This window comes from Aegilops tauschii, chromosome 3 (genome assembly GCF_002575655.3).
Source record: "Aegilops tauschii subsp. strangulata cultivar AL8/78 chromosome 3, Aet v6.0, whole genome shotgun sequence".
NCBI lineage: Eukaryota > Viridiplantae > Streptophyta > Magnoliopsida > Poales > Poaceae > Aegilops > Aegilops tauschii.
This window is the reverse complement of record NC_053037.3, coordinates 409943763-410015851: the sequence shown is the minus strand read 5'-3', so window position 1 is coordinate 410015851 and position 72089 is coordinate 409943763. Positions and strand designations below refer to the sequence as shown.

The window sequence follows — 72089 nt, the reverse complement described above, 5'->3', positions numbered from 1 at the left end:
CTGAGTCAATGTCAACTTTTCGAAACTTAGTATGGCACGAATTCGAAATAATTACCCGTATGCCTGGTCCTCGGTTCAAATCTTACAATGTACACCGAATTGAAACATCGATATTAAGTCTCGTACTATGTACATTCAAATGTTGTTTTTAGCCCCCCCCCCTCGCACAAACGCTACATACTTCCTGTATCGGTTAATCTTCCTCTCCTAACCACCTTAGGAAGCTATCGGTTTCCAACACACGTTCATTCTTTCTCTCCATGTTTCGATCTCTAAGTCTCTCAACTACACAACCCCTTTTTCCACTCTGTTACCAAATGTATTTACCTCACACACCCGCCATTGCACCCCATGCCGAGCTATCTCTCTCTCCCCCTCTCCCTCTCGCCCTCTCGCGCTAAATACATGCATTTCCTATCTAGCCCCCCAACCTCTCGTGCGCACGCACGCATGTTGTATATCTAGGTCACTCCCTCGAGACTGTCTCACTCTTTCTTCCGCACGGCGGGCCACACTTGCTCAATCTCGCTCTCTTTATCTGAGTCTCTTTTAACCTCGTTTTCTTTCACACACAAATGATATATCTCCCTGTTCGGGCCTCGATCAACACACTCTATACTCTCTCACGCAGATTGTCTATCTAGGTCAGTCCATCCAAGCCGCCGCCACTCTTTCGACCTCATGGTGGGCCACACTCACTCAATCTCTCTCTCTCTCCGTATGTCTCGATTGACCTCGCTCTTTCTCGGACAAAAACGATATATCACCATGTTTGAGCCCAATTCGACCTATTCACATTGTATACTCTCTCACGCACATCGTCTATCTAGGTCACTCTCTCCAACCCGTCTCACTCTTTCGATCGCACGGCGACCCTATGTGATCGGTTGACCTTGCTTCCTCCCACGCACAAAATATATCTACACGTCTGTGACTGGATCATGTCTCAAGCTCTATCTTACAGCCCTCACCCTTGCCAAAAAGCTCAATCGGACAATATCTCTCCAGAGCATATATATTTGTTCAATGAATGTCGGACCACACTCACTTTGTCTCTCTATCTATATGTCTCTCGATTGACCTCGGTTTCTCACACCGTATCTTCCACCCATTGAAGCTACTACCTCTCCATCCCTCGCAAAGCCGGAGCTATTTACATTGCGAGGGGCACTCCAACCTTGGATTAATTTGTGTAGGCATATATTCCGGTCGGTTTAGATTATATTTTCGTAGCATTCGGCCCACAACTACTCCAAACACCGTTGCAACCCACGCAACTCCCCTAGTAGATTTCCCTCTGGCTCGGTCATCGCTCTCTCGCACGTCCTTTCTCGCCTTCAACGTTGCATCATGGTATTATTGAAAAAACTATGTTGTTCTCTTTAATTATTATAAATAAGCTACAAAACTACACACCGATAGTCCACTTGGAATGGAACAAATTTCGACCCACAAATTAAAGTGCTACAAACTACACACCGAGGGGCCCACATGTCATGAAACAAATTTAGACATACGTAGAATAGCAATGTTTGTTGTACCCCCTTTGTTCACATAATGTTTTTATATTACCACAGCCTAATTAATGGATAACATGTAATATTATTTTTAGTACTATTCGCCTTCACTTACTGGTGGGTTCCATGTGTGCTCTCCCTCTCTCCTCCCCTTCTGTGTTTAGACGCACGTGCAAACAGGAAGAACTCGTGGGCGATGTTGCCGTTGACCATATCTGGACGCGTTCACAAGTCATGGCACTAGTTTCACGTACTAGCAGCACTAGTCAGTGTGTACGTGCAATGCACGTTAATTTGGAAGTATATTAAGTGCATGCGGATATTAACTACTAAGATATTATTTGCGTGTTGTCATATGATTAGCACTATTTTTGGCATGAAATTAACTGCACGCTAAACGTGTTGAGCGCTCGACATTGAAGCAGTCTAGGTCGTTGGATGACAAGGAATACATGTGGCTTGATGACGTTTTATATTTAATTTGATACGGCTCTAGCAGAACATTCAATCGATCAAACCATACATTTCATTCAGTCTGACTCCGACTTTAAATTATACGACGATCGATATAAAATAAACGGAAATGATAAAAGTTCGGATTTTAAGCATGGCAATCCGAACGTTTTTCATGGCAAATTTAGATTACGCGGCGGCAGCGGGGGCGTCTCGCGGTGGGAAGCGGCTCCTCTGCCGTGCTCTGTGTGTCGTCGGGCCACTGACCGACGGCGACGGCGGCGTCTTGCGTCGTTGTTGGCGTACTCCTGGACGTTGGCCTAGCTTCAAGGAAGGCAAAAATGTTCTGGACTTCGGAGCGAGTCAACTGGAGGGAGGAGGCGACTGGCGTTGGTGCAAGCAAGCGGTCGACGGCGGCCATCCATGCCGCTGAGGGGGGGGGAACTGGCACCCGTGCGGGGACAGGCGTTGTCAACGGCGCGGCGGAGACATTCGTGTGCACGGGCACCGGCACGGGCGCGCACGTCAGTGCACGCGCAGGCGCATGCGCTGGCAGGTGCACGGGCACCGGCGCGGGTGTGCGCGTCAGTGCATGCGCAGGCGCATGCGCTGGCAGGTGCACGGGCGCCTGAAAGTCGGCGGGGACCTCGTGGAACCCCGTGGGATCAAGCTCGGCGACAATGTGCGGCTCCCAGCCCATCAATGCCACGGGGATGGGCGCTGGCGTAGTCGGGGCGACGGGAGCCGGAATGGGAGCGGGGACAGGCGTGACGTCTTCCTGCAAGGCCAGTTCAAGCTCGTCCCAAAGCGCCTTATGTTGTTGGGACTCCGGCTGGGTGTCTTCCTCAGGAAACTGGAACACTAAGGGCAGACCATCGTGATGCGGCATGGCGTACGTTTAGGTCAGGCTAGTTGGAGGTAGACGATAGGAGAATCGGAGAGGAAGAGAGAGGATTGTAGCGATACCGGGTAGTGCGGGGTTGATTTTAAACTGCGGCGCCGGCGACATTAAAAGTGGGAGCAGTTGGGACGACGGTGGGCGGCGGAGCCTGGTCAAAGGGCTCGCCTCCCGGTGAGCCTGCACAGCGGTCTGCTCGCATGCCTCCATGACAGCCGGCGCAGCGGTCTGCTCGCACGCCTACCGTCGACTCACACGCTTGCTCGGACGGCACCTGCCGATGAGAAGCGGGGACTCGTGGCGGCACGTAAATGCCCACGGTTTCAATAGTGAAAGCATTTGCCTTAACGTGACAGGTCTTTGTTCCAAAATACCTTGGCTCTTCATTTGTGCAACTTGTCATAAGCAGCTTGTCTCAAATTGAAGAAAAAACTTACGAAGTAATATTTGTGCCATATCACGTGACCATGCTTAGTTTCAAGAATTTATGCTCACTTTTGGATTTTCTGAAATTTAAGATCCAGGATTCGAAACAATATCATAACCTGCATCATGCAATAAATTTTCAAGCCGTACATCTGTCATGTTGTATTTCTTAAGAAAGGATTTGGTCAAACATTTTGCTTAGTTAGACTTCAGACAAGTTATATATGCAGAGTAAAAGGATAATCCCTCTGTACCAGTGCATTGCCTGATATATTAACTCAAGTACTAGGCACGAACAAACAGGCTCAATCCTGTGCTCATCCTGGTGTAGTAGTAGTAGTAGTACTAGGCAATGCAGTTGACGGCTGACCTTGACGAGCGGCGACCGAGGGAATTGAACCGTGCTCGGCACGGTAGGTAACGTTGTCTAGTTACTAAAGCATCCCTCCGTTGTTCATCGGTATTCATTATGGACCGGGGACATGAGGGGAATTTCCTAGGGCTGGAATTCTGGCCGCCAGATATTTCGACTTGAAACGCTGAGGCTCGACTGGTTGGGGTTGCCTAATGTGCATACCACGCATGCCACCGAAGGACACGAGCCTATTTTTTTAGGATCAACACGAGCCAAGGTCTGGCTGGTACGCCATTGGGTCCTACCATTCGAGAATACGAAAGGAACCTTTTAAATTGCCGAACGAATCTATGTGTATTACAATACCCGTATTTTCCTTGCAAATACTAATCTCAACGTGGTAATTGATTTATGACGAGTTGTTGAATTAGAGTGAGTTTGTGATATAGTGATCTCAATGTGGATTTCACATTTCGTGGTATCCCTAGTAAGTTTTCCAATGCAAATTCAAATTTAAAAGATGAACAATATGGAGGTGAGAAAACTTTGTATGTATCAAGCATATGACCACACACACACACACACAGAGACACACACGCACGAACACAACAACAATCCAATAAGTATAGTGCATCTATTTTTCCAAACCATGCATGTATGACACGAATTCAAAAATACTCCTTCTATTCCTAAATATTAGTCTTTTAGAGAGTTCAACAAGTGACTACATACGGAGCAAAATGAGTGAATCTAGACTCTAAAATATGTCTATATACATCCGTATGTGCAAGTCCATTTGAAGCCTCTAAAAAGACTGATATTTAGGAACGAAGGGAGTAAAATGTAAGACATCCATGGTCCTCAGTTCAATATTTAAAATGAACATGAAACTGAAACATGAATATTAAGTCTAGTACTACAGTACATGCAAATGTTGTGTTTAGGCGGAGCTATGATTGTCGGGGGTCAACCCCTCGACCTTAGATAAAAGGGATAATTAGATTTATGCCCCTAGTTATGTCCCACTCATCTGTTTTACCCCTAATTCCCAAAAGTCACCGGTTCTGTCCAAATCACTTTGCTCCTCTTATGCTTTTGCCCTTTGACCGTTTGACCGTCAGTTTGAAAACTTCATAACTAATTCATACTAAATCAGAAAAATGCAAATAAGATACCAAAATGTTCAGAAAAACATCACCTATATGTCAGTGTCATTTGCATTCATGAAAAAAGTGTTGGAAAGTGCCCATTCGAGTTTTAGCTCATATGCTACCACCATGAATAGTAAAATCTAAAAAAGTTCAAAAAAATTCAAAAATAATTCGGTGGCAAAGAATGACAAATGTTTTAAGTGCCTGCCAAGTTTCATCAGGGAATAACATTCGTGGGTGCCGCAGCAAGAAAAACTCGAATTAAGCTACGGGGAGCACCTAATATGAGCACCGGGGAGCCGTTGGATCGAAGATGCAGTGGCACACACGAGGCCTGAATGTTTTATTTGCAAAATAAACCTTTGGAGAGTTTGGAAATTGCGCATAATTACAAAGACTACTCCCAAGCCATTGGATCTCACTTCCAATGGTGTAAAAACTCGTATCACCATAGTATCTAAGCTGCGGGGTGGATGTGATATTCTATGCCGCTGTCATTTTTGTTCGTAAACTTGCAAAATACGTGTAACTCGTGCCGTTACTTGTCTAACCGCGCAAAGTGTTTGTTCCAAAAAACCATCCTACACTGAAATATCGGAACAACACACGGGGGTCCCACTTGTCATTAATCAAATTTGGACCTAAAACTAACAAATCTGAAAGACGAGATTCGAACTGGCAACCTGGACTACAAAGCGTAAGTCGATAGCCTGAAAAAACGAACGGTTGTTGGCTTTGTCCCATAACTTGATTTTATACAGTACTTGCGTTGAGTAGAGTAGAGGGAGTGCCTCATCAACACGTACATGACCGTTGTCTCACTTACTGGTGGGTCCCAGGTCTGCGATCTCAATCTCTCTTCTCTCCATCGTCTAACCTTTGCACGGGCACACACGAAGAGCGGCGCTAGCTTGCCGTGGTGTTATTACAACTAAAAGAATCGCCTAGAACAAGAGACGTTGTGGCTGGTCGAGACGGAGCTAACCACATCTATCCTCCGTGCCACGTTTGCATGATGAAGCTGTGTGGCTAGTGGGGTGTTTTCGACCGACTGGCTGGGTCCCGAGGTCGAACCATAGGTACTACGTCTGATACAGTATATTTTTACACGCACATTTTTCCTCCGTGCCGAGACGTGGCACACCCTACCGCGCGGTTTCGGGGTCCTCCCGGGTGGTGCACGCATATATTCTTCCTGACGTGCGACGCCCTACCGCGCGTTTTCTGGGTCCTCCTCGGTCGTAGCGCCGAAGCAAGTAAATGAGTCGTCAAATCACGAAAGACCACCTTTCCTGCCGAGTACATCAGTGAAGCACGGTGGCTAGCTAGTTGGGCTAGTTGGACCGATTAGCTAGGCCGCCGCCACATTTGTTTTTTCACCCCTTTTTTATCTACTTGCCGGCAGGTAAATTTAAATATCCACCGCGGCGTTGATCTGGTGTTTGGGTGCGGCAGGATTTTTATTTTTTTGATTGACGGGAGCAGGCGCGGCAGGATTTTTAATTTTTTGATTGACGGGAGCAGGCGCGGCAGCAATTAGTCACGATGACTCCGCCTGTAAAAACCCACTGCTCCCTGATGTGAGAAGTCGTCGACTGGTGTTTTACCGTGGTGAAAACCAAAAGATTCCCCGCTCCCTCCGCCTTCCCGTAGATTGCATTGCCTTTCAGCCGTTTCGCCCCCTTTGCTTCCTCTCCTCATTGCTTCTACCTGGTGCCATGGCGGCGCAGCAGATCACGGAGTCCGAGGTGAGGCGCCTGACACAGGAGCTCCATGTCAAGGATGCGGAGCTCAGGGCCAAGGACGTGGAGCTCCGTGAGCTCAAGGAGGAGAGGAGTGCCATGCTCCTCCGTTATGTGCGGGAGTTCACGGAGCTTCAAAAGCGGCAGGCGTCCACCACAAAGATACGATAGGCCGTCAGGGGAGCCGGCTGGAGCGCGAGTGGGCCGATCGTGACGAGGTCCAGGATCGCCTCAGCCACTTGGTGAACCAAGTTGCCACGCACGTGTTGCGGCTGCGCGATGCCTACCGTCGTGCCAGCGCGACGATGCCGGCCGTCGGGCTAAACCCGGTCGACTTCAATGAGCTGCGGCTTCCTAACCTGGTCTCCTTCTTCACCTATATGTCCGAGGAGCCGAGCCGTCTCCGCGCGATGGTGGGGGCTGAGCTGGACAAGGAGGGGTTGCGGGCTGCCATCACCGTTGCCGGGCGAATCCTTTCAGGGCTCCGTCACCGGAATCCATTCATGCCATTGGACGCCGTCTTTGACGAGCAGGCTCCCGTCGACCGGGAGCGGGCTCTGCGGGCGGTTGCACCCTACATCACCAACGTCGTGCGCCTCGAGAAGCAGAGGGACTTCGGTGGTGTTTAGGCGCCCTCTACATGGGCATGTCCATGTCTCGGCGCAACATGACCGTTGGATCAAACTCAGACGGTGCAGATCAGTCACTGTAGCACAAAGCGTGTGGGTGTGTTTGGTTGCATTCTCATCTCAATATAGTTGTTTCCTCTTCATGTATTTTTGTCAACCTACTAGTGTGGACTCATCCACCCTTCATGCACTCTGCCAAACACCCAAAAGTGGGTCGAGAAGGGAACTTTTGCTCCCATCCCGTGCACCCCTCATACACCCTGCCTAACACTATTCGTGCTTCATATGGTTCATGTTTCATGGAGTACTATAGCACCGTACTCTCAGTGCGCTGTGGACCTAGTTCTGTTAACATTGATCTCACCGTTCATTCTCAACCGGACAGTCGAAAAAGCGGTACTATGTTACATATAGGAGTAGTTGACATGCGCACAACATCATTTGTTATCCTCATATCTTACTACACTAGCAACAAGATTGTGTAGTACTGATGTATGAACCACTGCACATGCCTAGTAGTAGGAGCACTGTGTATGTTCAAGTGGTTGCCGTGTTTCGCACTCCTCCGTCGTAAGAGTGGAAACGCTTGCTGTAATCATTTTTTTTCTTCAGAAAAACAGTGGACACGCTCTACCGTGCGGATCCTCCTCCAGCCATGCACTAAATTACTCACTTTCGCCGACATGTGGGACAGCCAGCACCTGGGTCCACCAGCCATGCACTAAATTACTCCGTAGTAGAGTGACGGTAGACTACCCCGATCGAACCGCCGCAGTAATGCCCAATGAGCCGTCAAATCACAAAACCCCCTCCTTTCCAGCAGTAAGTTGGACGGACGAAGCAACCATCATTTCACTCTTCTCTCTCAGCTTCCTCTCTTGAAGAAAACCCCCACTCGCTTCGCTTCTCCCTCATCTCGTTCCTCATTTCACTCTTCTCTCTCAGCTTCCTCTCTTGGATGGACGCCAGAGCACCGGCCGACGTGATGTCTATGGCTCTGGCCAAAACCGTCGAGGCTCATGGTACGAAGAAGCGCAAGCACCCCGCCGAGACTACCGCAGACAAGCTCAAAGCCATCGCCCTGTCCAAGCCCCCCTCTCCGGGATCCCTCATTAAGCAAGTCCAGGTAATGTCTCTTGTTGACGATCTTTTTCTCGATCTTGATCGTGTTTTTTCATCTAACACGCAGTACTAGTACTGGTAGTACAACTTTCTGGGTGATCTTGCATGTGATTTTAGTGTGCCAAATGATGGTTCTAAATTCCTCTTTTGACCAAAACATGCGAGAGGTTGACATTGATTTCTTATAGATTACTTTCAACTACTCCCTCTGTCCCAAATTTCTTGTCTTAGATTTGTCTAGATACGGATGTATCTAATACTAAAATGTGACTTGATACATCCGTATCTAGACAAATCTAAGACAAGAATTTTGGGACGGAGGGAGTACTTTATGAACATCAATGCTACCTTTTAAGAGGGTATATTTGCCTCAGTAACTTATGTTATGGATATTGCATGTAATCCCTCTGCTCTCATGCCTTTGAAGACATGTTCTAGTGTCTTTGTTCACTCATTTTTGTGCGTATATGTAGTCATATATGGAGTATAATGTCGAAAATCATCTTATATTTCTGAACGGAGGTAGTAATAAAATATGGTTTCTGTTTGAATTAGAACCAGGTCCGTGGTGGAGATGAAGTTCTCAAAGTCATGCCGTGTGAACTGGAAGACCTGATGATGAGTTCTACTACTGAACTATCCAGCTCTTGTGTCCTTGTCGCCACGTGTCCTGAACTAGTGTTTTCATGTAGCATTGTTGTCAGGCGTGTTCTCGAGGCTGTACTTGACCACAACAATTTCCTGGCTGTGCCTTCGATTACGAAGGGTGTGGTTCTTGTAAAGCTTCCCAACAAATCTGATGCGGCCTGTCTTCATCATCATGTTTATGAGTGGAAAGACCACTCTGTTAGGTTCTCCAAGGTTGACAAGATGGTGATGGTGCATGTAGACATCTCACACGAAGTCCATGGCCTAGTCAGTTATGCGGGGTTCATCCCGTAGGTCGGTGGCAAGAAATAGTCTGCAGAGTTTGGTTAGTGCAACTTTGCTTGTCTGTAGTAAGTACTATTGTTCAGTACTTGATTTGTGTTTGTGAACCCTGTATTTTTTATTAGTACTGCCGCTTTTGGTGTGTGAACGGTCTATGTTAATGTCTATGCTAATGTCTGTCCACTCAATTCAGTTTGTATATTGTGAAGTATCCAGATCATATTTTTTGTGAGGACGGTTTATCAATTATGGTTACACTCCAATATCTGTATGCATTGCAGGGTTTATCGCACCCACTAGGATTTCCAGTCCCATGGATGTTCGGTCCATACGATTTGTCACGGCCTTTGGACTGTCCTGCTTGTGGGAGTAGGCGGGGCCCCTGCATGCCACGCGTAGTTGGACGATCAATCTTCTGTTTAGTACTTCAACATAGTGATTTCCTGGTAAGGATTCACTCGTGTCACATCAAGTAAATCTTATTGATTTACTGTCTAAATCTTATTGATTTAATGTCATGTTTTCTTTCTTTTCCTGCAATTTTACGATGCAGGTTTTGCCATGTGACATTCATCACAGAATAAACCGTTTGGTTTGCTCTACGATGGCTATTTTTGCAGGTTTCACTTCTTATGTCGTGTCAGTAACGAAGGCACTGTCCATCACTTATATTACTGGAAAAAATTGGATCAGTCTGTTGTCTGAGTACAAGCTGAATCCCTATGATGAACTGCAGTTTGGTTTAACAAAAACGCCACAATTAGTCCTTCTCGCGTTTAAAAGAAATGAAGAAAAAAACTGGATCACGGTCACGGATCCTAGTCAAGTTAGAAAGCTGATCATAGCAGACCAGACACGATCGCCGCTGTCTTGCACAGATCGAGCACCGGCAGTTGCTCTAGCACTGACAGCGGCAGCAACTCAGTCTGATCCAGCTGAGGATTTTGCACCGACCGCGTGAGCGGATCAGTCTGATCTACCGGAGGATCGGGCATCGACACCGGCACCTGCTCCGACACCGGCACCAGCTCTACAAGGAGCACCATCTCCGGCAGCAGCGGCGGCTTCGGCACCTGCACCAACACTTGCACTTGCATCTGCTCCGGCCCGTGCAGTTGCACCGGCAACAGACTGGGCTGCAGTTCGCACTTCATATACCAAAGTCCTTACAAAAACCGACATGTCCACCTTCTTGGTAAGCATTGGCCGCCCAAGTGCTTCGTTCTTTTTTCTTTCCATGTTGTTTCACATGATTCACTGTGTTGATCTAACTGTTTGGGTATGTCTTCTTGTTTGCAAACAGAGAATTCCTAGAGCAACGAGGGAGTCGTTCAACAATCCGGGCGACCGCGGCCAAGTTTCTCTTACCATGCGCAGCCTTGGTGTGAATGAACCTGCTCAATATACCGTAAGTACAAAGGATGGTCGCATGATGATTGATGCTAAAGGATGGTCAAGGTTCAAATCTAAATCATATCTTGCGGTAGGGGATGATGTCAAAATCGAACTTTCTCGGCAAGGAGAGCTGGTCCAAATCAACTTTGAAATTCTTCAGTAGCAGCACGCAACTGCCGAACTGATCTATCCTCCGAGAGATTTTGATGTAATAATCTGGCATGGTGAAACAAGTGTCATGTGTGTATAAGTAGTACGACAGTATTATTTATCGATAGAATTGCAACTCTAATTGCTGGTTAGGAACTGTCATTCGATTTCATTCCAACAGCTGCCGTGCTTTATTCAATTTTGTGTATTCGCCTTGCGACAGCATCTAAAACCAGCGTCGTACCGATCACTTGCAATATGAAAAGCGCTGAGGTAGAACACATGGGCCCCCAAACATGCAGGGTCGGCCTGCGGCCCAAAGTCCAGAACCGTGAGCCTATCTAAGTATTATATTCTCAGCTGAAGCCCCATAAAAAAGCTGAACCCCCATAATGCCCGTGCGTTGCAGAGGGAGTATATTTCTCGGCAAGGTGAGCCTGTGATATAAAAGATTTGTATATTTCTTTACAGAGCGAGTATCTCTCTATCAAAATATATATTTATGTGTAACTAGTTACTCCTGTCTTTCTACTTCCTTTCGCTGATATGTGGGGCAACCGGCAATGGGGTCCACGTGCCATATGCACAAATTAGAGTGCACAACTTCACAGTAGACACACCCCGGTCGTAGCGCCGCAGTAATGCCCAATGAGCCGTCAAATCACAACCCCCCCTTTCCAGCTTTAGCAGTAAGCTGGACGGACGAAGCGGCAATATTTCACTGGGCCTGAATCCCCTTCTCCCTCGTCTACTTGTTCAGAGAAAACCCCCTCTCGGCGATTGCATAGGGTTTTCTCATGGAGAACCAGGTACGAATTCTTCATCCATCCCCGATAAATCCAAGTCCCTTGGTCGCAGGTAATCCTAGGATGGCAGCCGCCGCCGTTGATGCATTTTTCTTCGTACTGAATCTAGTGTATTTCATTTGCAGTGCCCAAAGTGCGAGTACCCTATAGGTTTCTGCGCCCTCGGCGAGACGCCACACTTGTTCCTTCTCATCCTAACACAGCATTTTGAAACACGCACAGTATGTTCCTAGAATCCTCTTTTCTATCCGGGAGGGTGGTTTTTTTTTTAACATGCTGTGTTCTCATATTATTTTTCCTACAGTGTATTATTTGCTCTGCCAGAACACATGTACTCAAGATGCTCGGCCTTGCCATAACTGAATACACTAGTTTAATGGTCACAGTGAAGACAAGCCATGGATATAAGTTCCGAGTTGGGTTCATGAACCAAGAAGATCGCTGCTTTTTTATGGCCGAACTTGGATAAACTTTCTCAAGTGTTACGGACTGAAAGTTGGCGCACGAATGTTGATGGAAATAGCAGAACCTGGTCTCATCTTCACTGCGATCTTCCACCCCGACGTCGTTCCAATTGTTCATCCATGTTAGTTTTGTATCTGGTTCTTGCTTGTTGCCTCGATTACTTCTTAATCCACCTATTCTGTCTAACTAATCACAATTTAACTTTAGAAGTAGCAATGAATCTCTCACGAAGATGCTACTTCTAACTAATATTTTCTTATAATTGGTGGCACGTGTAGGTTTTTTCAGAGTTAAGCAGTCTGCTCGTTTGTTACTCTGTAATAACTCGGTTGTTACTAATGGCATTGAAGTTGACTGGATCGACATCCACAAGTTCCTACACTTTATTGATCGTCTTGAGGTCCTTGTGGGGCGTTTCAATGGTGGAAGGCCACGTGGGATATGTGTGCCACTGCTGCACTCGTTGAACAGGTCCAACTGTGTCAAGAAACTTATGGTACGAGATGTTTTATGTTATATATGTTGTTCATAAACTATTGCTTATACACAGTTTTACAGTTGTGATCTTCATGAAACAGGAACTGCCGAGTTCTATTGTTCCTATACAGATGCCTGACCATGGTCGGGTCAGACTTGCGCTTGGTCACAACATGATGTTTATGTCGACCTACTCAATTCCCCTTGGAGGTGGAAAGATACTTATTCATGGGTGGTCTCAAATAATGAAGGCCCGTCCATCTTGGAGAATAGGACAGAAGATTATGTTCATGCTTTTCCATGGCTCTAAAGCGAATATCCTGTTTATTGACCATGTTGCGAGATGAAGCCGCTTTCAGAAGGTTGTGGATGCACGGGGTGGCGCCTGGGCCTTGTCCTGGGGCTTGGCGGCCTCACCCTTGGTTAACTGTAGGCAAAGTAGCACTATTCGAGGCGTGCTTTGTACGGTTGAACCTGTATAAGTACTCATACTGCTTTCAGCTTTGGTTGTTAAGTGCCCCTGCTGGTTTCAGTTAAGGTTGTTAAGTACTCCTGCTCCTTTTAGAGTCTGTCGTGTTTCTTCAGTCCTGTCTTCCTCCAGCCGCCAAAACCAAACCAGCGCCGGCGGGGCCGCCTGCTTTCGCCTCCCACGGCTGGTTGCGCCTCAGCGCACGCATCGCTGCCCCACCGTCTCCTAAATCGTTAACGCCGACGTCCTCCGCGCGCTTTGGTGCGCTCGCCGCGGCGCCGCCCTCTCGCGTTGTCAACATGGTCAACAAACAACAGGAATTGGCAGAAGTACGTGGAGAGGATGACAGTAGGGGCCCACCACGTCAGCGTATGGAAAAAGAAAATGCTTCCTCCTAGTGTTTTCCTTACATCTGGGACCCACGACATTGTGAGTGTATATAGTCAATAGACAAGAGAACAGCACAAGATCGGCTGACACCTGGGACGTAGCTACTCGAGCAGTATTTTTTCTTTGGTATTGTTGAGACGGAGCAGGGTTTGAACTCGGCTGTGGCCCGTCTAGCCCAGGCTTATATTTTATGTTCACCATGTGACCAGCCCAGCTATTTTTTCTTTGTGAAAATGAGCCCAGTTTATTTTTTCTGAAGAATACCCAATCCAGGCCTACTTATTTTTCTACGCCCTGATGGGCAGCAACTCTTTCAAGGCGCCTGCAAATCTTGAAAGTAATATGAAATGGGTTGTAAATATAAAAATAGATGAAAAATTGGAAATTACTTTATAATTTCTGAATTTTTTCACATTTTCAGATTCCTATTTCACTGGGCATTAACCTAATTTAAATATATCTTCAAAGTACTTTAAATCTGGCTCGACATTTCGGTATTAAAAATAGTTTGGAACCACAGAAATATGAAAAATTGGCCCTGGCCAACCAAAAAAATGACTGCAATAAATTGCATAAGAAGTTGCCATGAGCTATATATAAATTATTAAAAAAAGAGGGAGTGGTCTGACTTGTGGGCCTGTTTAGTTGACGCGTATGCAAGATTTTTTTAGTTATTATATACGTCAACAAACGATTCTAGCAGACGTAATCGTTGGATGTCAATCCAACGGCCGTCGTGTTTCTTCAATCTCTGATCTTCTTGCTCCAGCCGCCAAAGCAGCGCCGGCGGGACCACCTACTCCCGCCTCCCGTGGCCGGCTGTGCTGCCGCGCAGGCCTCAGCGGCCCCCTACTACTCCCACCGCTGGCCAGTGCATCCCTCTACTCACCCACACCCCCTGTTATTCTGCGGCGACGGCAGCCTCACACCGCAGCCGAACCGGTGAACCCTCGTACTCCTCTCCGCGCGGGCTTCCACTGTCGCATCTTCCCCGGCTACGCGTCATCCCCTTCCTAGGCCTCGCCGTCGTCCACCGCCGTGGTGCTCTCGGCGCGGCGTGGTCAATGTGATCAACGACCGACTTCCATCGGAAGAGTACTGTACGTGGAGAGGCTGACAGCTGGGTCCACGGCAGCCGCAAGGAAGTGCCTCCTTATTACGCGCAAAATAATTATTCCTCCACCTGACAGCAGGGACCCACCGGACGGGCCACCAGTATTTCGCGAAAAAAAACGTTTCCCCCTGACTGCTGGGACCCACAGGACGGGCCACCGTATTTCGCGAAAAAAGTTCCCCCCGCTGTCATCTCGGACCCACCGGAAGTGCCTCCTTATTACGCACAAAAAAAATGAATACCCCCTGCTAGCTGGGACCCACCTTGGTGGGAGGCTGACTTGTGGGCCTACTAAGTTGACTGGGACGGAGGCCTTTGTTAACTTTAGTCAATATATGAACAATTCTAACTCCAGTGACCGTATGATGTCCATCCAACGGCCGTAGTGCTTCTTCAACCTCTGGTCTTCTTGCTCCAGCCGCCCAAAGCAGCGCCGGTCGTGCCGCCTGCTCCTGCCGCCCGTGGCCGGCTGTGATGCCGCGGAGGCCTCACCGCCCCCTACTACTCCCACCGCTGGCCAGGCCATCCCTCTACGCACCCACACCCCCTGTTATTCTGCGGCGACGGCAGCCTCACACCGCAGCCGAACGAGTGAACCCTCATACTCCTCTACGCGTGGGCATCCACTGTCGCGTCTTCCCCGGCTCCACGTCGTCCCCTTCCTAGGCCTCGCCGCCGTCCACCGCCCTGGTGCTCTCGGCGCGGCGTGGTCAACATGGTCAAGGAATGGCTTCCATCGGACGTGGACTGTACTGGAGAGGCTGACAGCTGGGTCCACGGCCGCAGCAAGGAAGTGCCTCCTTATTATGCGCAAAATAATTATTCCTCCACCTGACAGCGGGGACCCACCGGACGGGCCACCGTATTTCGCGAAAAAACATTTCTCCCTGACTGCTAGGACCCACCAGCTACATCTTCGCACGCAAGGAAGTGCGTCCGAAAAAAACGATTTGCCCCCCTGACTGCTGGGACCCACCAGCTACATCTTCGCACGCAAGGAAGTGCGTCCGGGCAAAAAAAACAAAACGATTCCCCCCTGACTGCTAGGACCCAGCAGCTACACCTTCGCACGCAAGGAAGTGCGTCCGGGCAAAAAAACGATTCGCCCCTCTGACTGCTGGGACCCACCAGCTACATCTTCGCAGGCAAGGAAGTGCCTGACAGTCGGGACCCACCTGGTCGAAGCGTACGTAGCGTTGTCATTCTGGTCGCGAACGTGTACGTACATATATACTGGTCGATGTAGAGGCGCGCACGTGTCGTAGTAGAGGCGCGTACGTGTCGTAGTAGAGGCGCGCACGTAGCATGTACACGTACGTACAGCGGCCAGGGTGCAAGAAAGAAAATACGGCCACATACGTACATACGGGCAGGGTCTCGAACGCCTACTCGCGCATACGTACGGACAGGTCTCGTGTACATGGCTGGGTCGGAACGGAGAAACAGCGTCGTCGTCGTGTTCATGGGGAGGCAATGGAATGCGTCGTGTTCATGGGGAGGCAACGGAATGCGTCGTGTTCATCGGGAGGCAACGGAACACGTGGGAGCCAACCGGCTGGGTCGGAACGGAATGCGTGTTCGTGTTCATCAGGAGGGCTTGGACGGAACAGGCGATGGAAACGAGGCATGGCATACCGCAAAACGGAGGAAACGGCCTTGTGTTCGACCGGCCATGTTCGAAACGGGATCCTGTTCATCGGGAGGGGTCTGGCGTATCGCAAAACGGAGGAAACGGACCTCCTACGGTCGAAACGGGGGTCCTGTTGATCGGGAGGGGTGTGGCGTACCGCAAAACGGAGGAAACGGACTTGTGTTGGAGCGCTACGATCGAAACGGGGGTCCTGTTGATCGGGAGGGGTGTGGCGTACCGCAAAATGGGACTCCACGGGATACTGTTCATCTCCACCGTCGACCTCCTCCAGCCTCCACGGGCTCCTGTTCATCCAGCCTCCACCGCGCGCTACTCCACCGGCTACTGTTCAACCACCCCTCCACCGTCTATTGTTGATCCAGCCCTCCACACCACGGGGTACTGTTCAACCACCCCTCCACCGTCTATTGTTCATCCAGCCCTCCACACCACGGGGTCCTGTTCAACCACCCCTCCACCGTCTACTGTTCATCCAGCCCTCCACACCACGGGGTCCTGTTCATCCAGAGGCAACGCCACCGCTCACTGTTCATCGACCCCCCCCCCCCGCAACGCTCACTGTTTATCCAATCGATAGGCTTCAGTTAGCAGCAGTAGCGAAGGAATCGCTCGATCGGGTTCAGTTAACACCCATCGATCGATCGCTCGGGTTTAGTAACGCGTAGCCTGCAGTGCAATCGCTCGGGTTTAGTTAGAGCCCGACGCCTCGCTCGGGTTCAGTTAGAGCCAACGCCTCGCACACACGCGCGTACGTGTACAAGAGAAACGCGCATCGCTCGGCCCCCGACCTCCCACCGTAACCGGGAACTCCCCGAAATTTTCCTCCCCCTCGCTTCTACCATGGTTTTTCCGTCATGGACGGCCCAAAGAATGTCATGCAGCTGCATCTCCGACCCGCCCAGGACGAAAATCCCATTTTCTGTCATGATTTTTTGTCATAGAAGTAGGAGCCCACCACATCTATGATGATACCGGGTTTTCACAATTACCGTCATAGAAGTGTCATATGTATGACAGAAAAAAATTTCGTTCGGCCCAAAATGTCACGGATGTGTCTTTTTTTGTAGTGGAAGGCCTTGTCTGCAAATGTGGAGAGGGGTGCGGGTATCTTTTAGTTTAATTCCCATCAGTCATATATAGATCAGACGGTCTATATTGCAAGATGGCACGCGTACCATCATCACCAACTCGGTTTTTTATAAGAGAAGAAATATAAGTATGGAGATACAAACGTATTATTGATACTTGTTTCCATAAACTATCATCTACATCCTATTCAACGCCTCAGCATGTGAGTCCTTAGCACAATGACTTCTCGACTGTGTAAAACAAAGGTTTTCCTGTCGCCGATAAGGAGGGGATGACGGCGGCGTGCTTTTTGGATTGCTCTAGTCCTAGTAGTCATACTAGGTGGTCTAAGCACGTGTAGATTTATTCTTTTTCACGTCTCGTGTTCGTCGTATTGCCACGACTGTTGATGAATAGACGGTAAGTTATTCACGGGGAAACCCTTGTTGAGCGTGTTTGCGAGAGAGAGAGACAGTGTGCGTGTGTGATATGTCTAGAGACTGAGGCAATGATAACAGATTCTTTGTGTCTATGTGTGTGGAGGATAGAGAGAGACATGTACATGGGGCTTTGTGTTGTGTAACATGGAGACACATATACACAATTAGAGAGTGAGTGTGCGAGATACACATGCGGACATGGGGAGAGATGAGGATCCAGATTAATGGGTGTTTGTGCGTGTCTGTGTGTGTTTGTGCGCGCGTTTGTGTGTGAGAGGGAGTGTGTGTTGTTGGAAATATGCCCTAGAGGCAATAATAAATGGTTATTATTATATTTCTTTGTTCATGGTAATTGTCTATTATTCATGCTATAATTGTATTGTCCGGAAATCGTAATACATGTGTGAATACATAGACCACAACCTGTCCCTAGTAAGCCTCTAGTTGACTAGCTCGTTGATCAACAGATAGTCATGGTTTCCTGACTATGGACATTGGATGTCATTGATAACGGGATCACATCATTAGGAGAATGATGTGATGGACAAGACCCAACTTAAGCATAGCATAAAAGATCGTGTAGTTTCGTTTGCTAGAGCTTTTCCAATGTCAAGTATCTTTTCCTTAGACCATGAGATCGTGCAACTCCCGGATACCGTAGGAGTGCTTTGGGTGTGCCAAACATCACAACGTAACTGGGTGACTATAAAGGTGCATTACGGGTATCTCCGAAAGTGTCTGTTGGGTTGGCACGGATCGAGACTGGGATTTGTCACTCCGTGTGATGGAGAGGTATCTCTGGGCCCACTCGGTAATGCATCATCATAATGAGCTCAATGTGACTAAGGCGTTAGTCACGGGATCATGCATTGCGGTACGAGTAAAGAGACTTGCCGGTAACGAGATTGAACAAGGTATTGGGATACCGACGATCGAATCTCGGGCAAGTAACATACCGTTTGACAAAGGGAATTGCATACGGATTGATTGAATCCTCGACACCGTGGTTCATCCGATGATATCATCGTGGAACATGTGGGAGCCAACATGGGTATCCAGATCCCGCTGTTGGTTATTGACCGGAGAGGCGTCTCGGTCATGTCTGCATGTCTCCCGAACCCGTAGGGTCTACACACTTAAGGTCCGGTGACGCTAGGGTTGTAGAGATATATGTATGTGGAAACCCGAAAGTTGTTCGGAGTCCCGGATGAGATCCCGGACGTCACGAGAGGTTCCGGAATGGTCCGGAGGTAAAGATTTATATATGGGAAGTCTTATTTTGGTCGCCGAAAAAGTTTCGCGCTTTATCGGTATTGTACCGGGAGTGCCGAAAGGGGTCCGGGGGTCCACCAGCCCCAGGGGGGCCACATGGGCTGTAAGGGGTGCGCCTTGGACTATATGGGACAAGGGCACCAGCCCCAAGAGGCCCATGCGCAAGAGATAAGAAAAAAGGGAGAGTCCTAAAGGGGGAAGGCACCTCCGAGGTGCCTTGGGGGGGAAGGACTCCCCCCTGGCCGCACCCTTCCTTGGAGGAAGGGGCAAGGCTGCGCCCCCCCTCTCCCTTGGCCCTATATATAGTGGGGGGAAGGGAGGGCAGCAACATCTAAGCCTTGGGCGCCTCCCTCCTCCCATGCAACACCTCTCTCTCTCTCGCAGAAGCTTGCGAAGCCCTGCCGGAGAGTCGCTACATCCACCACCACGCCGTCGTGCTGTTGGATCTCCATCAACCTCTCCTCCCCCCTTGCTGGATCAAGAAGGAGGAGACGTCGCTGCACCGTACGTGTGTTGAACGCGGAGGTGCCGTACGTTCGGCACTCGGTCATCGGTGATTTGGATCACGGCGAGTACGACTCCGTCATCCACGTTCATTGGAACGCTTCCGCTCGCGATCTACAAGGGTATGTAGATGCACTCCCTTCCCCTTGTTGCTAGTAGACTCCATAGATGCATCTTGGTGAGCGTAGGAAATTTTTTAAATTATGCTACGATTCCCTACAGTGGCATCATGAGCCAGGTCTATGCGTAGTTACTATGCACGAGTAGAACACAAACCAGTTGTGGGTGTTGAGTTTGCCAATTCTTCTTGCCGCTACTAGTCTTTTCTTGTTTCGGCGGCATTGTAGGATGAAGCGGCCCGGACCGACCTTACACGTACTCTTACGTGAGACAGGTTCCACCGACTGACATGCACTAGATGCATAAGGTGGCTAGCGGGTGTCTGTCTCTCCTACTTTAGTCGGAACGGATTCGATGAAAAGGGTCCTTATGAAGGGTAAATAGAAATTGGCAAATCACGTTGTGGTCATACGTAGGTAAGAAACGTTCTTGCTAGAAACCTACAAACCACGTAAAAACTTGCAACAACAATTAGAGGACGTCTAACTTGTTTTTGCAGCAAGTGCTATGTGATGTGATATGGCCAGAAGATGTGATGAATGATATATGTGATGTATGAGATTGATCATATTCTTGTAATAGGAATCACGACTTGCATGTCGATGAGAATGACAACCGGCAGGAGCCATAGGAGTTGTCTTTATTATTTTGTATGACCTGCGTGTCATTGAATAACGCCATGTAAATTACTTTACTTTGTTGCTAAACACGTTAGCCATAGAAGTAGAAGTAATCGTTGGCGTGACGACTTCATGAAGACACAATGATGGAGATCATGGTGTCATGCCGGTGACAAAGATGATCATGGTGCCCCGAAGATGGAGATCAAAGGAGCATAATGATATTGGCCATATCATGTCACTATTTGATTGCATGTGATGTTTATCATGTTTTTGCATCTTATTTGCTTAGAACGACGGTAGCAAGTAGGATGATCCCTTATAATAATTTCAAGAAAGTGTTCACCCTAACTGTGCACCGTTGCGAAGGTTCTTCGTTTCGAAGCACCACGTGATGATCGGGTGTGATAGATTCTTACGTTCGAATACAACGGGTGTTGACGAGCCTAGCATGTACAGACATGGCCTCGGAACACACGCAATACACTTAGGTTGACTTGACGAGCCTAGCATGTACAGACATGGCCTCGGAACACGGAGGACCGAAAGGTCGAGCATGAGTCGTATAGAAGATACGATCAACATGGAGATGTTCACCGATCTTGACTAGTCCGTCTCACGTGATGATCGGACACGGCCTAGTTGAACTCGGATCATGTTTCACTTAGATGACTAGAGGGATGTCTATCTGAGTGGGAGTTCAAAATCAGATGAACTTCATTATCATGAACATAGTCAAAAAGTATTTGCAAATTATGTCATGGCTTGCGCTTTAGTTCTACTGGTTAAGATATGTTCCTAGAGAAAATTTAGTTGAAAGTTGGTAGTAGCAATTATGCGGACTGGGTCCGTAAACTGAGGATTGTCCTCATTGCTGCACAGAAGGCTTATGTCCTTAATGCACCGCTCGGTGTGCTGAACCTCAGCATCGTCTGTAGATGTTACAAAACATCTGACATACACGTTTTGATAACTACGTGATAGTTCGGTGTGGTTTAGAATTGTGGCACCAAAGACGTTCTTGAAACGTCGCAGAACATGTGAGATGTTCCGAAGACTGAAATTGGGATTTCAGACTAGTGCCCACGTCAAGAGGTATGAGACCTCTGACAAGTTTCTTAAGCCTGCAAACTAAGGGAGAAAAGCTCAATCATTGAGCGTGTGCTCAGATTGTCTGAGTGCCACAATCGCTTGAATCGAGTGGGAGTTAATCTCCCAGATGAGATAGTGATATTTCTCCATAGTCACTGCCACCAAGCTAGTAGAGCTTCGTGATGAACTATAACATATCAAGGATAGTTATGATGATCCTTGAGCTATTCGCGATGTTTGACACCGCGAGAGTAGAAATCAAGAAGGAGCATCAATTGTTGATGGTTAGTACAACCACTAGTTTAAGAAGGGCAAGGGCAAAAGGGATACTTCATGAAACAAAAAGTCATTTGCTGCTCTAGTGAAGAATCCCAAGGTTGAACCCAAACCCGAGACTAAGTGCTTCTGTAATGAGAGGAACGGTCACTGAAGCAGTACTACCCTAGATACTTGGTAGATGAGAAGGCAGGCAAGGTCGACAAAGTATATTGGATATACGTTATATGAATGTGTACTTTACTAGTACTCCTAGCAGCAACAGGGTATTAGATACTGGTTCGGTTGCTAAGTGTTAGTAACTCGAAATAAAAGCTGCGGAATAAATGGAGACTAGCTAAAGGTGAGATGACGATATGTGTTGGAAGTGTTTCCAAGGTTGATGTGATCAAGCATCGCATGCTCCCTCTACCATCGAGATTTGGTGGTTGCGCTGAACATGATTGGATTATGTTTACCGCAAAACGGTTATTCATTTAAGGAGAATAATGGTTACTCTGTTTATTTGAATAACACCTTCAATGGTCTTGCACCTAAAATGAATCTCGATCATAGTGATACACATGTTCATGCCAAAAGATATAAGATAGTAATGATAGTACCACATACTTGTGGCACTGCAACTTGAGTAATACTGGTATAGAACGCATGAAGAAGCTCCATGTAGATGGATCTTTGGACTCACTCGTTTTTGAAATGATTGAGACATGCGAACCATGTCTATTGGTATATATGCATGAAGAAACTCCATGCAAATGGATCGTTTGGACTCACTTGATTTTGAATCACTTGAGACATGCAAATCATACCACATGGGCAAGATGACTGAAAGGCCTTGTTTTCAGTAAGATGGAACAAGAGAGCAACTTATTGGAAGTAATACATTTTGATGTATGCAGTCCAATGAATGCTGAGGCATGCAGTGGATATCGTTATGTTCTTACTTCACAGATGATTTGAGTAGATGCTGAGTGTATTTACTTGATGAAACACTAGTCTGAATTATTGAAAGGTTCAAGCAATTTTAGAGTGAAGTTGAAGATCATCGTGACAAGAGGATAAAATGTCTGTGATATGATCATAGAGATGAGTATCTGAGATACGAGTTTGGCACACAATTGAGACATTGTGGAAAGTGTTTCACAATTAATACCGCCTGGAACACCATAGTGTGATGGTGTGTCCGAACATCATAACTGCACCCTATTGGATATGGTGCATGCCATGATGTTTCTTATCAAATTACCACTATCATTTATGGGTTAGGCATTAGAGACAACCGCATTCACTTTAAAAGGGGCACCACGCAAGTCCGTTGAGACGACACCGTTTATAGAAACCTAAGTTGTCGTTTCTTAAAAGTTTGGGGCTGCGATGCTTATGTGAAAAAGTTTCAGGCTGATAAGCTCGAACCCAAAGCGGATAAATGCATCTTCATAGAATACCCAAAAACAGTTTGGTATACCTCCTATCTAGAAGCAAAAGTAATTGCTTCTAGAAACGAGTCCTTTCTCGAGGAAAAGTTTCTCTCGAAAGAATTGAGTGGGAGGATGGTGGAGACTTGATAAGGTTATTGAACCGTCGCTTCAACTAGTGTGTAGCAGGGCACAGGAAGTTGTTCCTGTGGCACCTACACCAATTGAAGTGGAAGCTTATGATAGTGATCATGAAACTTCGGATCAAGTCACTACCAAACCTCGTAGGATGACGAGGATGCGCACTACTTCAGAGTAATGCGTGATCCTGTCTTGGAAGTCATGTTGCTAGACAACAATGAACCTACGAGCTATGGAGAAGCGATGGTAGGCCCATATTCCGACGAATGGCTCGAGGCCATGAAATCCGAGATAGAATCCATGTATCAGAACAAAGCATGGACTTTGGTGAACTTGCCCGATGATCGGCAAGCCATTGAGATAAATGGATCTTTAAGAAGAAGACGGACATGGACGGTAATGTTACCGTCTATGAAGCTCGACTTGTGGCAAAGAGTATTTTCACAAGTTCAAGGAGTTGACTACGATGAGTTTTTCTCATCCGTAGCGATGCTTAGGTCCGTCGGAATCATGTTAGCATTAGCTACATTTATGAAATCTGGCAGATGGATGTCAAAACAAGTTTCCTTACCAGTTTTCGTAAGGAAAGGTTGTATGTGATACAATCAGAAAGGTTTTGTCGATCCTAAGGATGCTAAAAGGTATGCTAGCTCCAGCGATCCTTCCATGGATCAGAGCAAGCATCTCGGAGTCAGAATGTACGCTTTGATGGGGTGATCAAAGTTTTTGGGTTTATACAAAGTTTGTTAGAAACTTGTATTTACAATAAAGTGAGTGGGAGCGCTACAACATTTCTGATAAGTATATGTGAATGACATATTGATGATCCGAAATGATGTAAAATTTCTGGAAAGCATAAAGGGTTGTTTGAAAGGAGTTTTTCAAAGGAAGACCTGGATAAAGCTACTTACATATTGGGCATCAAGATCCATAGAGATAGATCAAGACGCCTGATGATACTTTAAAAGGCAGCACACCTTGACATGATTTTGAAAGAGTTCAAAATAGATCAGCAAAGAAGGAGTTCTTGGCTGTGTTACAAGGTGTGAGTATTGAGTGAGACTCAAGACCTGACCACAGCAGAAGATAGAGAAAGGACGAAGGTCGTCCCCTATGCTTTAGACGTAGGCTCTATAGTATGCTATGCTGTGTACCGCACATGTAGTGTGCCTTGCCATGAGTTGGTCAAGGGGGTACAATGGTGATCCGGAAAGGATCTCATGACAGCGGTCGAACTTATCCTTAGTACCTAGTGGATTAAGGAATTTTTCTCGATTATGGAGGTGGAAAGGAGTTCGTCGTAAAGGGTTACGTCGATGCGAACTTTGACACTAATCCGGATAACTCTGAGTAGTAAACCGGATTCGTATAGTAGAGCAATTATTTGAAATGGCTCCAAATAGCGCGTGGTAGCATCCACAAGATGACATAGATATTCGTAAAGCACACGGTTCTGAAAGGTTCAGACCCGTTGACTAATAACCTCTCTCACAAGCATAACATGATCAAACCAGAACACATTGAGTGTTAATCACATAGTGATGTGAACTAGATTGTTGACTCTAGTAAACTCTTTAGATGTTGGTCACATGGTGATGTGACCAGTGAATGTTAATCACATGGTGATGTGAACTAGATTATTGACTCTAGTGCAAGTGGGAGACTGTTGGAAATATGCCCTAGAGGCAATAATAAATGGTTATTATTATATTTCTTTGTTCATGGTAATTGTCTATTATTCATGCTATAATTGTATTGTCCGGAAATCGTAATACATGTGTGAATACATAGACCACAACCTGTCCCTAGTAAGCCTCTAGTTGACTAGCTCGTTGATCAACAGATAGTCATGGTTTCCTGACTATGGACATTGGATGTCATTGATAACGGGATCACATCATTAGGAGAATGATGTGATGGACAAGACCCAACTTAAGCATAGCATAAAAGATCGTGTAGTTTCGTTTGCTAGAGCTTTTCCAATGTCAAGTATCTTTTCCTTAGACCATGAGATCGTGCAACTCCCGGATACCGTAGGAGTGCTTTGGGTGTGCCAAACGTCACAACATAACTGGGTGACTATAAAGGTGCATTACGGGTATCTCCGAAAGTGTCTGTTGGGTTGGCACGGATCGAGACTGGGATTTGTCACTCCGTGTGACGGAGAGGTATCTCTGGGCCCACTCGGTAATGCATCATCATAATGAGCTCAATGTGACTAAGGCGTTAGTCACAGGATCATGCATTGCGGTACGAGTAAAGAGACTTGCCGGTAACGAGATTGAACAAGGTATTGGGATACCGACGATCGAATCTCGGGCAAGTAACATACCGTTTGACAAAGGGAATTGCGTACGGATTGATTGAATCCTCGACACCGTGGTTCATCCGATGATATCATCGTGGAACATGTGGGAGCCAACATGGGTATCCAGATCCCGCTGTTGGTTATTGACCGGAGAGGCGTCTCGGTCATGTCTGCATGTCTCCCGAACCCGTAGGGTCTACACACTTAAGGTCCGGTGACGCTAGGGTTGTAGAGATATATGTATGCGGAAACCCGAAAGTTGTTCGGAGTCCCGGATGAGATCCCGGACGTCACGAGAGGTTCCGGAATGGTCCGGAGGTAAAGATTTATATATGGGAAGTCTTATTTTGGTCGCCGAAAAAGTTTCGCGCTTTATCGGTATTGTACCGGGAGTGCCGAAAGGGGTCCGGGGGTCCACCAAGGGGGTCCACCAGCCCCAGGGGGGCCACATGGGCTGTAAGGGGTGCGCCTTGGCCTATATGGGACAAGGTCACCAGCCCCAAGAGGCCCATGCACAAGAGATAAGAAAAAAGGGAGAGTCCTAAAGGGGGAAGGCACCTCCGAGGTGCCTTGGGGGGGAAGGACTCCCCCCTGGCCGCACCCTTCCTTGGAGGAAGGGGCAAGGCTGCGCCCCCCCCCCTCTCCCTTGGCCCTATATATAGTGGGGGGAAGGGAGGGCAGCAACATCTAAGCCTTGGGCGCCTCCCTCCTCCCATGCAACACCTCTCTCTCTCTCTCGCAGAAGCTTGCGAAGCCCTGCCGGAGAGCCGCTACATCCACCACCACGCCGTCGTGCTGTTGGATCTCCATCAACCTCTCCTCCCCCCTTGCTGGATCAAGAAGGAGGAGACGTCGCTGCACCGTACGTGTGTTGAACGCGGAGGTGCCGTACGTTCGGCACTCGGTCATCGGTGATTTGGATCACGGCGAGTACGACTCCGTCATCCACGTTCATTGGAACGCTTCCGCTCGCGATCTACAAGGGTATGTAGATGCACTCCCTTCCCCTTGTTGCTAGTAGACTCCATAGATGCATCTTGGTGAGCGTAGGAAATTTTTTAAATTATGCTACGATTCCCTACATGTGTATGTGGAGTAGAGAGACCACTAATGATGTAAACCTAGTATAAGGGAAGGGGGAATGGTGTGACATGTGTAGTAGCGGGATAGCATGGGTGCGGGCGGGGGGAGCAGACTATTTGGAAGAGACATCGATTGTGTGTGGGAGAGGGGTCTGAGAGCGAGCGAGAGAGAGAGAGCTAGCGAGAGAGAGAGAGAGAGAGATAGAGGAAGAGAGGGGGCGAGAGAGGGGACGTTTGTGTCCATAAATGGCGTATAGATAGGGAGACAATGTTGATGTTGTTTGAAATTGGCCTGTGTACGGAGACGCAAGGGAAGCGAGTCATCGTGTGTGTGATAGGGACTTCATGAGAGATCTAGAATAGATGGTGTAGAGAACAATGTGCGAGATCGAGAACGATGATACATTAGGGAGCTATGGAAAGAGTCACGACATATATGTATACAGGGAGGAGCTGGGGCGGGTCCGCATGTGGGAGAGATAGAAAGAGGAGAGTGGTGCACAAGGAGACAAAAGTGTGCTTGTTTTGCAGTGGGGGTGGTGTGTGAGGTGAGTGTGCGAGAACAACATAACTAGGGAGATAGACGTTTGGGGGCGACGTTTTGTGTGTATGGGAAAGATACACTCTACATAGTGCGTGTGCTTGGGAAAGAGAGATGCTGGGAGACCTAGCTAGAGAGTGGGGGAAGAGATGTGTGCATGCCCAAGAGACAAAGTGATAGAGACCTATATTGGGGTCCGGACTTTAGAAGAGAGAGGGGTGTTAATGTGCTCGTGTGTTGGTGTTTGGGGGAGAGAATGACTTCTCTGTGTGTGGGGGGGTGGGCGACGAGGGGTGGGGGGTGGGCGACGAGGGGGGGGTTGGCTTCAGATAAAGAGTGAGGTGTCTATATTTGAGGGACTTTAGCGTAATTGAGATATACATGGTCAATAGTGTGTGCACTCAAGGTTGATCAATTTGTTTCATAGTTTGGACTATGAGATAACGATACTTTTGAACATGCGTGATATACTTTGATGTACCAGAATTACAAACCTAAGATTGGAATTTTGGAATTCGACTCCATCATTAGCTTTTGTAATTCATTTGAACGGAGGTACATTTTTAAGCCGGGATTTCGTGATTTCAGATTCATATATCAAACCTAGAGATATACACATACATGCATGTTCAAACTTTATAATCATCCACTTTATTCATACACATACACATTTTTGCTTTTGTCATCATATTTAGGATAAACACATTTGGAATTTCATTTGAATTGGACCATATGATGGTATTTGCTTGTAGTAGCTCAATGATCCATATTTGAATTGAATGGACAATCTAAGTTTCGAGTTGGAGACATTGATTTTCAAAACTTGCACTTTTTCTGCGTGCAAAACAAACAAATTCTCGGCCATGATATCATAGTCGGCAGTACAAGAGCAGAATATAATTTCACGCGCCAAAAGCTTTCAAACTTCCCGCTCACATCGAAATATCTCGCGCCCGAAAGTTTAGCCCTGCGATATTCTTGTTTTACCCCTGCCACATGAACAGAAAAGGGCTGCTTTGGTAACTCCATTGTTTTCCCCTCTTTGCCCCCAACATTCTTCCCCAGAGCCCCTCCCCTTCCCTCCCCGACCCCCCCCCCAACCACGGCAAGCCGCCGAATTTAGTCCTCCGCCGCAGCGGTGGACCTCACACCCCGACGGATCTACCTTCCGCACCTTGGAACCCCCAACTGCCAACTCACCACTTCACCGGAGCCGCTTCAGCGACTGGCTTGTACACCGCTCCAGATCTCCTTGACCGCCATCATGGTCCACCGCACCGGATCTGCTTAACTGGCGCCCTCGTCCACCACAGTGTAGGCCCTTCACTGACTCCCTCGTCCGTCCCTTCGCTGACCCTTCATACAAGCCCTTGTCCGCCGCAACAAATCCGCCTCACCGAAAGCACTGTACAACGCGCCCGCCGAAGCCTTCGTCCACTGCACCGGACCCGCTCCATGGACGCCATATTCAACTCCACCGGCCCTGCTTTATCGATGCCGCAGCCTCATCAGGTTATTTCGATCTATACTCCTTCGGTTTTTCTCTTTATCGTGCAACTGTTCACTTACCACAGATGAGCTTTCTTGTATGTCGATAGGCGCCGCAACCGTAGCACCGGAGCCGCTTTAGCGACGGCGACAGCCGGCCCAAACTCAACCGCAACACGAGCACCATCGACGATCCTTAGCTATCAAGTATGCCAATGATACCCATACGCCGCCGAGAATCAGGTACTATTATCCAACGGCCGGCGCCTACGTTCACTTTCTTAGCATAAGCACCGCACCTTTGAATTTCTGCAGGGCATCATTCACTTTTTCATGAGACGCGTTATTCTGCTTGCACCTGTAGGGCCATACTTCTGGCAGTGAACATGTTACATGTGCTAAATTACATACCAGTGCACATATAGTTAATATGCTTTAGTTTTGTCCTAAGTATTACTGTACTTCCTAGATATCACTGCGTACTATTTTACTTCTTGCATGCTATATTTATGATAATGGTGTTGTTCTGATGCCACCTGTTGGTTCCATCAGACTGCTTCATGTTCTCCATGCTTAATTACACATCAGCAAACTAGCATGTGGTTCTGCTGGTTTTTGTTCGTTTTACCATACATTTTCTGATGCTAGCTATTACATCACTGCTACGAGCCTCTGTTCATTACTTTTTGTGTGTTCTTGATCTTCCCAAGTTGCATGACTAATTTGATGCTTCTATTAATTATGGAGCTGCCAACCCCATCAAGCAAAATATTTGTTCTTTTGGGGCTGGCACCTCGAACAAGCATAAAAATAGAGGGAAGCAGATATAATTGTCGTGTATGCACACACCCTTCTTTCATTAGTTTAGATGAACCATTGATGATCAATTCGAACCAGTGCATGCGATTAAAATTAATTTTACCTAAATAGAGGGTGCAGAATAAACTACAACAAGTAGATTTGCAACCACGGGATGCTGACGATATCTTCAAAGAACATTGCAACAACAGCGAGGCTTCACAGCAACATATGGTAAGCCAGTGTGTTTTAGTACATGTGAAATGTAATGCGTGTGGGCTGCTTTCTTGGCTTGTGCCCTCAACCTGTAATCCTACAGAATAACAAATAGTTCAGTTGTCTGCTTTGCTGTATTGCTTGATTCGAATGCTTGTTTGTTACTTGTTACGCTATACCTGAGTTGGCCAATATGTCAGCAGTGCCTGCTGTACTATCGTAAAGAAATGCATGCCTAGTTCATTTGAGTACTTAACTTTTCCTCTGAACTTCATCACAAGACTGTCTTCGTAGTTTATATGAGGCCACACTGTTAAGTGCTTTCTCAGATTATTTCAACTGCTTAGATGCCTTGGCAACTTAAATATAGCGGTGGTACACTCCCTTTCAACTAGGGATGTCAACTGGGTCCTGTTTAATCCCGATTAAAGTCCACTAGTGGTATGATAGTTCAAAAGAGTTTTTGTTTTTTGAGGAAAATGAACCAGGGAGCTAGCAAAAACTAACTAGATGGGACTGGCGGATGTCGTTTATTTGCCACTTACATCCCTAGTTTCATCTTACCAATTTAATTTCTTTCCGACTGATGCTGCTTCGAACCATTTAAATATAGCTTGCCATGCTCGGCAATAATTCGTATGTCGTTTACCATGTAAGCTTACTGCCTGGATCATGCGATAACTATCTCTTACTTATGTCCAACGGAAACCTTTCAGGATGCCGTTCACACTAGGACACAATGTACAACCCCAGAATCTATTTGTGGAAGCAGTGCGCCATCCATATTACCAGATGGTAGCAGTTCAGAGGCAACACCGCCGGAGAGCAGTCTGAGCACATATATTATAGTTCTTGAGGCTCTACTAGAGGCAGAAAGAGATGGTGTGGCTGCCATGAATGAGGTAATCTCGATCTTGAAGCTGGAAATTATGCAATTAGCTGCACGCATTATGCAAGCAACCAAAGAATTGGAGGAAGTAAGAATGTTGCATTTGAAGACGGAGGAGGTCCTGCTGCTTCTGCTATCTGAAGCCCAGGGTAATCCCAATTCTTCTTTAGATAGCAGTTGAAATTGTCATTAGATTATTGTACTTGCATGTTGTGTCATGTCTCTGAATGGATTATGTTGTAAGACCCCCTATGTTGTCCATGTGTTGTAATGATCCGAATTTTTTAGGCGAGGTAATCCTTAGTACTTGTATGATTGACATAAGGTGAACTGTTTTTTGTGTGAGCATATTGTATTGGATGAAATAACTGTTTGACTCAAAGTGTATCCAACCTACTGAATTCGAAGATCACGGCATTTCTAAATCATAATCATATATAAAGGTGGAATAAATCTTTGTTGTGGTTTTGAAGAAATAAATAACAAAACGTAGAATTATCTGTGGATATTCGTAATCAAATAAAAGTTGGATTTGGATTTAGTTGCCAGGGCCCAGGGCAAACGTGAATGCTAATTCTCCCAAGTTTTGAACGAAACGGCTAAACACCCACTATCATTTGTGGGCTGCCCGAAGCAAGTGTTTGCGAGATGGAAATTACTGTCTACCCCTGACACTTGACATCCTTATCGACCGGATTTACACTACTGTCGATAGGAGTAGACTAGTAACTTCAATCAGATGTGACACGACGGCCTCTGAGCCCATTCAGACACGGTGGGCGCCAAACGTGGGCAGCAAAACACATTTGATTCAAGCTCGTCCGAAAGACATGTGCCTCTCCCTCCATTTCCCCATTCATCCACGGTGGGCGGCAAAACAAACTCTCCTCGTCCGAAATCGATGCAGGCTAATATTTTAAATAGGGGCAGATGTGTAACTTCCCTCAGACGTGACACAACCGCCCTACCTGTCAGCCCCGTCCATACACCGTGGGCGCCAACCGTGGGCGGCAAAACACCCTCTCCTCACCCGAAATCGTTACCGGCAAATATTTGGGAGATGCGAGATTACCGTCCTATCCCCAACCGACGTATGTCCGAAATTTTAAACGGGGGATAAGTTCGTAACTTTCCCACATTTCAGACAAGCGCGTCCCAAAGTTTGAGATCCCCCCTCCCCCTCCATTTCCCCACTCATACACCGTCGGCGCCACGACAACCTCCCCACTGCGGCCAGCCTCCTTCGTCCGCCACCCCATCCTCCACCTTGCCGGAGCCGCTACCCCTACCCCGTCGTCCACTGCAAGAGATGGACGTCTCTCATCCACAGCGCCGGACCAGGATCCTTTCATCGTGTTGTCTCGCTTCATCAGCGTCGTCGTCCACTTTGTCGTTGCCGCTCCTACAACCGCCTCGTCCACGGCAACAGGATTTATCCCCCGACCCGGCTGTCTGCCATCTAAAGTCTTCTTCCCCGCCGCCGACAGCCATCGCACCCGCAGCACCCTCAACGTATCAGCAGGGGCCTACACGGCATCGCAAGAGAGGTGGTACTCTTCCATATGTGCTTAAGTTATTGATCTCACCCGGAAAATAGATCTTAAATTGTTTACTGTACTTTTCTTGTCCGTACCAAATCGTAGTCGCTAGTTGAATGCAAACATTGGTTGCGAAGTAGCTTTGTCTGGTTTGCACCTTCAGATCCGCCATGTCACGGTCACTATACTCGTAAAGCTTATGGTTTCCCCCCTTTATATTCACTACCATCATCGTAGGTGCTTCACTGCTTCGTGTCGTGCTAGCACTGCTCCTCAAGACCTCAACCCATCAAGCGAAACAACATGCCACTCATAATTCTAAAGCTTACGTGTTGAAATACGAATCTGATATGATGCTCATATTACTAAAACAGAGAATGTTTAGTTGGTCACCTAATGTTCCTATATTCGTTTCGAAAAGCATGTGCGCCACCCACTGGTCTAGCTAGTTCCACTTTCATGATTTTACTCTTATGCTTAGGGTTTTCTCCTTTTATCTACTCTACTATGATCTGCATAGGTGCTTTTCTGTCATACTAGCATTACTCCACCCTTCAATCTAAACAACACAACACTCAAAATTACAAAGCTTAGTTGTTCAAATATGATTGTGATATGATACTGATATTAGTTAACAGACACATTTAATTGGTTAGCTAAAGGTCCCACTTGAGTTTCCAAATGCATGTCGCGACATATAGAGAGACAGCAGAATTGCATTTCTTTGTCACTTGTTGATTGTACTTTCTTGTCCATACCAAATCTTAGTTGTTATTTCAAAGCAAATATCGGTTGCTAACTACCCTTTGCGCGGTTTGCAGCTTTAGATCTGCCATCCCACTGCCACGGTCAACACTATACTCATCATGCTTACGGTTTCCCCATTTTATGATGACCACGATCAGCCTACGTGGTTCGTGTCGTAATAGCACTGCTCCACCCATCGAGCTAAACAAGCTTAGTTGTACAAATTCAAATCTGATATTATGCTGATATTAGTAAAACTGAGAGATGTTTAATTGGTCAGCTAAATGTTCCTACTTTAGTTTCGAAATGCATGTGAGCCACATATGGAGAGACCGGAAGGAATAGTATTTCTCTATGCGCTCTGGTTCATCATGGGTGGCCAACCAACATTGTATAGAAAGACTTGTAATATCTTCAATCTGCTTGCTCTTCTGCTCTTCTTTAAGATGATCCTCTTCTCTTGCGGTCGACTGGTCAGGTCGAGTTATTCTCCCTTGGTATATTTTGAATCTGTCAGGTCAGGTCGACTTGTTCTTCTTTACTATATGTTGAAGCTGTCATCTGCGAAGTATCATCAATTATGGAGCTCTCATATTTTGAGTAGTAGGCCACATTATATTAATGCACACACCAAATTACAGCATGCATGGAACCTCTTAGAAGAATTGCAGAGATAGCACAAAGGGGTTTACAGGGAGGAAGTATTGGATTAGAATCACTTCTGCATTACAAAGATAATCTCACTTGTTTTTATGTTTTCATGCATGTCAGGTATTGAACATTATCAAAATGAATATGAGAATGGGCGCACGAGAGGAATATTGCGGAACAATCCACTGGCTAACAAACTTGGCATGGTGGAGGATGGCCTATCTTATTCACCCATCAAGGTGCATGCTCTAACTTGGCAAGGTTGTATTGGTCGCACATATTTTGCATCTGACCTCTTGCATTACTTCTACTTTGTTACACCATCTGCTTAGTTTAAGCATCATATATGAGTATATGCCATACCTATCCATTTTCTGTACCTATTCCATGTGTCATCATACTATGTTTTTCCAGTCAAATGTTGTTCTTTCGTAATAGATGTCCAAAAGGAAGAGGGTGATTGCAGATCCTCAAGGAGTACAAACTAGGTTTTTGGAAAAGGTAGTGATACCTGTTAAATCAGATAGATCAGCAGCCACAGAAAACACAGGCCCAACTGTAACAGACTTTATCCCTACTCCAGTGGCCAAACCCCTATTAGAACTGCTGATAGCCCAGCGTCAGGTACTGTCTATGATATCAATTCAAAATTTGAACTCCTAAATTTCTACATGTGCCTTACCTTCCCTCTTGTATGAAAACTAATTTCAGATGAATCTCCTTGATCAAAGGATCATAGGATCTCACGACAATACTAGGCTCTGCATTGCTCTTGTCAGTACCTCTTGCCCTTTGTCAGCATACTTACACTCATTGTTGTTTGATTATGTAGCATCACTGTAAATGTTCGCTTCTTTATCCTCCCTTTTCTCGAAATTATAAGATCTATATTTACTCTTAGATAAATGTAGAACTAACACAATGGTTATGAAGTTTTGGATTGCTCATGTAAGTACCTGTTGTCATGTACTCCCTCTGTATCGAATTAATTGTTGATCAATTGGATGTATTTAGAACTTAATAGTGCTAGATACATCCATTTGAGCGACAACTGATAACGGACGATGGTGGTATTACTACATGCATCGCGAGATAGTTGATTGTCTAGCGTTACTCTGCATCTTATCTGCCCTGCCCTCCACTTTCTCCAAATTATCATATCTACATTTACTCTTACCAAAATGTTGAATAAAGCCAATGCCACTGCACACGTTGATGTCTGCATTCCTCTTGTCAATACCTTTTGCCTTGTAACGGTGTACTTAATTAACTGTATCATCAGTCTGCACCTGAGCTTCATTATCCTCTATTTGTTCCAATATTATTTGATCTATATTTACTCTTTGCAAAATGTAGAATAATAGCAACGCTTATAAAGAATTTTCTTTGGGGAATTTATTGAATTATCTTTCCATCAACATGGAGAAGGGCTTTGTCCAGCCCGTGTTAACATGTAATGTAAGTTCATCCTTCTCAAGCCTTCAAACTTTGTTCTGGTACAGATTTGGATAGGCATCATTTCCTCCACTGCTATTTATATCTGATTGGATGTTTGCAACAACTACCAGTTTTAAATTGTAGTTGTAAAAACATGTTCCTTATGCAGAACAGATCCATTTATTTGCTTATATAATTGTGAAACCTGTTACGTGTCTCCTTGTTTCTCTTTCAGAGTCGTATCTCTTATGCCAGGCAGAACTTTAGGAAAGATAGTGAGCCAAACCATCTTGAGGACAGTGAGATGACCCCAAGGTCATGTCTTGATGAAGACAGTGAGTTGAAGCTACTCACCAGCAGGTGTGAGACAACCTCTGTGCAGTCGCTGCCTCAATCAGTTCGACTTCTTCAGTCTCAACTTAAAGCGGAAAGGCTTGCTTCAGCTTAGCTCCGACTTGAAGTCAAAGATGTAATGAAGATGTCAGGGGACTACCTTGTGCACTATGGTGCCATACAGCTAGGGATGAAGCATCTATCGTTGACACAACTGAGGTCTCATCAGCTTGTTCGGCTGCTTGCGGGGCCCGAGCTTGCGAGGTCTAGTGCCTTCTGAAGTGCTCTCAGTTTTGTATATTCTTTTGTCGGCGCATTTATATGCACTGGTGGTGACCTTTGATGCCCAGTGTATGTAATCCGCGGTCATGTTGCGCTTTATTATCACCGGTAGCGAACTTTGATTCCCAGTGGATGTAATATGCCGTAATTTCTTTATTGTATAGTGTAGGTTTATTCTTTGGTCGGTATGCTGTAATTTAGGCCAGAAGGTTCAGTGGATCTCAGTGTTGTCGGTCTTCAGGCCAGCCCGTTACTCATATGGGCCAAAACGTGGGCCTATAATCATCTTGGGCCATTAGCAGGTCTAAACCTATAGTAGTTTCCCGCCTTTAACAGGCCATGGGCTACATATTTATTGTAGTGACACTGGGCTTCCTATGGGCCGTAGAAACAATGGGCCTTCTACGGGCCGTAGAAACAATGGGCCTTCTACGGGCCGTATCATCAATGGGCCTTAGACGGGCCGTATGATCGATTGGCCAAACATGGGCCAAAAACAGACCGCATTATGGTCGTAAACGGGCTAGAGTTGGAGTCGTCCGTTCATGGGCCGACCATAACGGGTCGTCGTTAATAGGCCGTATTTGATGACGCTATGAAAACGGCCCAACGTATTAACGGGCCGACTGTAACCACGGGCTGAATTTGGCCCACAAGCAGAAAATGGCAGTAACGGGCCGTAAATAACCGAATGCTGGAAATGAGCCCAAGAATAAATGGGCCCTGAGAAGGCCGAAAGATAACATGGGCTGCAAACGGCCCAATGGATTAATGGTCCGTTAATGGGCATAAAGTGCTACACTGTTCATTACGGGCCAGTTTCACCACGGGTCGTTAATGGGCCAAGAGTTACAAAGGGCCTCATATGGGCCGAAAGACGTCATGGGCCATACATGGGCCGGAACTTAAAATGGGCTGGAATCATATTGGACGGCCCAGATGACGCTACTGGGCCTAATTCGGATAGGTAGTAACGGGCCCTGGGTTAGCAGGCTGTAAATGGGCTATATGCGAACAGGCCGTTAAATGGCTTTCCGTGGGCCGGCCTTTTCACAAGAATGGGCCTCTGTTCGGCCGTGCAACGTGTCGACGTATCATAGGCGCCTTCGGTCCAATGAGTGGATGACATCTGTCCCAACGGTGAGCCGACACGTGTTTCCTCCAGCCAATGATGATTTTACACGTGGAAAATCCCCATGGGTCGAGGCTGTTAGCGGGTTATCGGATCCAAAACCGGACCCGATAGCTTAACGGCATTCCGTTACGGTGGATGCCACGTGTCGGTCACCCTTGACAAAAGCACTTCTGTGACGCGTGATTTATCATCATGGAAGTGGACACTTCCGTGATGATAATTTTGGTAATGTCATGGAACACTTCTACGACAGCACAGGTATGACTATCTTGATTCTGTCATAAAATTGTCATGGATGTACATGCATGACAAAAAAAGCGACCTACTGTGACAAACAGGTATGATCACGGAAGTGTATTTTTTTGTAGTGCATCGTCGCGCCCCGGCGCACGTGCAAGTTCTCCCGAGTCCTCATCGACGGCGGCAGCAGCATCAACATCCTCTACCGCGACACCATGACCAAGCTCGGCCTTGAGGCCAGAGACCTGGAGCCGACCCGGACGATCTTCCACGGTATCATTCCTGGCCTCTCCTGCTCTCCAATTGGCCAGGTCCGGCTCGACGTCCTGTTCGGCGACAGCAGCCACTTCCGACGCGAGCCGCTCTGGTTCGAGGTGGTGGACCTGACCAGCGCGTACCACGCACTGCTGGGCCGTCCCGTGCTCGCCAAGTTTATGGCGGTTCCCCACTACGCCTACCTGAAGCTGAACCTGCCGGGTCCAAGGGGCCTCATCACCATCACCGGCGACTACCGCAAGTCCATAGAGTGCGCCCGAGATGGCGCCAAGCTGGCCGAGTCATTGGTCGTGGCCGAGGAGCGGCACCAACTCGACTAGATCGTCGCCCTGGCCCAAGAGGCGTCCGTCACGCCGATCCCGGCCGAGGAGCCGGCTGACGAGGCCTCGTTCAAGCCCTCAAAGGAGACCAAGAAAGTGAAGCTGAACTCGGAACACCCCAGTTGCAGCAAGTACGTCGTTGTGGGCACCCGCTGCTACCTCTTGAGCACTGCATTGGTTTTCCCTTGAAGAGGAAAGGGTGATGCAGCAAAGTAGCGTAGTATTTCCCTTAGTTTTTGAGAACCAAGGTATCAATCGTAGGAGGCCACGCACGAGTCCGTCGCACCTACACAAACAAATAAATCATCGCAACCAACGCGATAAGGGGTTGTCAATCCCTACACGGTCACTTACGAGAGTGAGATCTATTGATATGATAAGATAATATTTTTGGTATTTTTATGATAAAGATGCAAAGTAAAATAGAAGCAAAATAAAAGGCAATGGAAATAGCTTGTTGATGGGAGATTAATATGATGGAAAATAGACCCGGGGGCCATAGGTTTCACTAGTGGCTTCTCTCAAGAGCATAAGTATTACGGTGGGTGAACAAATTACTGTTGAGCAATTGACAGAATTGAGCATAGTTATGAGAATATCTAGGTATGATCATGTATATAGGCATCACGTCCGAGACAAGTAGACCGACTCCTACCTGCATCTACTACTATTACTCCACACATCGACCGCTATCCAGCATGCATCTAGAGTATTAAGTTCATAAGAACAGAATAACGCTTTAAGCAAGATGACATGATGTAGAGGGATAAACTCATGCAATATGATATAAACCCCATCTTGTTATCCTCGATGGCAACAATACAATATGTGCCTTGCTGCCCCTACTGTCACTGGGAAAGGACACCGCAAGATTGAACCCAAAGCTAAGCACTTCTCCCATTGCAAGAAAGATCAATCTAGTAGGCCAAACCAAACCGATACTTCGAAGAACTTGCAAAGATAACCAATCATACATAAAAGAATTCAGAGAAGATTCAAATATTGTTCATAGATAAACTTGATCATAAACCCACAATTCATCGGTCTCAACAAACACACCGCAAAAGAAGATTACATCGAATAGATCTCCACGAGAGAGGGGGAGAACATTGTATTGAGATCCAAAAAGAGAGAAGAAGCCATCTAGCTAATAACTGTGGACCCGAAGGTCTGAGGTAAACTACTCACACATCATCGGAGAGGCTATGGTGTTGATATAGAAGCCCTCCGTGATCGATGCCCCCTCCGGCGGAGCTCCGGAACAGGCCCCAAGATGGGATCTCACGGGTACAGAAGGTTGCGGCGGTGGAATTAGGTTTTTGGCTCCACATCTGGTAGTTTGGGGGTACGTAGGTATATATAGGAGGAAGGAGTACGTCGGTGGAGCAACAGGGGGCCCACGAGGGTGGAGGGCACACCAGGGGGTAGGCGCGCCCCCTACCTCGTGCCCTCCTAGTTGATGTCTTGATGTAGGGTCCAAGTCCTCTGGATCACGTTCGTTCCAAAAATCACGTTCCCGAAGGTTTCATTCCGTTTGGACTCCGTTTGATATTCTTTTTCTGCGAAACTCTGAAATAGGCAAAAAACAGCAATTCTGGGCTGGGCCTCCGGTTAATAGGTTAGTCCCAAAAATAATATAAAAGTGTATAATAAAGCCCAATAATGTCCAAAATATAATATAATATAGCATGGAACAATCAAAAATTATAGATACGTTGGAGACGTATCAAGCATCCCCAAGCTTAATTCCTACTCGTCCTCGAGTAGGTAAATGATAAAAACAGAATTTTTGATGTGGAATGCTACTTGGCATAATTTCAATGTAATTCTCTTAATTGTGGTATGAATATTCAGATCCGAAAGATTCAAGACAAAAGTTTAATATTGACATAAAAATAATAATACTTCAAGCATACTAACTAAGCAATCATGTCTTCTCAAAATAACATGGCCAAAGAAAGTTATCCCTACAAAATCATATAGTCTGGCTATGATCTATCTTCACCACACAAAATATTTAAATCATGCACAACCCCGATGACAAGCCAAGCAATTGTTTCATACTTTTAGTATTCTAAAACTTTTTCAATCTTCACGCAATACATGAGCGTGAGCCATGGACATAGCACTATATGTGGAATAGAATGGTGGTTGTGGAGAAGACAAAAAAGGAGAAGATAGTCTCACATCAACTAGGCGTATCAATAGGCTATGGAGATGCCCATTAATAGATATCAATGTGAGTGAGTAGGGATTGCCATGCAACGGATGCACTAAAGCTATAAGTATATGAAAGCTCAACAAAAGAAATTAAGTAGGTGTGCATCCAACTCGCTTGATCACGAAGACCTAGGGCATTTTGAGGAAGCCCATCATTTGAATATACAAGCCAAGTTCTATAATGAAAAATTCCCACTAGTATATGAAAGTGATATCATAGGAGACTCTCTATCATGAAGATCATGGTGCTACTTTGAAGCACAAGTGTGGTAAAAGGATAGTAACATTGTCCCTTCTCTCTTTTTCTCTCATTTTTTTATTTGGGCCTTTTCTTCTCTCTTTTTTATGGCCTCTTTTTTTTTGTCCGGAGTCTCATCCCGACTTGTGGGGGAATCATAGTCTCCATCATCCTTTCCTCACTTGGGACAATGCTCTAAAAATGATGATCATCACACTTTTATTTTCTTACAACTCATGAATTACAACTCAATACTTAGAAAAAAATATGACTTTATGTGAATGCCTCCGGCGGTGTACCGGGATATGCAATGAATCAAGAGTGACATGTATGAAAGAATTATGAATGGTGGCTTTGCCACAAATACGATGTCAACTACATGATCATGCAAAGCAATATGACAATGATGGAGCGTGTCATAGTAAACGGAACGGTGGTAAGTTGCATGGCAGTATATCTCGGAATGGCTATGGAAATGCCATGATAGGTAGGTATGGTGGCTGTTTTGAGGAAGGTATATGGTGGGTGTATGATACCGGTGAAACGTGCGCGGTATTAGAGAGGCTAGCAACGGTGGAAGGAGGAAAAGTGCGTATAATCCATGGACTCAACATTAGTCATAACGAACTCATATACTTATTGCAAAAATCTACAAGTTATCAAAGCAAAGTATTACGCGCATGCTCCTAGGGGGATAGATTGGTAGGAAAAGACCATCGCTCATCCCCGACCGCCACTCATAAGGAAGACAATCAATAAATAAATCATTCTCCGACTTCATCACATAACGGTTCATCATACGTGCATGCTACGGGAATCACAAACTTTAACACAAGTATTTCTCAAATTCACAACTACGCAACTAGCATGACTCTAATATCATCATCTCCATATCTCAAAACAATTATCAAGCATCTAACTTCTCATAGTATTCAACACACTCATAAGAATTTTTTTACTAATCTTGAATGCCTATCATTGTTAAAGCAAATTACCATGCTGTTTCATAGGACTCTCAAAATAATATAAGTGAAGCATGAGAAATCCATAGTTTCTATAAAACAAAATCACCACCGTGCTCTAAAAGATATAAGTGAAGCACTAGAGCAAAAACTATATAACTCAAAAGATATAAGTGAAGCACATAGAGTATTCTAATAAATTCTGAATCATGTGTGTCTCTCTCAAAAGGTGTGCACAGCAAGGATGATTGTGGTAAACTAAAAAATAAAGACTCAAATAATACAATACGCTCCAAGCAAAACACATATCATGTGGTGAATAAAAATATAGCTCCAAGTAAAGTTACCGATGGAAGTAGACGAAAGAGGGGATGCCTTCCGGGGCATCCCCAAGCTTTGGATTTTAGGTGGCCTTAGATTATCTTGGGGTGCCATGGGCATCCCCAAGCTTAGGCTCTCGCCACTCCTTGTTCCATAATCCATCAAATCTTTTACCCAAAACTTGAAAACTTCACAACACAAAACTCAGCAGAAAATCTCGTAAGCTCCGTTAGCGAAAGAAAACAAAAGACCACTTCAAGGTACTGTAATGAACTCATTATTTATTTATATTGGTGTTAAACCTACTGTATTCCAACTTCTATATGGTTTATAAACTATTTTACTAGCCATAGATTCATCAAAATAAGCAAACAACACACGAATAACAGAATCTGTCAAAAACAGAATAGTCTGTAGTAATCTGTAACTAATGCAAATTTCTGAAACTCCAAAACTTCAGCCAAAATAGGAAGACCTAGAAAATTTGTTTATTGATCTGCAGCAATTGGAATCAATATTTTATCACGTTCTGGTGATTTTTAACAATTATTTTCATGAACAGAAAGTTTCTGGAATTTACAGCAAGATCAAATAACTATCATCCAAGAAGATCCTATAGGTTAAGCTTGGCACAAACACTAATTAAAACATAAAAACACATCTAACCAGAGGCTAGATCAAATATTTATTTCTAAACAGAAGCAAAAAGCAAAAAAAAACTAAAAATAAAATTGGGTTGCCTCCCAACAAGCGCTATCGTTTAACGCCCCTAGCTAGGCATAAAAGCAAGGATAGATCTAGGTGTTGCCATCTTTGGTAGGCAACTCTTTAATAAGACATCTATCATCTTTAGGAGTTACTTTATTTTTATTAATTATCAAACTCCTAGGCACAAAATCGAAAAATTCATTTGTAGCAAATGGTTGCTTAATGATAGCAAAAAGATTGGGATGAATACTTATAGATTTGAGATCCGCAGTTTCCTTACTAGAGGATTCACCCTTGTTTTTAGAAACATACATAAGCTTGGCAATTTTAGTTGGAGGTCTTGGAGTATTCTTTACGAAAGAAAAAGCGGTTCCTAAGTTGGTAATGATACCCTCAAGTTTATCGATTCTAGTGGAATCTTGATTTATTCTTTCATTAACTATGGGTTCCTTCTCCTTAATATTTTTCAAAGTGACTCCTACTTTAGATCCATATTGGGTAATTTGGTTGTGGATCTTTTTATCCAGATTTTCAATTAACTCTACGGTAGCAACTTTATTTTCAATAATTTCAAGTCTTTGCATTACATGCTCCAAAGTTAACATTGTTCCATTAACCAAAAGAGGTGGTGAGCCAAACAAATCTATCATAGCATTATAAGAATCAAAAGTATGGCTACCCAAGAAATTCCCTCCGGTAATGGTATCAAGGATATATCTGTACCAAGGAGTAGCGCCTACATAAAAATTGCGGAGAAGAACGGAAGTAGATTGCTTCCTGGTAGATCTATTTTGAGCATTGCAAATTCTATACCAACCGTCTTTTAGATTTTCTCCCTCCCCTTGCTTAAAATTTAGAACTTCATTCTCGGGAGACAATGGAGAAGATATAGGACTAGCCATAACGACAAAGCAAGCGAAAATGAAGCGAACGAAAAAGAGAGGGCGAATAAAACGGCAAGGGTGAAGTGGGGGAGAGGAAAACGAGAGGCAAATGGCAAATAATGTAATGCGGGAGATAAGGGTTTGTGATGGGTACTTGGTATGTTCACTTTTGCGTAGACTCCCCAGCAGCGGCGCCAGAAATCCTTCTTGCTACCTCTTGAGCACTGCGTTGGTTTTCCCTTGAAGAGGAAAGGGTGATGTAGCAAAGTAGCGTAATATTTCCCTCAGTTTTTGAGAACCAAGGTATCAATCAGTAGGAGGCCACGCACGAGTCCCTCGCACCTACACAAACAAATAAATCCTCGCAGCCAACACGATAAGGGGTTGTCAATCCCTACACGGTCACTTACGAGAGTGAGATCTGATAGATATGATAAGATAATATTTTTGGTATTTTTAAGATAAAGATGCAAAGTAAAATATAAGCAAAATAAAAGGCAATGGAAATAGCTTGTTGATGGGAGATTAATATGATGGAAAATAGACCCGGGGGCCATAGGTTTCACTAGTGGCTTCTCTCAAGAGCATAAGTATTACGGTGGGTGAACAAATTACTGTTGAGCAATTGACAGAATTGAGCATAGTTATGAGAATATCTAGGTATGATCATGTATATAGGCATCACGTCCGAGACAAGTAGACCGACTCCTGCCTGCATCGACTACTATTACTCGACACATCGACCGCTATCCAGCATGCATCTAGAGTATTAAGTTCATAAGAACAGAATAACGCTTTAAGCAATATGACATGATGTAGAGGGATAAACTCATGCAATATGATATAAACCCCATCTTGTTATCCTCGATGGCAACAATACAATACGTGCCTTGCTGCCCCTACTGTCACTGGGAAAGGACACCGCAAGATTGAACCCAAAGCTAAGCACTTCTCCCATTGTAAGAAAGATCAATCTAGTAGGCCAAACCAAACTGATAATTCGAAGAGACTTGCAAAGATAACCAATCATACATAAAAGAATTCAGAGAAGATTCAAATATTGTTCATAGATAAACTTGATCATAAACCCACAATTCATCGGTCTCAACAAACACACCGCAAAAGAAGATTACATTGAATAGATCTCCATGAGAGAGGGGGAGAACATTGTATTGAGATCCAAAAAGAGAGAAGAAGCCATCTAGCTAATAACTATGGACCCGAAGGTCTGAGGTAAACTACTCACACATCATCGGCGAGGCTATGGTGTTGATGTAGAAGCCCTCCGTGATTGATGCCCCCTCCGGCGGAGCTCCGGAACAGGCCCCAAGATGGGATCTCATGGGTACAGAAGGTTGCGGCAGTGGAATTAGGTTTTTGGCTCCGTATCTGGTAGTTTGGGGTACGTAGGTATATATAGGAGGAAGGAGTACGTCGGTGGAGCAACAGGGGGGCCATGAGGGTGGAGGGCGCGCCCAGGGGGGTAGGCGCGCCCACCTACCTCGTGCCCTCCTGGTTGATGTCTTGACGTAGGGTCCAAGTACTCTGGATCACGTTCGTTCCGAAAATCACGTTCCCGAAGGTTTCATTCCGTTTGGACTCCGTTTGATATTCTTTTTCTGCGAAACTTCGAAATAGGCAAAAAACAGCAATTCTGGGCTGGGCCTTCGGTTAATAGGTTAGTCCCAAAAATAATATAAAAGTGTATAATAAAGCCCAATAATGTCCAAAACAGAATATAATATAGCATGGGACAATCAAAAATTATAGATACGTTGGAGACGTATCACCCGCCTCGACAGCAAATAGGAAGGCGAGCTCGTCGACTTCTTCCGTGAGAATCGGGATATTTTTGCATGGACCCCAAAGGACATGCCGGGTATCCCCAGGAAGTACGCCAAGCACAAACTCCACGTCCACAAGGACGCCAAGCCTGTCCGTCAACCCCTGCGACGTTTTTCCGAAGAGAAGAGAAGGACCATCTGTGAAGAGGTCGCCAAGCTTTTGGCGGCCGGCTTCATCTTGGAAGTGTTTCACCCCGAGTGGCTGGCCAACTCAGTCCTCGTACTGAATAAGAACAAGACTTGGACTACACCAGCATGAACAAGGCCTACCCCAAAGACCCGTTCGCCCTCCCGCGGATCAACCAAGTCATCGACTCCACTACCAGGTGTGAGCTCCTATCCTTCCTGGATGCTTACTCCGGCTATCATCAGATCAAGCTGGACCCGGCCGACGCCCTGAAGACGTCCTTCATCACGCCCTTCGGGGCGTATTGCTACATCACCATGTCGTTCGGCTTGAAGAACGCCGGCGCCACCTTCCAGCGTTGCATGTAGAAATGCTTGCTGGCGCAACTCGGCCGCAATATCCACGTCTACGTGGACGACATCGTGGTGAAGACCAAGCAGCACCTCACGCTCCTCGACGACCTGAAGGAAACCTTCGCCAACCTGCGCGAGTACAAGGTCAAGCTCAACCCGGAGAAGTGTGTTTTCGGCATCCCGGCCGGAAAGCTACTCGGCTTCCTCGTCTTGGAGCGCGGCATTGAGGCAAACCCAGGGAAGATCAAGGCCATCGAACGCATGCGCAGGCCGGCTCTGCTGCGCGATGTCCAGAACTTCACCGGCTGCTTGGCCTCGGTCGGCCAGTTCCTTAGCCGGCTGGGCCAGAGGGCCTTGCCCCTGTATCAGCTGATGAAGAAGATGACGCCGTTCGAATGGAACGACCAGGCGGACGAGGCTTTCCGGGATCTCAAGCGCATGCTCTCCACCGCACCAGTCCTGGCCCCACCGGCCGAGAAGGAGCCGCTGTTGCTCTATATCGCTGCGACCTCGCGGTCGGTCAGCACGGTGATGGTTGTCGAGCGACCAGAGAAGGACAAGGTCCAAGCCGTCCAGCGCCCTGTCTACTACCTGAGTGAGGTGCTCTCCGCCTCCAAGCAGAACTACCCGCACTACCAGAAGATGTGTTACGGCGTGTACTTCACCGCCAAGAAACTGAAGCAGTACTTCCAAGAGCACGTTGTTACCGTGGTCAGCACGGCCCCCCTCGGCGAAATCATTGGGTGCCGGGATGCCTCTGGCCGAGTCACCAAGTGGGCGCTCGAGCTAGCCGGCCACACCATCGTCTACGAGCCCCGCACCACGATCAAGTCCCAAGCCCTGGCCGACTTCCTCGTCGACTAGACCGAGACCCAGTACCTGCCGCCGCCACCGGACTCGACGCACTGGCGCATGCACTTCGACGGCTCGAAGATGCGTCTCAGCCTAGGGGCCGGCATTGTGCTGTCCTCCCCAAAGGGCGACCGGCTCAAATACGCGCTCCGGATCCACTTTACCGCCTCCAACAACATTGCCGAGTACGAAGCTCTCATGCACGGCCTCCGGCTCGCCAAGGAACTCGGCATCCCGCGCATCCTATGCTATGGCGACTCGGATCTGGTGGTGCAGCAGTGCTCCGGCGAGTGGGACGCCCGCGACCCGAACATGGCAAGCCACCGCTTCCTCGGCCAGAAGCTGTCCGAATTCTTCGCAGGTTGCGAGTTCCTCCATGTCCCGCGCGTGGAAAATGAGGCGGCCGACACGCTCGCCAAGATCGGCTCGTCCCGGCAGGCCATCCCGTTCGGCGTCTCCCTCGAGCATCTGCGCAAGCCGTCCGTCAAGCCCTCTTCGGACTCTGAGTCAATCTACGTCCCAGACGACCCGGCCACGCCTCAACCCGGCACGGGGACCGCCGAGCCCGACCCGGGGGCTGCCGCCCCAGAACCCGCCATGGTGGCCGTCTTCGCCATGGTGACAACGCCATCATGGGCCCTGCCCATCTCGGAGTTCCTGGAGAACGGGGTCCTCCCCATGGACGAAACCGAAGCCCGGCAAGTGCAGCGCCGAGCGTCCGCCTACAGCATCATCAACAACGAGCTCGTCAAGCACAGCTCCACCGGCGTGTTCCAGCGCTGTGTCGAGCAGGACAAGGGCATTGAGATCCTCCTCGACATACACCAGGGCGAGTGCGGGCACCACGCCGCCTCGCGGTCCCTGGTGGCCAAGGCTTTCCGGCATGGTTTCTACTGGCCCACGGCCCTCGAAGACACAGAGTCGCTCATCCTCAAGTGCAAGGGAATGCCAACGCTTCAGTAAGCGCAGCCACCAGCCGGCGTCGGCACTCTGGACCATCCCGATCGCCTGGCCCTTCGCGGTCTAGGGACTCGACATGGTGGGGCCGTTCAAGACCGCTCGAGGCGGCATGACGCATCTACTGGTGGCGATGGACAAGTTCACCAAATGGATCGAAGCAAGGCCAATCAAGAAACTGGACGGGCCAACGGTCGTACGATTCATCAAGGACATCCGGTGCGCTATGGCATGCCGAACAGCATCATCACGGACAACGGCACCAACTTCGCCAAGGGCGCGCTCGCACAGTACTGCTTCGTCTCTGGCATCCGCCTCGACCTGGCCTCCGTCGCACACCCGCAGTCCAACGGCCAGGTCGAGCGGGCCAACGGCCTCATCCTATCCGGCATCAAGCCGCGGCTCGTCGAGCTGCTCATCCGTTCACCCGGCAGCTGGCTCGACGAGTTGCCGGCCGTCCTCTGGAGTCTCCGAACAACGCCGAACCGGTCGACTGGGTTCACCCCGTTCATCCTCGTCTATGGAGCAGAAGCCGTCATCCCGACCGATGTTGAGTTCGACTCACCGCGCGTCACGATGTACACCAAAGTCGAAGCCAAGGAAGCCCGTGAAGACGGCGTCGACCTACTCGAAGAAGCACGTCTCCTAGCGCTCAGCCGCTCAGCCATCTACCAGCAAGGCCTGAGGCACTACCACAGCAAGAAGATCATGCCCCTCGCCTTTCGGGAGGGAGACCTCGTCCTCCGACTCGTCCAAAAGCAGACCGGCCAACACAAGTTGTCCTCCCCATGGGAGGGCCCCTTTATCGTCAGCAAAGCCTTATGCGATCGCAATGCCTACTACCTCATCGACGCCCGCAAGTCAAACAAGCGCAAGAGAGACACCGCCTACGAAGAAACAATCCGGCCGTGGAACGCAGAACTCCTCCGCCCATTTTACAGTTAGCCGTGTGCACGTATGTATCGCTGCCTTTTGTAATCATCTGAAAACTATGGGGTCCCCGAACGACGCTCGGGGGCTGCCCTTTCCGACCAAGCTATTGTGTCTCCTGCATTTATGCACTATTTACCTCTTTTTCCAACCCGGCCACCGGTCCGACTCGATCGACCCGGGGGCTGGCCGGCTTGGTCACTACCTGCCGCCTTTTCTTAGCAGTTCCTGACGCACCGGGATCATCGCGGCCTTCCGCTTCGCCCTAAGCCACAGAACCGGCTTCGGCTATCGGGTGGCAAGCACGCAAGGCCAGAGCACCAGTCCGCCACAAACACTAAGTCAAGGACTGCCGGGTCACCCAACCCGGCCTCGCCACTTTAAGTTGTCGCACGACCGGCTGCACGCCAACCGGCTTCGCCAGATTGCCGCCAGCCGGCCCAGTGGGTGTTTCGCTCGCGCTCAACGTTTCGACAGCTTAAGTACTGCGCGCTCCTCTCAAGGGCCGAACTCCTTGTCACGGACCGGAGCCTCGGCCGCCAGACTCGCGGGGGGGCCGAGAGGGGAAAAGCGCAAGAAAACGGCTCAAAAGACAAAAAAGCAAGAGCGCAAACATTCACGAAATTTATACATCACAAGTTCGAATTTAAACAAGGCCCAAGGCCAGAATTCTTTACACCCGGAAACCCCCAGTGGGTGGGTGGACCTGCTATCTAACAGAAATTTTCACTAAGTTGAAAACATGCAGCCTCAGGCATCTCCCTCGGTGGCCTCCGGGCCCGCGAAGTGCCGGTGTCCCCCTCCTCGGCGTCCGCGTCACGGTAGACGTCCGTCTCCTCAGAGCTGCCCTCCGGGTCGTCCAGAAGCAGGCCGTAGTCGTCAGCAGGCACGACTCCGCCATCTTCCGCCCGCTCTAGCCGGAACTCGTCGTGGAAGGCGAACCCGGCGATATAGCTGGCCCGAGCAGCGAGCCGGCCGGCCTCCGCCTGCAGCTGGCTCTCTGAGCCGGCTCGCTGGCCCATCAACGCATCCAGCGACAGGTCCGGATGCCAAGACATCGCGAACCTGAGCGCCATCTCGGCGCTAGCACGGGCGGCGGAAACGCGCCAGTCATGGAGCCAATCCGGCCCCGCCTCCAACCACCGCGCCAGCCACGTGAAGCTGTTCGGCGCGACGGAACCCGGCCAGAGGGCCGCTATCATGGCCGCGCCGGCTTGAGAGAGCCTCCCCATTTGATCGCCCAAGACTTGTAAACGAGCCTCGGTGGCGGTCACGATCTCCGGGAAGGTCCAGGCCACCTGCGGGTCGGTCCCGGAGCCAACGATCCCCTGCGGGTCACGCTGAAAGCGGACCGCCTCCTCCGCCAGCTGGCGTGTCTCCAGGAAGGCCCCTGTTAAGAAGAAAAGCAAGTCAGAAGAAAGTCACCAAGGACAAGAAGCCGGGGTCCCAACACGGTAAAAAACCCAAGGAAAGCACTTACTGGAGAAGGACTCTTCCAGGTGCTGCGCTTCGAGCAACGTACCGCGCTGCTCCCGGGCAATGGTGCGGTCGCGCTCCTGGAGCGCCTTCTCCAGCTCGGCGACCTTGGCAAGGGCCGCCTTCAGTTCGACGTCCTTGTCCTCGAACGCCTTCGCGGCCTCCTCATGGCACCAGGTTTCCCCCTGGCGGGTCTCCTCCGCCGCGGCCACCAGCGCCTTCAGAGGCTCCACCTCGGCCTGGAGCTGACCCTTGTCGTCGGCCAGCTTGCCGCGTTGCTGGTCCGCCTCGGCAAGGGCCTGCTGCACCTCCACGACCTTGGCGGCTTCCGACTTGAAGCGCTCCACCTCGGCCTCAAGACGGCCCTTGTCGCCCTCCAGCTGCTCCCGCAGCCGACTGGCTTCATTGAGCGCCTGTCGGGCTCCCGTCGCCTCCGCCCTCGCCACATCGGCCCCAAGCCGGCCGGCGTCAGCAACGAGCCGGTCATAGTGGAGGCCGGCCCGAATCAGCCGGGTCCTCCAGGACAGCACCTCGGCTGAAGAAGATTCAGAAACACAGTACTATTTTAAGATTCGACCCAACTGCTACGCAGTTGGCCCGAATCTCTGGGGCTACACCCAGTGGGTGCGCTAGCGCGCCCCCACTAAAAAAGAGCACGCAAATAAAATACCTGCCACGACGCGGAGCTCCTCCTCCTTGGCGGCGAGCTTCTCCTTGAGCCGCCGGTGCGTCTCCAGGGGCCAGTTGAAGACACTGACCCGGTAGGAGTCCAGTTGCTGCAGAAGGCAACGATCGACACAAGATAGTGGTTTAACATTCGACCCAACTGCTACGCAGTTGGCCCGAATATCGGGGGCTACACCCAGTGGGTGCGTTGGAGCGCCCCCACAAAGAAGAAAGCAAGGGAAACTTACAAGCGGCGCGCTCCAGCTCCTGCGTCTGCTCCACCTCGGCCTGAGCGAAGGCCTGGATCCGATCCGTCCGCCCTCGAAGGCGCCGGGTCACGGCGGCCATCGCCGCCTCCTCCTGGGTCAGAGGCCCGAAGAAGACCTCGCTGGTCCCGCTCCACGTCGGCTGCGACCCGATGGCCTGGCGACCCCCTGACCTGAGCACCAGGGCGTGCTCCCCGCTGGCCACGCCCCCTGCGGCCGGCGCCCTCTCCGGCACCACCGCCGGTTCGGTGGCCGGAGCGGCCTGCGGCTTCACCACCAACGGTGCCTCGCTCGTCGGCGCCTGGGGCGTCCCCTCCGGCGCCATCCGCGGTGCCTCCTCCAAAACAGCGTCGCCGCCGCCTCCGTCGGTCCCCGTCCGCTCGACCACATCAGTCCGCGGCGGGGTGTCGTCCCCGACACCGACGACCTCCCGGTCTTGGTCCATCACATCCGCGCAGCCGCCTTGGCAGCGCCTCCCTCCCGCGACGGCACGAAGACTGTCGCCGCCGCCACCGTCCCTGCCGGCATCTCCGGCCATGCTGGCTCCCCGCCTGCCCGCGCCCACGTCGCAGCAGCGTCGACCCAGGCCTGGGTCGACGCCGCCTCCAGCTGCGCCTCGGCCTGGGAGTGGGATCGTTTGCGCTCGCCTTTCCCACTTCCCCGCAATAACTGCGCACGTACATGCGCAATAACTGCCTCGAGAATGGCAACCGACTTGCGGACACTGCAATAAATCCGCGCGCGTGGGCCGAGGGCGCGCGGCCGCGGGCCCCAGCGCATCACCCTGTCCCGTCGCGCGTGTGGCCTGTCAGGCCCCTCCGACTTCTAGGCACCACGTGGCGCCCGCGCGAAGTCCATAAGATTACCCCAAGATTCGACGGACTCCTCGGTTTCCCGCCTCTGACAAGGTGCCGCGATCCGTCTTCTGGAAGCCGGAACACGGTGGGTGTTGCCGGACCCGGCGGCAATAAAATTCGCCTCCTCAAGGAAGGGAAACTGCGAAGGCCTTCCCATCCGAAGACGGCGGACCTTCACAGCTTCGGGGACTACTGTCGGGGGGATGAACCCCAGGCAGGCAACGGAACCCAAATCCTTTTCAAAAACAACAGGGCCAGCAACGCCCCTCAAGCCGGCTCGACCCGGCCAAGCCCCTCGACCCGGCCGAATCCCTCGACCCGGCCCCAACGGCCGGCGCAAGGCAGCTGAACCCGGCGCATCAAGATTTCCCCAACAAGCCAGCTCCACCCTTGGCGTGTTCTCCAACCCGGTCGCAAGTCAGCTCCCGTCCCATCCCAGCCGTACGATGGTACGAGTCTCCACCTACCAATGACAGCGGCAACAGTTCCCCGCCCATGCCTCAAGTCAGCCGGGGCGTGGCAATAGTGCCCCACCTACCCGCTGACCAGGGCCGGCGTGTCAACAATGCAACTGTCATCACCAATGACGCCAGCAAGCGGCGACCGGACAGAGCGCCACTGTAGCGGACACAACCCGGCCACTCCCTACGATCGACAAGACGACCAACAGTGCCCCCGTACTCGACGGGCCCCATGCCCGGAGAACCCGGCGAGCCCTGACCCCCCGACGGGTCCCAGCGCCGGCTTCCCGGACAATGACAACCCGGCCCCATGGCCTTGTAACATTACCATTGTACCCCTGGGGGATTGACCTATAAACCCCCCAGAAGCCCTCATGCATGCGGGCGATCGATCGATCACTCACTCACACACACATAGCTAGCAACACCCAAGGAGAGGGAGCAGCCTAAGCCTTGGCCAGCCTTCCTTCTTCCTCCAGACAGCTCTAGGAGCAACCCTGTACTGATACGCATCAACTACACTCGACAGGACGAGGGGTGTTATCTCTCCGGAGAGCCCCGAACCTGGGTATGTCTTGTGTCCCGCGCTCGCTCATGCCGACCTCGCCTCTGGAGCCCACCAGTGCCCTCGAGCCTCCTCCTATCTTTATCCATCCCTTGGCATCTGCCGTGCGCCCACCACGACAGCGGTGCTACAGCAGGACGTGTGGAAGTAGAAGATGTATGTGGTGTCCATGATGAAGATCGACCTGTAGAAAAATTAGTTCGCGCCAATGCCTGTCGACCCCGCACTTCACATTCATCTTTACAAGCAAGATGTAATAAACGAGTGATATTGTTATAGTCCTTATACTCCAAAATGGTATGAATCTCTCTATTTAATCCACCCATAAAATGTGCAAGTATAGCTTCATTATCCTCAACAATACCACATCTAATCATGCCAGTTTGTAATTCCTGATAATACTCCTCTACAGATTTTTTTCTTGTCTTAAATGCTATAATTTTTGGAGTAATTCACATTGATAATATAGTGGAACCCAACGAGTACGCATAGCATTTTCAAAGCAGCGCATGTAGTTGGGATATTATCATGATATAAGCGACAATGTTCAGACCACCAAACACAAGCAAAACTAGTGAAAGCACAAACAACAACATCAACACGTTTATCCTCGGGATATTGTAAACATGTGAAACGTTGTTCAGTTTCTAACTCCCAAATAAGATATATATCAGAATGTATCTACCCTCCAAAGGTGAAATATTCAATTTTAGTTTTGGGATATGGTCATGATCTCGTACCTGAGGGGGTGGTGCAGCCCTAACATTCCGATTGTATTTATGTGGATGACCTGGTGCTGGTGCTAGTGGTTGCACGTAGTTTTGATTTGGATCAACCTCATCCTTGAAAGCGCCCTCGTAGTCATCGTACTCCTCGACAGTAGCAGCAGTAGGAGCCATAGAAAGTAGTAGTAGCAACGGCACCAGAATGTTGGCCTTGCTCGAGAGGCACACGCTGTGCTTGTCCCACGTAATTTGGAAGGCGAAGTTGTTGTTGTTGTTGCAGAGGTGCGACAGGTGCGGCCGATGGTGGTTGTGGAAGACGCGCAAGTAGTTCGTTAAACTTTCCATCTAGCTTTGTCTCGAACGTATTCTCAATGCCATCTATCTTCTCTATGGCCTCTTCTAATCTGTTTAGCACATCTTGCACCTGTCCACTCATCATTTGCTGAAATTTATCATGTAATGCCTTGTTCGTCATGTTCTCCTAGTCAGTCTCGTCGGCTTGTGATCCTGTCATGGTTAGGAGTGTAGAAACACACAAGAATATGATCCTACAAACTACTAGGAAGTGGTGGTGTGGTGGACAATCACAAATTGGTCAAGCTAATCACAAATTCTTACCCGTTCTTACCAAGTAGCAGGTGGTGATCAGCAACTGTTGTAGTCAAAACGCCTCAAAGCTTGGATAGAGCGATTACTAGGTGGAGTCAAACACACGACGTAGATGTATATGGAGCTGTGATGGCTTATAATATTGTAGCAAAATGGGTCAGCAATAATCAATTCAGAGATGCAAAGTTGAATAAACGCTCAACGAAGGAACTGTGTTGGTCCTACGCTAGACCGTGCTAGAGACGTGAGCCTATAACACTAACAAAATCACGATGCTGCACGTAAACAAGGGAGGAGTAGACTCTGAATCTCTTTTTTACGCTCTTTTTTTGCGCTCTTTTTTCTTTCTTTCAGAAAATCAGTATAATGGCGAGTGTCTCAAAACTCTTCCCAAGGTCTAAAAACATGATATGCATGATTTTTTTGACTAACTTTTTTTTCGACTGCAAGGACCAAAAATTGAAAACTGCTAAAAATAACTTTCTATAATGGTGACTATCTCAAAACACCCGCGAACACCTAAAAATAGGATAGCCTGATTTTTTTGACAGGTGCGTTTTTGGAAAAATTTGGCCTAAACGGAGGGTGGTTTACAGACTTTTTTTGGAAATCACCCTCTTCTACGGACGGAAAAGATTGATGAAATCCGAAACCTACTCAGACAAGAAATAACAAATCTCACGACAAATGTATCTCGAAAGGAAATCGAATATAGGATGGACTTGTATTGGTGGTCGTATATTGTGACGCCCTCGATTCAATCGTACACTAATCATACGAAAAAATGTGTACGATCAAGATCAAGGACTCACGGGAAGATATCACAACACAACTCTAGACACAAATAAAATAATACAAGCTTTATATTATAAGCCATGGGCCTCGAGGGCTCGAATACATAAGCTCGAAAACACAAGAGTCAGCGGAAGCAACAATATCTGAGTATAGACATAGGTTAGACAAGTATGCCTGAAGAAGGCCAGCACAAAAGCAACATTGATCGAAAAGGCAAGGCCTCCTGCCTGGGAGCCTCCTAGATACTCCTGGTCGTCGGCGGTCTCCACGTAGTAGTAGGCATCGACGGTGGCATCTGGCTCCTGGGCTCCGACATCTGGTTGCATCAACCGGAAAGAATAAGAAAGGGGGAAAAGGGGGAGCAAAGCAACCGTGAGTACTCATCCAAAGTACTCGCAAGCAAGGATCTACACTACATATGCATCGGTATCAATGAAATGGGTTGTATCTGTGGACTGAACTGCAGAATGCCAGAAGAGAAGGGGAAAGCCTAGCCTATCGAAGACTAGCATCTTCAAGCAGCTCCAAGCATCTTGCAGCATTCAGAAGAGTACAGAAAAGCATAAAGTAAAGTAGTAGTAGTGTTATGAACCTCGGTCAGAGATCCTTTCTGGACTCCCTACGAGAAAGCAATCCCAGAGCCATACTATCCAGTTATCACCTCAAGTATCCAGTTCTAGTTGTATCGATCGGGATACAACTCCAAGTGTCCGTTACCGTAGGACAGGCTATCGATAGATGTTTTCTTCCCTACAGGGGTGCACCAACTTACCCACCACGCTCGATTAACTCCGGCCGGACACACTTTCCTGGGTCATGCCCGGCCTCGGCCAAACAATACGCCGCAACCCGACCTAGGCTTAATAGAGAGGTCAGCACGCCGGACTAAACCTATGCCCCCAGGGGTCATGGGCCATCGCCCCGGGAACTCCTGCACGTTGCGAGGGCGGCCGGTGAGCAGACCTAGCTACCTCCTTCAAAAAGGCAGGTGCTTACGCAGTCCAACCCGACGCGCATCGCTCAGTCGCTGACGTCTATTAAGCTTCGGCTGATGCATACGACGTAGAACGCCCATACTATGCCCACGTGATGGTTAGTGCTATCAGGCCAGAGGCCGCTCGGATCAAATATCCAAATCGTAGTGGATTAGGAACGCGCGGTAACAAGCAGAGACTCACGAAATATGTGACCCCGTCGCCCCGTCTCGAGGACTTGCGGCAAGGGCTAGGAATGCCCGGCCATGCCTCGTAAGTATCTCGCGGGTACCCTCCAGGTCAACCCGACTCCTCATCACTCGCAAATATGCTCGCGCGGGTACCCCTCAGGGCCGACCCGTCTTTAGTAACAGGGTTCAGTGTAAAGTCATAGTAACCATAGTAACCGTGTGTCTAACACCAAGGGGAAAACCTGAGGAATCACCCTTGACGGATTCCACTCGATGTAATCATCAAGGTGAACGTAAGAGGATCCACCCTCGAGGTTCACACTTGAGGGGTTGCACGACAGAGTCGTATCGGAAGTGGTTAAGGCGGAATCACCCTCGATGACCACGACCGAATAGCTACACTACAGGGTTAATATCAGAAGTGTTGATGAGGTCTCACCCTCGGCACTCGATAGTAACCCAGTAGTGTCGAGCAACTAGGGGGAAAGTGATGTGCGGTGCCGGGGCCTGGTCTTCGATCCCGTTGACCGGGTCTTCAATGATGAAGCAGGGGCAACAAGGACAAGGTGGGGGGTCACTGATGGATCACTAACCAACCTATACTAAGCAGTTTAGGATAAGCATGTAGGTAACAATAAGCAGGTTACAAAAGCAGGCTATGCATCAGAATAGGAGCAACCAATTACAGTAGCAAAATCTAATGCAAGAATGAGAGAATGGAATGGGCGATATCGGGATGATCAAAGGGGGGGCTTGCCTGGAAGCTTCGCTGAAAGGGAAGAAGTGTCGTCGTCGACGTAGTCGATCACAGGGGCGGCATCGGTCTCGGGGTCTACCAGAGAGAAGAGGGGGAAGAGACAATAAATATAAAGCAGACAAAGCATCACAAAGCATAACATGGCAATATGCTGTGCGGGGTGTGACCTAACGTAAGGCTACACGATATAGGTGAAGGGGGAATTCAACCGGGAATGTTTTCCTGGTTCCGGACCTGTGTCAGACATATGACCGGAGGGGGAATGTTCCATGTTCAGATAGTTAGAGGCATCTAACAGGTAAACGGACCGCGTATTTGGATTCGTCTCGTCGTTCTGAGCAACTTTCATGTATAAAACTTTTTCATCCGAGTTACAGATTATTTTATATGAATTTGTGAAGTTTAGGCAATATCCTAGATTTATTATTAAACTAAAATAGGGTTATTGCACCAGCATGATGTCATCATGATGTCATCAGTCTGCTGAGTTGACCATGGTCAACCCTGACGTGTGGGGCCGGTCAGTGCCCAGTCAGCAGTACAGTCAGCGTTGACTGGGTCAATGTTGACCAGTCAGCAGGGTCAATGGGGCCCATCTGTCAATGTCACATATTTTAAAAGGGGGTGTTCAATTAAGCTAACTAGGGGTGGGGCCCCACTATCATAGAGTCCTCTGACTAACTAATTAGCGAATTAGTTAATTAGGCAAAATTAATTAAGTTAATTAACTATCTAATTAATTAATTAATTATTAATATTGTTTTTGTTTTTCAGGGCGTGGGCCTGCGTGGTCAGTAGCACAAGGCCATAGCGGGGCGACGGGGCTGCGGCGCGTGGGTGCCCACCCGAACACGCACGGCGTGGGGGCGCGCCGTGGCCGGGCCGGGGCTGCGCTGGCGATGGCGGCGACAGGGGCACGCGAGGGCGGCCGACGAAGGGGAAGTGGCCGGCACGCGCGGAGCGGAGGCAGCGGCAGCGGGCACAGGTGCGGGCGGCAGCAGCAGGAGGCGGCGATGGCAGGCCGAAGCAGCACGGAGCAGGGGCGAGAGGGTGTGGCCGACACGCGGGTGACGGGCGCGCAGGGGAGAGAAGTGGAGCGCGCGGGCGGGAGCTGAGCTTCGGGCGCGGCAGCGGAAGGGCGCAGGCGGCGGCTGCGGAGGGCCGGCACTGGGAGAGGGGGCCTGAGTGCAGGTGGCAGCGGAGCGGGGCGTCAGCGAGCGGCGGCGCAACATGGCAGCAGTGGCAACGGAAAAGGCAGCAAGCAGCTGCAGAGCAGGGCCGGCGCGGGGTAGGGGAGAAGCGAGCGGAGCGCCGGCGCGGGAAGCAGCAGCAGGGAACGGTGCTGGTCACGGGGCGCAGGCGATCGGGGTGACCGAGAGCTCGGCCGAAGCTCGAGCGGCACGGGACAGCGAGGCTACAACGGGAGCTAACCTACGGGGCACGGGAAGAAACAAGGGGAGGTCAAGGAGGATCCGAGGCTCACAGCGCAGCTCGGGGAGGGCTCGACGAGGCCGGGGACGGTCGGTGACGAGCGGATCGACGCGGTGGATGACGACGGCCGTAGAGGAAGAGGTGGCCGCTGGCGTCGTCGAGGGGCCCTCCCGTCTTCGATCCAGCATCGTAGTCGACGTAGGGGGCACGGCGGTCCTCGGGAACACGACCACACGACGTAGGGAGGCCGGTGGCCGCGGTGGTGGTGCGACGACGACCACGAGCGCGTCGGCAAGGGGCGGATCTAGAGCGCGGGGGCGAGAGGGAGGAGGGAAGGGGCGCGCTAGGGTTTGACGAGGGGGCAAGTGGGGTGCGGGGAATCGAGGAGGTGTAGGGCTTGCTCTTATCCCCTCGGCGAGGCCGGCGAGGTGGTCGGGGTCGACCACGCCCTGTAGCGATCAAGGCAGAGGAACAGGAAGGGAGGGGGAAGCGACCGTGGGAAAGTGGGATGGGTTAGGCCGGCCTGTTGGGCTAAGACCCAATGGGGCAGGGAATGCTTTATTTTCCTATTTATGCATTTCTATTTCTTTTCCTCTTTTTACAGAAAATGCTTTGCAAATTTTTGAGCTGCCAAAAGGATTCTGTAAAATGTGGGATTTGGCCGCATAATTACATTGCAATAGTTGTCACTGCCACAAAAGATTGGGAGGCCTTTGAAATAGTTTGCAACTTTTTATAATTTAAAAACATTCAAATAATTGTTTTGGGGCATTAGACCACTTCATAAAAAAGTTGGTTCACCACCATAATTTGTTGTAGATTATTTTCCACAAGATGAACATTTTAGATTTCATGTCTGACAAATATGAATTTTTTACTTTAGATTGGATTCGAATTTGAATTGTGATTTGGATCAAGTGAAGATTAGCAACAGTAACATGATGACATGGCACCATTAACAGGGGATTACTGTAGCATGACACTAGGGGTGTTACATATATGGACTCGAATCGGTGGTGATATATGGACTCGGATCGGTGGTGGTATATGGATGTTTTATATAGACTCAGAGAGGTGGCAGATAAGCGATGGTGGTATATGGCAGGGGTGATGACGATGGTGCGGCGGCGGTGTGACAACTTGTGAACAAAACTTGAAACTCTAAAGAACTAGATGCTAAGACTAGCAACTTGACACAACGATGCAACCGAAAATTCAACAAACAAAACAATGTAAAGATTATGCAATGGCTCAAATTGGTTCGGATATGATGATCTAACCCTAACTTTTTTTTGTGGACTGTAGGTATGAAGAACAGATGCAATCTAAACTATGAAAAATTGGAAAATCTCACCGAGCAATCTGGAGATCTGATACCACTTGATAGAGGCAAAGGTGTCTCGTCTTTCAATGAGATGGTGGCTATCGTTTTTGGTGGAGTAGACTTTGACGATCCGACTACGAACGTGCGAGGACGTCGCGCCTTAGCAACCGCTAAACCAATTTTGAGAGGTTGTTGACCACGCTAGAGCACGATCAACCTGACCATGAGGGGTTGTTTCCTGCATGCAAATGAAGAACAAGCAAGAAACTGAAATTACAATCTGGATATTGTGAATACAATAGGAAGACTTTATTAATGAAGGTGGGGTTCTATGACGTCTTTGTCTGGTCGTAGAACTCAAACGAAGTACGTGAAGTTGCAGCTATGACGAACTTTTAATCTAAACAAAACCCAAATTCTAAACGGTGCCTTAAGGGCTGTATTTGTAGGGGAAAGAGAGAGGATTTCATCTCCCCTTGGCATAGTGGGACTAAAACACCTCCTGAGTCATTTCCCCTACAATACGGACACTAAAAATAGACTATAAGTAGTATTTCAAAATTATATGGGTCTGTCCCAGGAATAAGGTGGCGCAACACCTATATTATGCTATGGATGAAATTTATGAAAGGGCATCTTGTATATTTCATCCATGTCCTTGTAAGTGATCATGGTGGCTCCAAAGTGCTAAAAACTTCACCAGAAACTCCGTTCTTGTTTTGCTTCGCATGCCATCATCTCCATGCTTGATCATACTCCAATGTTCATCCTCCTTGTCCAAGTCAGGCCCTTCATTTCTAAAGAAAACAAACATATCCTATTTAGGCAGCATCATATTCTTATGAACATTAGAATCGTTACCGAGAAATGAAAGTACCTGATAATTTAATTGGCGTGCGCGAGCGCTAGTAATTAGTCCCATGTAAGTAACATTAGTGACTGTGGGTGTAACTATGGTAGTGATGTCCTCATCAGAATTAGTCCTCCCCCTTCTGGTGGGCCGGGCCGAGGACCCTGTTGTCGGTTCCAAAATGGGCCACATCATGAGGCCCATGACGCATAAACGGAAGGATCCAGAAGACTATCATGCACACCAAGAATCTTGATTTCATGGAAGATCCAGTTTCCTCATACGTGGCTGACTAGGATGTTGTAACCCTAGGACATTCGGGTATAACCGAGGAGCTCGAGGAGCTTGGTCTATAGATGGCACATTATAATCTTCGGGTAGACACCTCCACTATGTACTTACTATAACACAATAAATACAAGCAAGCCGTATGATATTATTTTCTCAGAGAGTTGAACCTAGATAAAACTCGTGTCCCTGGTACCATCATACGCTTAGCTTGGAATCCCCTACCTCGAGATCAGCCGGATTTACCTCCGTCAGCCGCTAGCCCCCGCCTGTCCGCCATCACTCTAAAATCAGCCAGGAACGCGAATTTTTTGTATTCGCGAAAAAAATCAGCATGTACCACATTTATGTTCTCACTTCAATTTCTTTTTGTATATCAGTGAAACATACGGAAAATTTGTGTATTCGCGAAAAAAACATTTACAACGCAAAATAAAAAAACATTTACGTTTGCATTAAGCAATATGCAAGTACGCTTTCGTGTTGCGGTCACGGCTTTCGAGTCTGCCTAAATCGGTACAGAAGTAAGAGGCCGTCTGCCCGTCTCACAACGAACCAAACCAGACCAATCTTCGGCGAGCCCATCGGCACATTCTGAGAGCGGAGAGGAAGCAGGAGGCGGCGGATCAAGGAGAGGAGACGAGAAGATGGGTGGCGGCATGGAGGTGAACAAGAACCGGTGGATCGAGGAGTGGAACGCCGGGCGGGAGAACCTCGAGCTCAACTTCCGCTTTACCCGCCGCAGCCTCGCCGTCATCGGCCTCTTCGGCCTCGCCGTCCCCATCCTCGTCTACAAGGGCATCGTTCGCGAATTCGTAAGATCCAGACCCATCTCTGCCCACATCTTGTTCTCTCTTCTCCAAACCCTAAAACAAATCTGGGCGTGTGGTTGGAATGGATGCAGCATATGCAGGACGAGGACGCCGGCCGGCCGTACAGGAAGTTCCTGTGAGCGTCGCCTCCGGTGGATGTCGAGACTCCGAGCCGTCTGCAGGGTTTCGGTCAGGGAGAAGGAATCTCCATTCGGTTTGTTTCCCGTACTGTTGTAGTCAGACCGGCGTATTTTGTTCTCACATGTGCGCGATATGTGTTAAATAAGATGTAATGAAATGCTGTTCTTGCAATTGCTGAAACCTGAGAAGTCTGATTTGGTTAATTTGAGGTGAATATTTGTGTTATGCAATCTTATTTATGCTTGGATTGAATGGGGAGTAATATCAGGCGAGTGTGTGGCCTTCTGACAATATCAATCATGTTTGTGTGCTTAGCTATTAGTTGAAGAAAATGGATTATTTGCCCCACTTCTAACTTTGATCATTTGCCATATTAGTTGAACACCCTGGTATTTAATTTTGATTCTGGGTTTGCAAGCATTGACGTTTTACTGGGCATACCTGCATAGAACTGAGTGTATTGGGAGTTCTATCGAGAATTATGCTATTTCTAAGCAGTTCAGACGATATTTGATTGTTAACTTCATATACACTCGAAGTTCTATTATCTGTTTTCGTTAGGTGCAGTGTCCTATCAGTTTTTACCTTGAACCTCTTCTGGTTTTCGGTCCCCATGAAGGCATTAATCTACTTCTGACTGTTACCTATACTGATATATTTTGAGTGGATGTTTGCTAGATATGATACCTTTATGGCTTGAGTTGTGATCCTCCTAACGGCCTAAGTTGTCCTCAGTTTATTCGACTAGTATGTTCTCTGTATGCGCTTTATGTTCGGGCCACAGTTTGTGACAATAAATTTACATACATATGTGGTGTACTTGCAGTTTTGTTTGTACGTGTACATCCTATCCTGTCCACCGGAGCATTCATTTGTATGTGCCAATTTCACAACATTCAATACAGATGAACCTATCTGTTACAAATTTTGATAGTATTGCATAAACTACTCGAACAGTCGGTAGATGAATTTTAGTGAGAACTGTGGTGAAAAAGTGAGGTTTGAATTAGTATATAATTTTTCCTGGTATGCTTTTTACTTTCTAGAGTTAATGGCATATGTGTTCTAGCAGAGCATGTCAAACTCGTTGTTTGAAACATATCTGACTGTCATTTTGATATGAAGTGAGACATGAGTATTGGATATGTCATGCTGTGTATGCCAGTATATTTGTACTAGCACCTTTCTATAACTGAGTTCTCTGCTTTCTTGAGGTCTTTCATTAGCTGTCGTTCGGACACATAATAGGTTTTGTGATGTTCTCATCTTGGAAGCATTAGTGTAGCGTTATTTGGTTAAAGGGTATGTTTAAGCTGAGTCAGTCTATGATAGTAATTTTAGCGTTGCTTCATGTGGAAAAATGCTATCGTATCACCTTTAGTAACTCGAGATATTAGAAGAAGCTGTCTAACATATTTATTTTATTTTGACTGGATATGTTGTTTGGTCATGCACCATCATATATATGTTGTTGTACTGTCTACTTTAGTGATCTAAAACGTCTTATATTTGTTTACAGAGGTGGTAACATACTCCCTCTGAATCAAAATATAAGACGTTTTTTGGTTTTGCATAGGGCATTAAAAATGTCATACATTTTGTCACGGAGGGATCTTAAACAGATTTCGTTAGATGGTTCTCAAAGCACATGTTTTGTGTTGGATATCCCCCCTTTATCAGTGATTAGAATATCACTTCAAAGTAGCCTAGAGGTGTATTCATCCAGCTTGTCTTTTTTAGAAGCCTCTATATTAATGTTAGCTGAACCATTGATAACCCTTTCACATAATCTCACTGTCCACTGATAATCCTTGCATTCCCATAGATGCTAGTGTTATGCAACCTTGTCAAGTGTCAAGATGGCATTCAAGTTAGTGGGGAGCCATACTTCTCCACCCTGGTTATCTATTAACTTAAAACAGAGTCCTGTTTAATTTGTTGCTTCCAAAATCTAAACCTGTTGGGTACTCTGAACTTGTCAGTTGGGTTGAGTGTAAAGTCTCTATGTTAACTGCTAATATGCAATAAGTCCTTCGTAGCCTGGATAATACTCCCTCCGTCCTAAAATTCTTGTCTTAGATTTGTCTAAATACGGATGTATCAAGTCATGTTTTAGTATTAGATACATCCGTATCTAGACAAAGATACATCCGTATCTAGACGAATCTAAGACAAGAATTTTGGGACGGAGGGAGTACTAGGTTATTACGGATGAGCTTTTTGTTCAGCCAATGGTTGTCAATTTAATGTTTTCTTTTTTTGTGGCTTCAAAATTTTCTTTTGGAAAACTGGAGTGGTTTGATTTGCTTGGGATGAGCTTTGCCCACTCTTCTGAGCAAGTCAATGATGAAAATATTTACCTGTGATAATTTACTACTCCCTCTGTCCCATAATATAAGAGCGTTTTTGACACTACACTAGTATTAAAAACGCTCTTATATTATGGGACGGAGGGAGTAATAGTTTGGTCAGCTCTTGGTTTTTCTTTTTTTCTTTTGCAACACTCAGACTTAGGCAACTCGTTATAAGAAAATTGCAGTATTCTAGAATAAATTTGATTGCCATCATGTAAGGTCACCTAGCATTGGGGTCATGCTGAGGCTAGGCGACCTCGGACTAAATCCAATCTACACGGTATTACAGTGATATTGACGTTTGCAATCATATTGAGAGTGATAAAACAGGTGAAGAATTGGTCGCTGTAGTGGGAAATGTCGAGCACGAAGGATTAAAAAGCAACTCGAATGGTGTTTAGTTTAGCCAACTTGTGATCCTGGTTCGCCCACTAGGGCGGTTGTAATCCAACTAGGGCGGTTGTAATCCAACTTGCAGTTTGTCCATCCATACAGAGTCATGGACCGTCATACCGTAACCTAAATAACAATATTATTCTCTAGCCCCAATGTGCACTAGTTCATGGCATGGGTCAGATTATAAAATATTCCCACTGTTTTTTTACTAGAAAAGGATAATTCCACCTCAAAGAATCGAAGTGGAATGGCTGATCCTCATTGAACATCACTTATTTTAGATAATAGGCTATGAGTGCCCAGCTTTATAGAAAGCTTAGGGCTCTTTTGATTCAAAGGATTTTCAATGAATTTTAAAAGGTTAAAATCTGTAGGAATTTTTTCTATGTTGGTTGTTTGTTTCATAGGATTGAATCCTATAGGAATTTTCCTAAGGATTCATTTGTACTCCCTCCGATTCAAATTAATTAACGCTGCTTTAGTACGGGATTTCTAGCATCCACTCGAATTTCTTTGACAGAAGCATTTTTTTTTCTATGATGCAAGCAAACAACCTCAAATCATGTATGGCTGAGATGAGCATAGCACTCTAATCCTATGTTTTTTTCTATTCCTGCGTTTTTAAATTCCCGTGTATCAAAGATGAGGCCCTAGTAGTCTTGCAGCTTTATAGAAAGCTTAATAATAGAACATCAATTTTGCGCGGTCCAACTAGCATTTCATCCAAAGGTCAGTTCTCATGAGCCGTGACGAATTCACTCTTCAGGACGGCTGCTTAATTATTTCGCACCACAATGTCAATGCCATCTCCACGCTGCAGCTCGTCATCACCCTGTTCGAGCAAAATGTGTAGCTCGTCACATGCTGCAGCAAGAGACGACCACCGCCTTCATCAACCATCACCATCAAAACCGTGTCCACCTCCAGTCCTCCACCATCGCCTCCACCTCTGTTGGTTGAATCATTTCACCCAATCCAACAAGTGTACCACTGTCCCATTAGAGTGCCGCCGTGTTCCCTCCTATCCTTTGGAAAACAACAGCCACATTCCCACTTTCGGCAACACCTGCCACAACCATGGTTTCTCATACCTTCAGTGCCACCTTCATCTCAAAAAAAGAAAAAGAAAAAAGAGAAAAGGTGCCACCTTGGGAAGGATACCTGGGTTCTTTTCTTTGTCACCACAGACAACTTATATTGATTAAAACGACTGTGTCATGGATATAAAAAAGCAGAATTGCTTTGTGTATGACGTTTTATGTCCGACTTGCGTACTTGCTTTGTTGTTCAAGTATCGATTTGATCCCACGGTCGTTGACCAGTGTCGGACAAGCATACTACTCCCTCCATCCCACAAAACGCTCTTATATTATGGGACGAAGAGAGTAGCTGGTAGCTCCTTATAGAAAGATGAAATGAAATGTGAATTCTATGTATGAAGTTGTCACTTCCACCTTTTTATCGCATCTCCAGTGTTACTCGAAGCCACCAGTTTGTTCACGTTGTATGATCTCCTTCTTCTTGTCCCCAAGCCACTTCTTCACATACTCACCCAAAAGGGTTTCGTCCGCCAACATGGTACTCGCGTCCTCCGCATCCCATGCGAGTTGCAACCTCTCCTTCTCAAGCTCTATGTCGTCAAATGTCTTGGCCTTCTCGACTTCCTATTTGATTGCCGCTTGTTGCTTCTCCAACTCGATCTTCTCCCTCTCAAGTTCGAGCTTCTTCTTCGCCCTCTTCTGGTGCCACTCCATCCTTTCCTTTTGCGCATCCAACATGAGCTTGTACCTCTCCTCCTCCTTCTTGTTCTCCCACGCCCAAAAAATGCCCGTCCATGTGGACGACATATTTGTAGCCGCGGCGTCACAGGAGGCATGTGCCTTCTCCCACTTGTTTTTCATGACTTGGCGGTTATCCTTTGGCACGGTGGCTTTTCCATTCGTCACGACAACATCGTCCTCTTCATCGTCCAACCCAATTGATTGGTTGGAGTTTGAGCCATCATTCCTCTTCTTGTCGGGCTTGAGATAGGCCACAAGTTGGTTTCGCTTCGGCTTACCATTCAATATGATCCAACAATGGCTAAAAGCAAACGGCTTCTTCTTCCCCTCGTGATACAAAGTGGCTTTTGTTGGAAATATGCCCTAGAGGCAATAATAAAATGGTTATTATTGTATTTCCTTGTTCATGATAATTGTCTGTTGTTCATGCTATAATTATATTAACTGGAAACCGTAATACATGTGTGAATACATAGACCACAACATGTCCCTAGTGAGCCTCTAGTTGACTAGCTCGTTGATCAAAAGATAGTCATGGTTTCCTGACTATGGACATTGGATGTCATTGATAACGGGATCACATCATTAGGAGAATGATGTGATGGACAAGACCCAATCCTAAGCATAGCACAAGATCGTGTAGTTCGTTTGCTAGAGCTTTTCCAAATGTCAAGTATCATTTCCTTAGACCATGAGATTGTGCAACTCCCGGATACCATAGGAGTGCTTTGGGTGTGCCAAACGTCACAACGTAACTGGGTGGCTATAAAGGTGCACTACGGGTATCTCCGAAAGTGTCTGTTGGGTTGGCACGAATCGAGACTGGGATTTGTCACTCCGTATGACGGAGAGATATCTCTGGGCCCACTCGGTAATGCATCATCATAATGAGCTCAATGTGACTAAGGAGTTAGCCACGGGATCATGCGTTACGGTATGAGTAAAGTGACTTGCCGGTAACGAGATTGAACAAGGTATTGGGATACCGACGATCGAATCTCGGGCAAGTAACGTACCGATTGACAAAGGGAATTGTATACGGGATTGATTGAATCCTCGACATCGTGGTTCATCCGATGAGATCATCGTGGAACATGTGGGAGCCAACATGGGTATCCAGATCTCGCTGTTGGTTATTGACCGGAGAGTCGTCTCGGTCATGTCTGCATGTCTCCCGAACCCGTAGGGTCTACACACTTAAGGTTCGGTGACGCTAGAGTTGTAGAGATATTAGTATGCGGTTAACCGAAAGTTGTTCGGAGTCCCGGATGAGATCTCGGACGTCACGAGGAGTTCCGGAATGGTCCGGAGGTAAAGATTTATATATGGGAAGTCCTATTTTGGCCACCGGAAAATGTTCGGGATTTTTCGGTATTGTACCGGGAAGGTTCTAGAAGGTTCCGAAGTGGGGCCCACCTGCATGGGGGGACCCACATGAACGTGGGTAGTGGGGGCAAGGCCCCACACCCCTGGTCAAGGCGTACCAAGATCCCACCTTAGAAGGAATAAGATCATATCCCGAAGGGATAAGATCAAGATCCCTAAAAAAGGGGGATAACAATCGGTGGGGAAGGGAAATGATGGGATTTCTTTCCCCCACCTTTGCCAACGCCCCAATGGACTTGGAGGGCAAGAAACCAGCCCCCTCCACCCCTATATATAGTGGGGAGGCGCATGGGAGCAGCACCCCAAGCCCTGGCGCCTCCCTCCCTCCCGTGACACCTCTTCCTCCCCGCTTGCGCTTGGCGAAGCCCTGCCGGGATCCCGCTACTTCCACCACCACGCCGTCGTGCTGCTGGATCTCCATCAACCTCTCCTCCCCCCTTGCTGGATCAAGAAGGAGGAGACGTCGCTGCTTCGTACGTGTGTTGAACGCGGAGGTGCCGTCCGTTCGGCGCTAGGATCATCGGTGATTTGGATCACGACGAGTATGACTACATCAACCCCGTTCTCTTGAACGCTTCCGCTCGCGGTCTACAAGGGTATGTAGATGCACTCCTCCCCTCTCGTTGCTAGCATCTCCTAGATTGATCTTGGTGACACGTAGGAAAATTTTGAATTTCTGCTACGTTCCCCAACAGTGGCATCATGAGCCAGGTCTATGCGTAGATTCTATGCACGAGTAGAACACAAAGTAGTTGTGGGCAATGATTTGTTCAATTTGCTTGCCGTTACTAGTCTTATCTTGATTCGGCGGCATTGTGGGATGAAGCGGCCCGGACCGACCTTACACGTACTCTTACGTGAGACAGGTTCCACCGACTGACATGCACTTGATGCATAAGGTGGCTAGCGGGTGTCTGTCTCTCCCACTTTAGTCGGATCGGATTCGATGAAGAGGGTCCTTATGAATGGTAAATAGCAATTGGCATATCACCGTTGTGGCTTTTGCGTAGGTAAGAAACGTTCTTGCTAGAAACCCATAGCAGCCACGTAAAACATGCAACAACAATTAGAGGACGTCTAACTTGTTTTTGCAGGGTATGCTATGTGATGTGATATGGCCAAAAGGATGTGATGAATTATATATGTGATGTATGAGATTGATCATGTTCTTGTAATAGAAATCATGACTTGCATGTCGATGAGTATGACAACCGGCAGGAGCCATAGGAGTTGTCTTAATTTATTGTATGACCTGCGTGTCAATGAACACGCCATGTAATTACTTTACTTTATTGCTAACCATTAGCCATAGTAGTAGAAGTAATAGTTGGCGAGACAACTTCATGAAGACACGATGATGGAGATCATGGTGTCATGCCGGTGACGAAGGTGATCATGCCGCGCCTCGAAGATGGAGATCAAAGGCGCAAGATGATATTGGCCATATCATGTCACTTTATGATTTGCATGTGATGTTTGTCATGTTTACATCTTATTTGCTTAGAACGGCGGTAGCATAAATAAGATGATCCCTCACTAAAATTTCAAGAGACGTGTTCCCCCTAACTGTGCACCATTGCGAAGGTTCGTTGTTTCGAAGCACCACGTGATGATCGGGTGTGATAGATTCTAACGTTCGCATACAACGGGTGTAAGCCAGATTTACACATGCGAAACACTTAGGTTGACTTGACGAGCCTAGCATGTACAGACATGGCCTCGGAACACAAGAGACCGAAAGGTCGAACATGAGTCGTATAGTAGATACGATCAACATGGAGATGTTCACCGATGATGACTAGTCCGTCTCACGTGATGATCGGACACGGCCTAGTTGACTCGGATCATGTATCACTTAGATGACTAGAGGGATGTCTATCTGAGTGGGAGTTCATTAAATAATTAGATGAACTTAATTATCATGAACATAGTCAAAAGGTCTTCGTAAATTATGTCGTAGCTTACGCTTTAGTTCTACTGTTTAAGATATGTTCGTAGAGAAAATTTAGATGAAAGTTGATAGTAGAAATTATGCGGACTCGGTCCGTAAACTGAGGATTATCCTCATTGCTGCGCAGAAGGCTTATGTCCTTAATGCACCGCTCGGTGTGCTGAACCTCGAGCGTCGTCTGTGGATGTTGCGAACATCTGACATACACGTTTTGATGACTACGTGATAGTTCAGTGCGTAATGCTAACGGTTTAGAATTGAGGCGCCAAAGACGTTTTTGAAACGTTGCAGAACATATGAGATGTTCCAAAGACTGAAATTGGGATTTCAGACTAGTGCCCACGTCAAGAGGTATGAGACCTCTGACAAGTTTCTTAAGCCTGCAAACTAAGGGAGAAAAGCTCGATCGTTGAGCATGTGCTCAGATTGTCTGAGTACTACAATCGCCTGAATCGAGTGGGGGTTAATCTTCCAGATGAGATAGTGATGGTTCTCCATAGTCACTGACATCAAGCTATTAGAGCTTCGTGATGAACTATAACATATCAGGGATAGACATGATGATCCTTGAGCAACTCGCGATGTTTGACACCGCGAAAGTAGAAATCAAGTAGGAGCATCAATTGTTGATGGTTAGTAAAACCACTAGTTTCAAGAAGGGCAAGGGAAAAAAGGGATACTTCATGAAACGGCAAATCAGTTGCTGCTCTAGTGAAGAAACCCAAGGTTGAACCCAAACCCGAAACTAAGTGCTTCTGTAATGAGGGGAACGGTCACTGAAGCAGAACTACCCTAGATACTTGGTAGATGAGAAGGTAGGCAAGGTCGACAGAAGTATATTGGATATACATTATATTAATGTGTACTTTACTAGTACTCCTAGTAGCACCAGGGTATTAGATACCGGTTCGGTTGCTAAGTGTTGGTAACTTGAAATAAAAGGCTACGGAATAAACGGAGACTAGCTAAAGGTGAGATGACGATATGTGTTGGAAGTGTTTCCAAGGTTGATGTGATCAAGCATCGCATGCTCCCTCTACCATCGAGATTGGTGTTAAACCTAAATAATTGTTATTTGGTGTTTGCGTTGAGCATAGACATGATTGGATTATGTTTATCGCAATATGGTTATTCATTTAAGGAGAATAATGGTTACTCTGTCTATTTGAATAATACCTTCAATGGTCTTGCACCTAAAATGAATGGTTTATTGAATCTCGATCGTAGTGATACACATGTTTATGCCAAAAGATATAAGATAATAATGATAGTACCACATACTTGTGGCACTGCCACTTGAGTCATATTGGTATAAAACGCATGAAGAAGCTCCATGTTGATGGATCTTTGAACTCACTCGTTTTTGAAAAGACTGAGACATGCGAACCATGTCTATTAGTATATATGCATGAAGAAAGTCCATACAGATGGATCGTTTGGACTCACTTGATTTTGAATCACTTGAGACATGCAAATCATACCACATGGGCAAGATGACTGAAAGGCCTCGTTTTCAGTAAGATGGAACAAGAAAGCAACTTGTTGGAAGTAATACATTTTGATGTGTGCAGTCCAATGAGTGCTGAGGCATGCAGTGGATATCGTTATGTTCTTGCTTCACAGATGATTTGAGTAGATGCTAAGAATATTTACTTGATGAAACACAAGTCTGAATTATTGAAAGGTTCAAGTAATTTCAGAGTGAAGTTGAAGATCGTCGTGACAAGAGGATAAAATGTCTATGATATGATCATAGAGATGAATATCTGAGTTACGAGTTTGGCACACAATTAAGACATTGTGGAAATTGTTTCACAACTAATACCGCCTGGAACACCATAGTGTGATGGTGTGTCCGCACATCATAACTGCACCCTATTGGATATGGTGCATACCATGATGTCTCTTATCGAATTACACTATCGTTTATGGGTTAGGCATTAGAGACAACCGCATTCACTTTAAATAGGGCACCACGCAATTCCGTTGAGACGACATCGTATGAACTATGGTTTAGAGAAACCTAAGCTGTCGTTTCTTAAAAGTTTGGGTCTGCGACGCTTATGTGAAAAAGTTTCAGGCTGATAAGCTCGAACCCAAAGCGGATAAATGCATCTTCATAGAATACCCAAAACAGTTGGGTATACCTCCTATTTCAGATCTGGAAGCAAAAGTGATTGTTTCTAGAAACGGGTCCTTTCTCGAGGAAAAGTTTCTCTCGAAAGAATTGAGTGGGAGGATGGTGGAGACTTGATGAGGTCATTGAACCATCACTTCAACTAATGTGTAGCAGGGCACAGGAAGTTGTTCCTGTGGCACCTACACCAATTGAAGTGGAAGCTTATGATAGTGATCATGAAACTTCAGATCAAGTCACTACCAAACCTCATAGGACGACAAGGATGCGTACTACTTCAGAGTGGTACGTAATCCTGTCTTGGAAGTCATGTTGCTAGACAACAATGAACCTACGAGCTATGGAGAAGCGATGGTGGGTCCGGATTCCGACGAATGGCTCGAGGCCATAAAATCCGAGAGGATCCATGTATGAAAACAAAGTATAGACTTTGAAAGAACTACTTGATGGTTGTAAGGCTGTTGGGTACAGATGGATTTTAAAGGGAAGACAGACAATGATGGTAAGTGTCACCATTAAGAAAGCTCGACTTGTCGTTAAGATGTTTTCCGGCAAGTTCAAGGAGTTGACTGCGATGAGACTTTCTCACTCGTAGCGATGCTAAGAGTCTGTTAGAATTATATTAGCAGTTACTGCATTATTTATGAAATCTTGCAGATAGGATGTCAAAACATTGTTTCCTCGACGATTTTCTTGAGGAAAGGTTGTATGTGATACAACCAGAAGGTTTTGTCAATCCTGAAAGATGCTAACAAGTATGGAAAGCTCCAGCAATCCTTCTAAGGATTGGAGTAAGCATCTCGGAGTTGGAATGAACGCTTTGATGAGATGATCAAAGATTTTGGGTTTATACAAAGTTCATGAGAAACTTGTATTTCCAAAGAAGTGAGTGAGAGCGCTATAGAATTTTTGATGAGTATATGTTGTTAACATATTGTTGATCAGAAATGATGTAGAATTTCTGGAAAGCATCCAGGGTTATTTGAAAAGTGTTTTTAATGGAAAACCTGGATTAAGCTACTTGAACATTGAGCATCAAGATCTATAAGGATAGATCAAAAACGCTTAATAGTACTTTCAAATGAATACATACCGTGACAAGATTTTGAAGGAGTTCAAAATAGATCAGCA

At 47.4% G+C, this 72089-nt stretch overlaps 2 protein-coding genes across 2 annotated transcripts; both read left to right on the top strand.

Annotated features, from left to right (window-relative positions):
- Positions 1-45938: 45938 nt before the first annotated feature.
- LOC141042985 (uncharacterized) lies at positions 45939-47780 on the top strand. The gene is made up of 3 exons (XM_073511900.1): positions 45939-46576; positions 47078-47192; positions 47232-47780. Exons 1-3 carry the CDS (start codon positions 45939-45941, stop codon positions 47778-47780), a joined length of 1302 nt encoding a protein of 433 aa, XP_073368001.1.
- A 12732-nt stretch (positions 47781-60512) lies between these two features.
- On the top strand, positions 60513-61178 carry LOC109765565 (uncharacterized). The gene is made up of 2 exons (XM_020324359.3): positions 60513-60815; positions 60905-61178. Exons 1-2 carry the CDS (start codon positions 60648-60650, stop codon positions 60950-60952), a joined length of 216 nt encoding a protein of 71 aa, XP_020179948.1. The 5' UTR covers positions 60513-60647; the 3' UTR covers positions 60953-61178.
- Positions 61179-72089: the final 10911 nt, after the last annotated feature.

Excerpts from the sequence above, each read along its gene's own strand:
- LOC109765565 (XM_020324359.3), top strand. The coding sequence starts at position 60,648 with ATGGGTGGCGGCATGGAGGTGAACAAGAACCGGTGGATCGAGGAGTGG. Across the intron at positions 60,816-60,904 it reads AGGGCATCGTTCGCGAATTC|CATATGCAGGACGAGGACGC; the intron begins GTAAGATCCAGA and ends GAATGGATGCAG.
- LOC141042985 (XM_073511900.1), top strand. The coding sequence starts at position 45,939 with ATGCACTTCGACGGCTCGAAGATGCGTCTCAGCCTAGGGGCCGGCATT. Across the intron at positions 46,577-47,077 it reads ATGGACGAAACCGAAGCCCG|CATCATCACGGACAACGGCA; the intron begins GCAAGTGCAGCG and ends CATGCCGAACAG. Across the intron at positions 47,193-47,231 it reads ACCCGCAGTCCAACGGCCAG|CCGCGGCTCGTCGAGCTGCT; the intron begins GTCGAGCGGGCC and ends TCCGGCATCAAG.